Source organism: Mus caroli, unplaced genomic scaffold, assembly GCF_978045245.1.
Source record: "Mus caroli unplaced genomic scaffold, Mus_caroli_1 scaffold_3, whole genome shotgun sequence".
Taxonomy (NCBI): domain Eukaryota; kingdom Metazoa; phylum Chordata; class Mammalia; order Rodentia; family Muridae; genus Mus; species Mus caroli.
In genome coordinates this window covers 79,777,776-79,849,864 of record NW_028227258.1, presented here as the reverse complement: position 1 = coordinate 79,849,864, position 72,089 = coordinate 79,777,776, and the positions used below count along the sequence as shown (strand labels likewise).

At 41.6% G+C, this 72,089-nt stretch overlaps 1 protein-coding gene across 5 annotated transcripts; it reads left to right on the top strand.

Moving 5' to 3' along the window:
• Window positions 1-16,965: 16,965 nt before the first annotated feature.
• Map9 (microtubule associated protein 9) lies at window positions 16,966-51,588 on the top strand. Of its 5 annotated transcripts, none has more exons than XM_021158535.2 (14): window positions 16,966-17,128; window positions 17,863-18,012; window positions 18,777-18,861; window positions 22,701-23,024; window positions 30,441-30,664; window positions 33,253-33,346; window positions 36,113-36,357; window positions 38,150-38,220; window positions 39,486-39,654; window positions 41,529-41,618; window positions 42,850-43,011; window positions 43,144-43,289; window positions 43,474-43,606; window positions 50,073-51,588. In XM_021158535.2, the coding sequence occupies exons 2-14, from the start codon at window positions 17,938-17,940 to the stop codon at window positions 50,193-50,195; spliced, it is 1,941 nt and encodes a 646-aa protein (XP_021014194.1). In that variant the 5' UTR covers window positions 16,966-17,128; window positions 17,863-17,937; the 3' UTR covers window positions 50,196-51,588. The 5 variants fall into 5 exon arrangements, with proteins under 5 accessions (XP_021014194.1, XP_085691938.1, XP_085691934.1 ...); XM_085835812.1 differs by lacking the exon at window positions 50,073-51,588 and adding an exon at window positions 46,143-47,311; XM_085835808.1 differs by lacking the exon at window positions 50,073-51,588 and adding an exon at window positions 45,666-46,095.
• The last annotated feature ends 20,501 nt before the right edge of the window (window positions 51,589-72,089 follow it).

Below are 72,089 nucleotides of genomic sequence, written 5' to 3'. Positions count from 1 at the left end.
TCAATACCAAGCATTTTCTAGAGTATCATATGAACAAAGGAACTACCAGTCACCTTTACACTGTGCCTGTTACTGGATGGCAGCCACCTTAGACAGTATTGAGTTTCATGATCCTAGTATATGCACACTTTCATTTGTGCATGTTTCTGTTTTCTGTCAGCGTCACCACATAGTAGTTTTGCTGAATGCCATTTTCACCAACATAGTGTTTTTCACACTTCTGTATTTAATTAAGTAATTACTTTCACAAATCATCCATTTGACAACATGAGATTCACTGATTGCATCTGTGCTCCCTTACCCGGAAGCAACTACCTGAATAACTAGTTGAATAACTAATTAAAGTCTCTTCCTGTATTCATGAAGGATGATGAGTGGCTCTCTCACAAGATGCAGAGCACACATTAAATAGTAGCAATATTGTGGTTGCTTTTCTAGAAAGATGTCAGTCTCACAAATGATCAAAAGAGAAAAGGCTTCTTTCACACTTATTCTTAATGAGATACTTAACACGTGTGTTTCTTAACCCTAAAATGTTAGATTCCCCTTCTGTGGAAGTCTTGTTTGTTAGGATTAAGGCTTTTACATGCAGACAAAACAAGGTTTGCATTAGGATAGAAGTTGAGACAACTCCTCTTGTCACTGGGCAAGCAATGGAGCAGTTGATCATAATTTCATGACAATAGTGAGTTAGCTGTATCCACTAAGCTGCTCTAAGTACTCACCAAGAAGACTGCTTGAAGATGCCTTTAAACCAATAGAAAGTCTATTAGCTAGTCTGGGACTACAGTGGGTACCATTGAGCCTTACTCAGGGTGAGCTTTTAAGCACAAAAACCAGTGGTGGCTCACAATTTAAACCCAGCACTTGGGAGGCAGAGGCAGGCGGATTTCTGAGTTCGAGGCCAGCCTGGTCTACAGAGTGAATTCCAGGACAGCCAGGGCTACACAGAGAAACCCTGTCTCAAAAAAAAAAAACAAAACATGCCCTGGGTTGACACACTTCAGTTAATAAGAACAGGTAGCCAGGAGCAGAACTGCAAAAGCTAAAAATCAAGGATAGTTCATTTTAAGACTTTCACAGAACTATATGGACTTTGAGGGATTAGGCCTTTGTTTGGGGTTTTAGCAAGCAGTGCTGTCTGCATGCTGAGTTTTACAACTTCATGGTATTTCCATCATGGACTCAATTGTGCTTGGAGCCTACCAAGTCTGTGGATAGCCTTGGGGCTAATTATATTTGTAGTTAATTCAGTTCTCCTCTGAGAGGTTGCAAACCAGGAATGAGTCAGCACTCAGGAGATTTCCTGTAAACCTTCTTCCCACCTTAATTTGTAAAATAAAGGGAGAACTGATGATTGGGCAGATAAAGGGAAGGTGGAGCAGAAGGTTGGGAGAGACCAGGAGAAAATGGAAGTGGGAGATGATGCAGAGGAGGAGGAGGAAGAAAAACTGAGCAGAAGCACATGGCCTGGAGAAACCGCAAGTTCTAAGGGGTCTTATAGATGTGGAAGATGGTAGTGTAGTGGTAGGTCTGCCCAATCTAGGCGTATAGCATGTATTCATATTAATTGCGTCGTGTTTTCATTGCCAGGGCATATTTGGGTTGGAGAGATTTATCGCAACAGCCCTGTTACACAAGGACAGGTAGGATCTATCTGGAACATTGGGCATGTGTAAAGTTGGTTCAGGGGAAGTGGAGTCTTCTCTTGGTGTACTTAGTCTCATTAATAAGAGAACTTAAGAATGAACTCAAACAGAAACTCCAGGGCAATTTTATTCCAATTTAAAAGAAAACATCCCCAGGGCAGGCAAGCTGTAACCTCAGCAGCTGCCTGGAGGCAGACAATACAGGAAAGAAGGGAGACGCCCATTCCCTTTAAGTAGAGATGGAGGTCAGACACGTGGTAGGCAAGCAGCTATGTGACAGTGTAGGGGGCTTAAGAGGAAGAGGAAGGATATCCAAGATGTTGGGGAATCCAATGTGTTAGGGAGAAGCTGCTTTTCTGCAGAACTCAAAAATGGACAAACTGATAGCATTGCCTTGCTGTGGGCTGTAATAAGCTGCTGCACTGGGAGCAGACATTCTGGGAAAGAAGCCACAGTATCTCATTAAAGAAATAATTTTCCACCTAACTCTTTAGAGTGGCCTAAGATGAACCTGCCTTCCTAAGGGTGTTCTCCTGGCCAGTTAATTAAACCAGCCCACCTGGAAGGTGAGGTCTCCACCCAGGCCAGAAATCACATTTGATTGACCAGAAGCAAAGTTTCATCTACTCTAACAATATAGCATACAATAATTAATAATATTCAAAACATTAAATATGTAATATAAATCACATACAACATAAGCTTCAGACCCCCTAATTGCTAGTGACTTCTGCAGGATATGTTTTAAATATTTACATTCATTAATATCCTCAACATTTACCAGATATTTGTCTTATCATTTTCTTCTTTCCTTTATATATATAAAGGAAAAAATATATATATATATATATTTACAGAGGAAGATTTGAAGACTCAGAGAGGTTATGTAAGTTATTCAAAGTCAATTATAAAGTAAATCTGCAAGACTTTGTATATGGAGTTCGAATCCAAAAGTTGATAATAAAACCAAAAAAAAAAATCCCTTATGGTATAATTAGATGCCAAAACAATGGAACCAACTTCAACTTTTACTTTCAAATTGAAGATATAATGCCAGGAATTGGCTCAGCAAGTAGAGGAGGTTGCAACTGAGTCTATTCCATGGTTGTCTTCTGAATTCTGTGTATGGCCCATACTCACAAGTAATAAAGAGTAAACACGCAGATGCAACAATACACTTTAAAATTGAAGATCTAAAGCAGAAATATGAAACAGGCAGCACAGTACAGAAATTTGTGAAAGAAAATAACAAATAGAAGAGACAGATTTATTATTAAAGTAGTACCATCAATCAAAGAGTTGCAGCACAAACATGGCCTCAAAATCCCGCAACCTACTCTTTTAGTGAGTAGATAGCATTTGTCAGACTTTGGGTCATGTTGAGAAGAATTCCTGACACCTGCCTGTTAATTTAAAAATAAAACACTGGGTAGGCTGAATCTCCTCAGCTGTCATTGTCATCTTGATGATTTCTAACCCTATTGTTTCTAGTATTTTCATTTTAGAATATATTTTAATTCATTTTTCTTGCAGTAATGTAGTTTCTCTATTCCCTGTGGTTTCCAACAGTCCATGCTTTGTGTCCACGTTCCCATCTTACATTCTTCAATGACCATGCTCCTCACTAATCATTCAACCTTATGGTATGCAATTTTAAAGGCATGCATAGTTATTTAATTGTTGATTTGTTTCTTTAATATTTGTGATGATTGTCAATCTTTTGTGTATTCTCCACTTATATAATTTTGTGTATTCTCCACTTATATAATTTTTTAGAAGGTAGCAGTAAATAAATTTTGGCTTTTGTTGTATGCACTATAGATACTGAAAGTATCTGAAAACGCTAAAGCACCCATGTATCTTGCTCTTTTAAGATTTAGTCTTATATTGATGTAGATATAGAAGATATCGCTGAGATGTTACATGTAACCTCCCCTCCCCAGCCAGAAACCTGTTTGCTCAGGTTTCAGTGTTAGAGAGCATGGGGCAGAGCTTGCCGCCCTATGTCCTGCCACTCCCACTGCCGCTGCCTGCCAACTAGTTCAGGAGCGATCACATGTTCACCTGCAACCTTACTCCAAGATGATTTGGCGGGAATCGGGCCCCTTCCCCTCCTTCATAACTCGGTGCACGAATTAGTAAAATGTAGCTTTGATCAGAATTTTTGTCTTAGCTTCATCTTTCTCTCGTCCACCTAGCTCCCTCTTCTCTTCCAGGTTCCAGGATGCCTTCCCAGAACAGAACCCAGACATGTGAGCCGCTGGCTGGGCACAACAACAGTTACAGAAACAAATACAGTGATCATTGGATGATAGATATATAGGAAATGTAATTGCAAGGGGATAATGCCAGAGTGACAAAAGTCATTATTTAATATAATTTGAAACCTATTTAAAAATAATTTTTAGTCTAGATAAATAGCTTTAAACTGTTTAACAACAGTGTAACAATGCAATTAAAATATTCTTATTATCAGTTGAATATCTTACATTAAGACATAAGTAGGTATGAACATACCTGTTGGGGTCTCCTTTAGTAGAAACATGGTTTTTCTTAGGATTCTAGATTAAATCAATATTTAATACTTAAAAAGGAGTCATTAAATTCACAAAACATAGCCTACACACATCATGTATCCCAATCGAAATCAGGACTTTTGGGTATTCTCCTTTTCCACCTTGGCTCTGTGCTCAAGTTCTTCCCGTCCTGGGAGGAACCCCCCACTCTTCTCACTAGTACTAGAGCATCGTTAGTAGTGTGACCACTTCTCAAAAAAACACCTAAACAAGTTCTTTGTTTGTTTGATTGGTTGGTTGGTTTTTCGAGACAGGGTTTCTACGTATAGCTCTGGCTGACCTGGAACTCACTTTGTAGACCAGGCTGGCCTTGAACTCAGAAATCTGCCTGCCTCTGCCTCCCAAGTGCTGGGATTAAAGGCGTGCACCACCACACCCGACAACAAGTTCTTAAGATTGTAAATGTAATAAAAGAATGCTTTAGAAAGGTACTTAGTTTTTGGTAAATCTGAGAGAGTAGAAATACTTAATTGCAAATTAAAGTAAAACACATGTGTTGATTTCTGTTTAGACTTCAGGAAATTTGCATGTCTTGTGCATTTATTGTTTTCTGTACATTGTATTAAGGTCCTATTATAATAAAAGATTATTGTTTCTGTTAAAACAAATAAACAAACAAGTAAACAAACCTCTTAGTGGTTAGAGATCATATTACTCTTGCCTAGCCCCCCAGATAAGTTCCCGTAAGCAGTGATTCTCAACTACCTGTAACTCCAGTTCTGAGGGACCCAACGCCTTCTGACCTCTGTTAATACCCTCACACCCGTGATTGTAGACATAAAGTTACTGTACACTATGTAAAGATTATCCATATATTATTCAAACGCTGATTTCTCTACCCCATATCTGATTGTCATTCTGATTCTGAGAATCTTCTGTCTCAATGTTGTGTAAACATTGCTCTCCAATTATTCCCTGGTTGGTCAATAAAGAAGCTATCAACCAATGACTGAGCAAAGAATTGGGCTGACTTCCAAGCCTGGGGGAGGGCAGGAAGGAAGTGGGGATTAGCCATGGGGAGAGAATCCAGGAGACACCATGAGAAAACACCTGGAACACAGAGAGCAAGATCAGTACTAAAATCCAAATATCACAATTTTTGCTAGGAGGTGGCCAGAATAGCTTAGAGGATTAAAATACTCTTCAGTTGTTGTGCCCTTAAAGCTTGTTAAATAAATCTAATAGTCCAGTCTCAATTATTTGAGAGCTAGCTGGGTTAAGAAAAAAACCTTCAACACATTCATAGAAATGATACTAACAGTGTATGCACACATGCACGCACACACACAAACACAATATATGCATCCAGACAGAGATATATAAACAAGTCATTAAAGGATAAACTTCTCATCTTGTAAGTACTGTAATTGTGATTGATCATAACTGAAGCTGAAAGACAAGAGAATCAATCTAATGTCCCCTGCTGCTGCTGCTGCTGCTGCTGCTGCTGCCGCCACCTTGAAAAGTAGCTAGAAGACAGCAGCTCAGAAAGTAGGTTCTGTTTTCTAAAATTAACACACTGCACCAGGAGAACTTTTAAGATGACCTGGCATTAACACTAGCTAGAGCAAAACCATAAATGGCAGTAAATTAAATACCTTAATTTGTTTTGAGTAATGACTTAATAAAGACACTTTACAACATACATCTGTTAAATTGTATCTTAAGATGTAAATTGTTACATCTTAAGTTGATAAGAAACTGAAAAAAAATGTATATTTATAGAGCCTAAGAAATCATCTGAAGATTGAGAGATTTGAAGTAGATGCCTCAAATCAAATTAAAACACAAAACCTTACATTTAATTCCAAAGAATCTATTGAGTCATATGATAATTCAATAATCTACAAATTCGCAGCTCAAACACAAGCAAAACCTATCAGACAGAAAAAGAAATGTTACTTTGAGCTCGGCCTGTGTTATGGGCAGAGTATAGATTTCACAGAGATTATTCTCTGCATAGGTTGGTCTGCCTCTGCTATACTCTTCACCTTTAGAAACCACTCTGGGGAGACAAAAGCAACATAATTATCCACAAAAATCATAACAATAATTGTCAGATTTTAAAACCACATGAAATAGCAGTAAGAGGCTGGGCGTGGTGGCACACGCCTTTAATCCCAGCACTTGGGAGGCAGTGGCAGGCAGATTTCTGAGTTCGAGGCCAGCCTGGTCTACAAAGTGAGTTCCAGGACAGCCAGGGCTATACAGAGAAACCCTGTCTCGAAAAACCAAAAAAAAAAAAAGAAAAGAAAAAGAAATAGCAGTAAGGAAGCATAATAACTTGGAATGAGTATGCTACGTCTTTTCTAAAGAGGAGGTTTTGTTAAGCAAGAGGAAGATCAGACTTATTTCCTGGGACTGTAGAAGAGAGATAGGGTCAGTATACAAAAGATGGAAAAGCATTTTAGCTAAATGTGGAGAGTAAAATTATGTTGTGCTGCCCAACACTGAGGGTCTTGCCCTGTGTGGTGGAAACATGCTTTGTTGTCCAATGCATCCAATCATGCAGGTGCCGAAGGATTCCTGGATCAAATCACGTTACAGCTACAGTATGCTAATTTCACTTCATAGTAAAAGTCTATTAAGTATAGCTGTTTCAACTTATTAACATAACCCTACAAATGGATTGGAATGCTCTTGATTTTACCTACATATTGTTTAAAGCACACAGACTAAACCTTCAGACTGATGCTGGAAGGTGGTTGTAAAACATCATTTCATTAACTTCTTACGTAGCTATAGGTAAAATAGTGATATTTCACTTTTTAAAACTAAGCCCCAACCTCCCACAGACTTAGATGTTTAACAAGCCCTGTAAAATTGGTTTGAATTTTCTACACCTTTTCAAATATATCCATTTTAGGTTCAACCCTCACAAATTCAAGATGCATTATTTCAAGATACAAAACAAAACAATAATTCACCATAGTCATAAGAAATATAAATTTTTTTCTTCATTTTCTGAAGTGTGACTAAAAACTAACACAGGAAAATGATCTCAATTAACATAAAATGCTGATATTTAACGAGAAAACTCATTATTGAGGAAGGCAGACACTGCATTATGCAGTGGCGTGGAAAGTCTGCACACAGCTTTACAGGAAACATTCTTTTCATTCTTTCTTTAACCAAAACCCTTAGCTGGCTCTGAATTGCTTACATGCCACACAATGAAAAGTGTGGCTGAAATCTGGAAGAAATCCAAAGATTAAAAGCATCACCTTAAAATATTTACTCAAGGGCCAGAAAAGTTCACTCTGAGGCTAAGTAGAAAACTTTTATCAAAGTTTACTCTAGGGCTGGCTACGCGGCCCATGTGTATAAAATATCTAAAAGTGAATGCCTGATCAGGCAGCTAAGGTCTTTGAAGCTGCATAAACTATTCGGTGGCTCTTTGGCATTCATCATGGCTCGCTCTAAACATGAAGTACTTTATGCTATTTTTAGTTCCCATGACCTGGTACATTTCTTCAACAGAATGAAATTAAATGATTCCTGTGAGTAATTATTACAAGAGAAAATAAGATCAAAATATTTTTTCTTTTACCTACAGACAAGACTTTTCCAGTCACATTTGAATGGTTTTTCTTGCCTTCATCTTTTAATGTTTAATGTTAGAAACTGAAGGATATAAGGATATAGGTTAGTATGTATATTTTTATTTGATATCTAACTTTTTAATTCGTGGATATCTGTGAGATTATTTCTGGAGGAAAAAATAAACTGAGTTGCACAAAAAAACAAGAAGAAAATGTTAGGAAAGAAATTGTATCTTCTAGGGTATGATAAAGGTGCCTAATTAACTGATAAATTTAGGTAAACACTATTCTCATGGTATTCACAAACAGTTTATACGATTACAAATACTTGAAATTTTTTTGGCATTTGTGGCAATGTGTATAATGACAGCTGGTGGTATATACTTTACCCCACTGATTCTGTGTAAAGGATTTATTCTAAACTCATATATAAATACTTTATATTTATTTAAAAATTCTCCAGGAAGCTCAAGAGGTTCCAAAGGATAATCGACAATGAACCAGAAGTGCATGTAATTGTATAACTACTGAAGGAGGCACAATTCAGTTTTTAATTAGCATATGTGATGGTTTGCACGTGCTTGGCTCAGGGAGTGGCACTATTAGAAGGTGTGGCCTTGTTGGAGTAGGTGTGGCCTCATTGAAGGAAGTGCATCTGTGTTGCCCCGGGGCTTTAGGAACTTCATCCCAGTCCCTGGAAGTCAGTCTTCTCCTGTTTGCCTTCTAAACAGGATGTTGAACTCTCAGCTCCTTCTATGCTGTGCCTGCCTGGACGATGCATGCTCTCACCTTGATAATAATGGACTGAATCTCTGAACCTGTATGCCAGCCTCAAATAAATGTCCTTATAAGAGTTGCCTTGGTCATGATTTCTGTTCACAGCAGTAAAACCCTAAGTAAGGCAGCATGAAGGATATTTGAGTGGCATGACCATATTAGAGAAGAGTATGTCTTAGGTAAATATTTTTATGTCTTAAAATTTTGCAGAGTATAGTTATAACTATTGTGTTAGTTAAGGTTTCATTGCTGTGAAGAGATATCATGACAAAGCCAACTCTTATAAATGGAAATATATAACTGGGACCGAGTTACAGTTCCAGGGGTTTAGTCCATTATTGTCAGGGTGAGAAGCATAGTGGCAGACATGGCAGTGTGCCAGAAGACATGGTGCTAGAGAAGGAGCCAACGCTCTGCATTTTGATCCACAGGCATCAGTAGAAAATTGTGTGGCACACTGGGCATAAATTGAGGCTAGGAGACCTCAAAGTCTGCCTGTGCAGGGACATGCTTCCTCCAACAAGGCCATGACTCCTAAGTGACACTCCCTATGGCAAAGCATTCCTACTACACATGAGTCTATGGGAGCCACACCTATTCAAGTCACCATAACTATTAATACTGATTATAGTTTTATTTGGGGTAGTAGGGAGTTGACTTGGGTCAGTTGCGAAAGTAAAACCTTTAAAAATTTTTATGTTTTCCTTTTACATTAAGTAATAATCATTTAACTTTATAATACAAAGACAAATCTGATCATGTAAAAAGCATCATGAAATTATTTCAAATACATAGCGTTTTAATGTTTGCATTATTGGAAGATTAAATCATTTTAAGACCCACTATTCATAATTACTTCTATCTGCATAGGTGCATAGGCTAGAATCCTTTGCTGCCATCTTCTGGAACTTAGTAACTTGTACATGCCGACAATTTTTTTCCCCCTTCTAGAGAAAGCTCCCAGAGGAGAAAAGGAGGAGATAATTGCATTCTCAAATCATAGCAAGGCTAACTGAAAATTGGCTTCTGTGAGTCACTTTATCCCAAGAACCTTCATTTGGCCCTATGGACATTCCTTGAACATCCTGAAAATACTAGGTACCCATTTTGCCATTTTCTTGGGCTTTCTTCAAAACTGAGTTGTATTTATTTCTACAAAACTTATACACTTTAAAATGTAGGAAAAATATTTAAATTATTTATTTATTTATTTATTTTGAACTCCAGCTTTTATTCCCCTCCCGGTCCACCCTCCAACTGTTCCATATCCCACTCCCATACCCTAACCCCACCAGACCTTTAAACTCCCTGGAGCCTCCAGTCTCATGAGGGCTAGGTGCATCTTCTCTGACTAAACCCAGATTCTGAAGTCCTCTGCTGTATATGTGTTGGGGGCCGCATAACAGCTGGTGTATGCTTCCTGGTTGGTGGTTCAGTGTCTGAGAGATCTCGGGGATCCAGGTTAATTGAGACTGCTGGTCTTCCTGCAGGGTTGCCCTCCTCCTCAGCTTCTTCCAGCTTTCCCCTAATTCAACCAAAGGGGTCAGCAGCTTCTGTCCATTGGTTGGGTGCAAATATCTGCATCTGACTCTTTCAGCTGCTTGTTGGGCCTTTCAGTCATGATAGATCCCTTTTTGTGAGCACTCCATAGCCTCAGTAATAGTGTCAGGCCTCGGGGCCTCCTCTTGGGCTGGATCCCACTTTGGACGTGTTGCTGGACCTCCTTTTCCTCAGGCTCCTCTCCATTTCCATCTCAGACAGGAACAATTATGGGTCAGAGTTTTGACTGTGAGATAGCAACCCCATCCCTCACTTGATGCCCTGTCTTTCTGCTGGAGGTGGGCTCTACAAGTTCCCTCTCCCCACTTTAGGACATTTCATCTAAGGTCCCTCCCTTTGAGTCCTGAGAGTCTCTCACCTCCTGGGTCTCTGGTATGTTCTGGAGGGTGTCCCACCTCCTGCCTCCTGAGGTTGCCTGTTTCCATTCTTTCTGCTGGCCTTCAGGGCTTCAGACCTTTTCCCCTGCCCAATACCAGATCATGTTTCCCCTTTTCCCCCACTGTCCCCTTACCCAGGTCCTTCCCTCCCTACCCACTTGTGATTGCTTTCCTCTTCCTCCCAGGTGGGATTGAGGCATCCTCACTTGGGTCCTTCAGCTTGTCAACCTTTTTGAGTTCTGTGAACTGTATCTTGGGTATTCTGTACTTTTTTTTTTTTTTTTTTGCTAATATCCACTTGTTAGCGAGTACATAGCATGCATGTCCCTTTGGGTCTGAGTTACCTCACTCAGGATGATATTTTCTAGTTCCATCCATTTGCCTGCAAAAGTCAGGATGTCCTTGCTCTTAATAGTTGGGTAGTATTTCATTGTGTAAAAGAACCACATTTTCTGTATCTATTCTTCTGTCATGGGACATCTAGGTTGTTTCCAGCTTCTGGCTATCACAAACAAGGCCGCTATGAACATAGTGGAACACGTGCTCCTAGAATAAGCAGAGAGACACAGATAAGCAGTCACAGCTCTCTGTCTTATAACCAATCTTACTTAGAGAGAAAGTGCACGAAGAAGAAAGTGCACTAAGCGATTGGAGAGAGGCTCCTGCCTCTGGGGGCTACACACAGAATGGATGCAGATAGATGCTCTGTGCGCTAGCAGATCAGCAAAGGAGAAAAATCACTGGGTCAGCATCTTGCATAACAATAAGCCAGGTTTGCAAAGATGAGAATTTATTAAAAGTGAAGATTCTGTAAGATTCTGTTGCCTGGAAGATTCCAGAGACAGAGTTTTTTGACCCTACATGGGTCACTAGATACTGTGACATTTTACTTTTTCCTTTCCAAGTTGAAACTGGATGGGTATTCGGGACTCTCATGGACTGGTGCAACTCCACTCTACCTCCCTCTGAAGCATGTGTTGCCCACCTGGATATGACCTGGCCCTGTGACCTCCCAATACATTTCCTTTCTCTTCAGCTGGCCAGTGGACAGTACTGGCCACTCACTCACTGGAAACCGTTCTTCTCTTCGGGTTCTCTCTCTTCCTGTAGCAGATGCCTGTCTTGCTGTGCCACATGCCACCTGTCTGCATCCCATCGATGTTTCCCAAGGGTTCCGTTTCTTGCCCCCATTCTGTGTTCCCTGTCCTTATTTTCTTGGGCTCACTCCCCTCTTGACATATGCCTTGAACCAGTACACTGCTGCTCCTCTTTGGCCTAGCACACACACCTTTAGGGGAATTTCAGGGTAACTATTTAGACTCTTTTTACCCTTTCTCATTCCACTCCCTCTGTCCGGATAGTTTGTTTGTGTCACATCTGCCCTAAGCTGAAGCCATAGCATCCTGTGAGATGTTATTCTCCTGACTTCTTTCTTGGTTCTTCTTCTGTACTCTAGCTAGTCTCTCCTCTGATAGTGAAAATTACCGTTATTTAGTATGATGCAGTCATAACTGCTTCCATTTCCCCAGAGACTAAAATTTTAAGTGCGTGGTTCATAACTACACTTGCTTTCTCACTATGTATAACATGCACGAACAGAAACTAGACCTGTTAATTTAAGAACAGCCTATCTTCTACTTAGTTTTTCCATTATAAACACAGAATCTTGATTTAAGAATCATGTATATGAAAGTAACTTTGGCTTGGAAGTGACATAATTTCTTTTTTTTTTCCCAGTAACTTATTTTTTTTATTCACTTTATATCCCAGGCACAGCCCTTACAAATACTCTCCTCTATTATCCCCTCCTTATCTCCTCAGAGAAGGGAAAGCCCCCCTGAGTACCACCTCATCCTGAGACATCGAGTCCCAGCAGGACTAAGCACATCCTCTCCCACTGAGGCCCAACCAGGCAGTCCAGCTAGGGAAATGGAATCCAGTGGCAGGCCACAGAGCCAGAGACAGCCCCCACTCCAATTGTTAGGGAACCTACACGAAGACCAGGCTGCATATTTGCTACAGGTGTGTAAGGGTCCTAGATCAAGCCTCTGTATGCTCTTTGGTTGGTGGTTCAGTCTCTGTGAGCCCCCATGGGCCCAGATTAGTTGACTCTGCAGGTCTTCTTTCATGTCCTTGATCCCTCCAGCTCACTCAACCCTATCCCCTGCTCTTCCACAAGACTCCCTAAGCTCCACCTGATGTTTGGCTGTGGGTCTGTGCATCTGTTTCCATCCTATGCTGGATGAAACCTCTCAGGAGACAGTTATGCTAGGCTTCAGCCTGCAAGCATAGCAGAATGTCATTAATAGTGTCAGGGGCTGCTTCTCTCACATGGGATGGGTCTCAAGCTGAGGCAGTCATTGTTGGCTGTTCCCTCAATCTCTGCTCCATCTTTAATCCCTGTGTATCTCGCAGGCAGGACAAATTTTAGGTCAAAGGTTTTGTGTGTGGGTTGGTGTTCCCCTCTCACCACTGGAAGTCCTGTGTGGCTATAGGAGATGACCACTTCAGTCTCTGTATCCCCACCTGGTAGGAATCCAAGCTAGGGTCAACTCCATAGATGTCTTATGCTTCATAGACTCCTTGTGCCCCCATAGCATGTTAAAACATAGTTATTTACAAGCAATGCATACTTGCTCTCTACAGTTCACAGATTGAGAAGCTGTGTAACTTCACTCTAGATCGAAACATTCCCTCGTAGACAATAGGGAAAGGGTGCAGACTCACAGGAAAAATTACAACTCGTGAGGACTGCTCCTCCCCAATATTCATACAAGTAGCAAACAATGGTTGGGAGAGATGGAACCATTTGATGTAACTTTGCCCAAGTTATATAGGGAACTGTAATGATGCAGCTCTGGTATTGCCACTGGTCATGCTGGAGTGGACTTGATAGTGATGGATTTGCTGCAGTCATACATGCTTCTGTAAGTAAATCTAATAAGCTCTCGTTGGTTCAACAAGCTAGATACGGGGCAAGTAAATGCCCTTGGTCTGTCATTGGTTTCATCTGCAATGGGTAGATGGGGCTGCAAGTCTGAAGGATATAAAGGAAAATTCATAAAAGCTGATCGAATCGCCTGGCTATGGTTCTGCGTCTCTCCAACCTCCGTTTTCACTATGGCCACGTCTGGTACCCCGCACTTCTCCTGTGAAGATTCCTGTGGTTATGTTGGTTTTTCCAAAACCATAGGGGACATTTCTTACATACTGTAAAAATAAATCTAATTAAAAATAAATAAGGCAATATATCTTACAGGTGTCAGGAATTAGGCTATAGACCTCTGGTGGCAGGGCTATCCACTTAGACTGTTAGCTAAGAGCACCAGGTCTACATTAGCCTAACTGGGTCCAGTTTTTCTCTATTCATTAATAACTGAAATAAATATACTGAGAAAAACTAAGTTTGCTTTATTTTCTCACCTATAAAATGTGAATATACAAAAAGGAGGTATTTCACAAGGGTAGATAAAGTTTAAAATAAATAATTACTAAAGCAGAAAGAATAATACTGGGCCCAGTAGAGTTAGCAGATGTTCTAGTATCTGCTCAGACCACGTTTCTAACAAGAACAGCATCTGTAGTGACTACTGACTTAGCACATAAACCTAATGACAAAGAAAGTTTGCTCAAAGTGAGTTCCATTTTACAATAAAGAATCATGTTTCTCTTGCTGTATAAAACATATCTTTATGTAACATGCAAAAGTACATAGTTATATTTATCAACTTGCTTTTCTCAAAACAGAGAGATTCTCCAAAATTAAAAAAGGACTTGTTAAGTAACAGCAGAACATTGTGATCTGAACATGTACATTATAGTGAATTATGGACGCATGAAAGGACCTTGGAGAACAGGACCCAAATGGGGTATTTTGAAACAATAATCTTCAGTCTCTGGTTAATAAAAAGTGGGATGTCATTTCCAGTCTGAACAGATAGGTGCTGGCCGCAGATGTCCTGCAGAAGTACTTCTAGTCTGGGTGACATCCGAAGCAGAGGGTTATGGCCATCTTTAGTGTTATCAGTCAACCATGCAGACGCCTTCTTTCACAGCATCAAAGCATTGTTTGCTTTTTGTTTTGTCTTTTTGACACAGGGTTTCTTTGTGTAGCCCTGGCTGTCCTGGAACTCACTCTGTAGACCAGGCTGGCCTCGAACTCAGAAATCTGCCTGCCTCTGCCTCCCAAGTGCTGGGATTAAAGACGTGCATCACCACTGCCTGGTGCATTATTTGCTTTTAAGTTTAAGGTTGACCAAAGTGACTCCATTTTGATTTTGATAATGTTGACATTTCTTTCAAAATAGTGATGTTAAGTTTTTCCCACATACATGAAAAAAATACACTTAAGTCACCACAGATCACTACAATGAGGTGGCTTTCCTTGTGACTCTGATGTTCCCCTTTGTGAGTCTAACCCTGGCCACAGTGCCCTCACCCCACAATTCTGCAACTTGTATCTGAACTCAGCCTTCAACCTGCAAGAGCTATGGGGACTCATGTCTTACAGCATACCATCCAGTGCCCATAGACTGCTTCATTTATCATCCATGATGATTGTGAGCACAGACCCTTGTTCCTTTAAACAATTTTTTCTGATCTCTAACCTGTACCACAAGCCACAGAACAACTAGCTTCCTGCTAAGTGAGGATTAGGAACTGCTGAATAAAAGTCACATCTCAATTTCTTTGTGAAATGAAAAGGGGTCTTCTTCTACCCTACATCCTGCCCAAACACATGCAGGCATGCACATGTGCGCATGCAGGTGCACACCTGCACACACATACAAAGACACACAGACCCATAAAGACACACAAAGACACACACACACCCAAACCAAAAGGCAATAAAACCTGAAGAAACACTGACAGTAAATTATCTTGAGCACTAACTAAAGGCAGTTCCTGTGCTGAGCCACTGAAAACCATGGTTAGGTGGGTCCATATACTGGACTTCTGGTCCAGCCTTCTCTCCCATACTTAGTACTCAACTCAAACTGGCATCTGTAACAACTGAAATGCTGCTAGGAAGAATTCTCTCTAGAGCCTCTCACTTTGTGCTTGTGGCAAACAACCATCCAAACCCATTCCCATTGTGTGCATCTGGACCCTATTGGTAGCTGGGTACTCAGTGTTCTCTATCATTGATGTTGTTGTAAGTTTATTTCTGTAAGCCATGCCTACATCAAACTTATATCAGTTAAATGAATACCAAATGAATAGAGCCCTTACACATTATCTAAAATTTAGTTCTTCCCATTTGGGTACCCGCCGTGGGTACAGGGGCTTTATCAGAATCATATATGTTAATAAAATGTAGGATAGAAAAGCTAACAGTAACTGGTGAAAATAGAAAATCTTTTCCTTATGCAGATATTCACTTAAAAATAGTTAAAAAAAAAAACAACATAGTTAACCAAAACAAATTTACCAAACAAGAACAAGTTGAAAAACATAAACTAGGCTTTTTAAAGGAGTTATCGCAAATATTGCTTAGAAACCTTTTTCTCACTGAACTTCATATTTATTTTTGTGTATTTAAAGTTTCTACGTGCTGATTTACTAAATCTATTTGTCAGTGTTAATTTTTAAAAGAAATATTGTGGAGATAGAGAAACAAGTTTAGTTACTTGTTAATGAATTGATTTTGGCATACATTTTTCAAGTTAAAAATAGATGAAATCTGTGTAACTTTAAAAGTTTAAGTGTTTTGTGTATTAATAAATTATTAAATGGCAAAGATTGATTCTGTCAGCAGTACTTTTTCCAGCCTTCTCCCCTGTGTTTTATTTGCTGACTTCTTTTTAACCAGATTATCTACTAAATATAGAAAGGGTAAACTTTTCATCAAAGATGTAAAACAGGCTCTGGGCTGCATGTGCTTATGGGATACTTTAGCGCGCGCGCGCACACACACACACACACCCCTCCCCCTACTCTCTGCCTCCTCCTCCCCCGCCCCCCAACTGCATTACTTACAAGAAACGCTCCTATGTAATATTAACTGAATGCGATTCTAAACATTTCCCAATATTTCGCTATATATTGCATTCGGTATTCACTGCAATCGTTTAAGAAGACAGTCTTATTAGTTTCTTATCAAATCATAGAGACCTTATTTTGCATATGCCAAGAATCCAACGTGCAGTTTAACTCCGAGGATTGCAAACGTCACTACTACGTCATTCTGTTGGGTCCGCTGACACTGCACTGACTCACGCATTCCACGTTCTAACTAGCAAAAGGAAGCTTTGCATCGTGGTCACGCAATACCTGCCTATAAACAAGGACTGAGCAGGGGCAATCAAGGTTCCTTGTGGCGTGATGGCAGAGGGCCGGTCTTGTTTCCTAGGTAACAGCCATTGCACAAAGGCTGATAGGACACCGCGCTCCCAACACCTCCACCAGTGATGTCACTTCCTTGGTCTGTGCGGTTGTCCCAGCGACGCAGGCGGAAAGGCGGTGTTGGGTACCCAAGAGACCAGGCGGTTGGAAGTCACTTCCTCCCGGGACGCTGTTGCTTAGCAACCGCCTTCCGCCTCCATCTTTTGCCCCGCCTCCAGGTTATTCCAATACCTGGTTTCCCAGACCGCGAGGCCCCGGCCGGGGGCGACACCTGTGCTAGAGCATAGCCGCTGGGTTCTCAGGTGGTCACAGGGGCCCGGGTGCACGGGGAGCGGGGTGGATGCAGGAGGCGCGGGCCGTGGTACGTGGAGGAACAGAGGGGACCGTGCTGGGTGTGCGGGGGCCTGGCGCGTGCTGGGCCGGGAGCCGCGCGGAGCTGGGACGCGGACGCCACCTGGCCAGCCCGGGGCGCTCTGGGCGGTGGCCGGCGATCCAAATGGGCCTCCGACGTCGCGCGCTGGAAACAGAGGCTTTAATGCAGCCTGATGTGCTGCAGCTTAGTGTGGAAATGTGTGTGTAACAGCAAACAAATGGCTTGGGAAAATGTCGCTGCTGCTAGTGGTTAAGCATCGTTTTGAATACTGTTATGTGCAAGCCATTTCCGGGGCTGGGAACCTTGACAGTTCTCTTGGTTGTGGCTTGAACTAAGTCGTGGTGGCGTCTGCAATGTTGTGTGTTTTTAATAATGGAAAGGTGAAATTGTTTGGCAACATTTTGTTATTATGTAGTTCATTCATCCTTCTAATGGATGTAGAACAGTAACTTCCTCATGGATTTTCTTTTCGTGAAAACAAATTTGTTGTGAAATTTTTATGTACTTAACATAAAACGCTATTAACGTTTTTAGGTGAATATATTGTACAGTGATTAGAGCGATTTCTCTTTGGAGCAGGGTTGTGGGGCACTAATCCCAGTAATAGTATCTCGATCATGTTAAAACGTCTAATTCTTTAAAATATTTATATGTATATTTCAGCCACCATCAGAGGTTGAATGAATTATTTCAATAATTTATTAACTGTTGTATAAAAGCAGAGAAAAAGGACACACCATGTCGGATGAAATCTTCAGCACAACTTTGGCATACACCAAGAGTCCAAAAGCTACCAAGAGAACTTCCTTCCAGGTAAAATGCAGCAAAGCATTTGGTTTTGATTATGCTGCTGCTGAGCCCTTGCTGGTTCTCACAGGATCTGGCGTGACGTGGGAGGAGTTCTTGCTTCACTTTTAGTGTGTTGTAGGTCATCTGTCAACTTTGGGCTCCAGTATTGAAACACCCCTCTCTGTAGGATCCTGTCTTCAATATTGGCTTCTAACTTGCAAGCCAAAGAGTGACTTCAGAGTTTAGCTCTCTCTAGATTTTGGTTTTCTGCCATAAGCGTCACAAGGTCTTCCTGTGCCAATGCTGCATCCAACTCTTGTTCCCGTGTTTAGCACATTATGCCCATCTCTGTAATACACATAAAGGACCAGTTTGAGGCTGAGGGTCTGCCTCAGTGGTAGGCTCTCAAAGTAGCCTGTCATGCTTGTCAAACCTAAACACTTCCCTCCCTCAAAATGTATGCATCTGTAACAGAATGCCAGTTTCTAGTAAATCCAATTAAATTGATGCCCCTATCATTCATTAGCATTTAGCGAAGATTGTAACCTGCAATTAATCTATCTAATCCTAGTAGTCACTTCCTATTTATTTACCAATCCCAGAGGAAATGGCTCAATTCTGCGCTGAGTCTGATGACATGGGTACATTGTACAGCGTAGGCTTAGAGTAAAGTTAGGTGAATGAACTTAAATGTGAATCTAGAATAACCGAGTATATTTGTTTTAAGATCTAAGTACGAGCATCCCTGCTTGAATGGAAATTGACGTTAGTTATTGATCTCGTTGCAGGATGAGCTGATCAGAGCCATTACAGCCCGGTCAGCCAGGCAGAGAAGTTCCGAATACTCAGATGACTTTGACAGTGACGAGATTGGTATGTAATCGAATAGACAAATGAGCCAGGGTCCTGTGCTTTGCTGTCTTAGTTGCATTTCACCTATCCCATAACCTCTCATGATGAATCACTGCCTGTGAATTCACTAGCTTCAGAATTCTATGTGTGCAGTGAGTTAGGAAGCCACTCTTAATTTTCAAGGAGATCACAAATTATCTCTGCTTATTTCTGAATGTAAATTTAAAACTATTACTAAGTCTATAGTAAAATGCTACCTTAGGACTAAGCTGCCTTTGGAAGTTGTTTCATTCTTAAAGTTCAACTTTAAGAATTCTATATCTGCAATTGCAACCGGGGTTCACAGGGTTAAACAGTGGTGCTTGTGTAATGCTTTTGTGACACAGACCAGATCTGGGGCTGTAATAGTGGGTATAGTAACTGATTTTCTGTTGCTGGTGTAAAACATCATGGGCAAAAGTGACTTAGAAAAAGAGTTCATTTCGGTCTACAGTTCAAAATGATGTGAGTGAGGTGCCTTCAACAGCAGACACACAGAGCAGAAAGAGACCTGGAATAATGTCAAGGCTGTGAATGCCCAAAGCCCACTCCCAGAGAAGTACTTCATCCACAAGCCAGTCCCTCCTCACCAAACAGTGCCACCACCTGGGGACTAGGTAGTCAAGTTCCTGAGCCTGTGGGAAACATTCTCACCCAAGTGACCATAACTCACTTCCTATAACCCATAGACTCATGGCCAACGCAAAATGCATTTAATCTAACTTTAAAGTCCCCCATAATCTTTAACATCATCTGCACTGTTTAAAATTCTTCTGAAGTCAATCAGAAGAATTATTAATTAAAGGTTATTAATTGTAGCCTCCTGAAAAAAATCAAAATGCAGAGTACATGCTTCTAACATGTAATGGGATAGGATATATGTACATACAGGCAGGCAGACAGACAGACATTACTATTCCAGAAAGGAAGAATGGGGGCATAGTAAGGAAATAACTGGACTAAAGCAAGACTAAAACATAGCAGGGCAAACTCAAAATCCCAATGGCTCTGTGTGTAGTGTCTGGGACTGTGGTTGGCCCTGCTCCTTGAGCTTTTCTGCCTGCTGCATGCATCTGCCTTTGGGGCTGGCTCTAATGCCATAGGTAACAACTCTTTGGCAGAGATCTCCTCATGCTGCATCTCTAACATCTTGAGGTCCCTACCACAGCCCAAGTTTCCCTTTCACAGTCTCACACAATGGCCTGTCCCCCTCTCAGGGAGAGTATGCACAGACTGCCCTGCCTTAACTTGCTTGGCCTAGGGGCCTCTCTAATAGGAGGAGCATCTATGATCCTCTCACTATTCCATATTCTGTGCCTCCAAAGTCAGTACCAGGCGGATGATACTGCCAAGCTAGGCTGCCAGCTTGGGACAGACTCTTACTCCCATGAGTCACACCCTTTTTACCAAGTTGTTGTCTAGAAGCAGAAAATTCCTTATGATCTTTCACAACTGGAAGCTTAGCTCCTTAGCTGGAGGGGACTCACCCTGAGGGCACCCTTCCCATTGCTCCAGTGCAGAGCTGGGGGCCGCTATTTGCATTCAGCACACGCTAGGCTACAATATTAAGTTTCCTAGTGATCTTCTGCTGTCCTGCCTGGATTTCTTTCTGTCTCACTCCTCCATTTTCTTGCAGACCTACATAAGCAAAACCAGTAATAACCATGCCACCGATTCAACCAAAGAATTTGTCTCTTACCAAAGAAATTATCCATTACTTTTTAATTTAGTATAATATTTGATTTTTATGGCTGTGATAAAACACCAACCAGCACCAGCTTGGGGAGGTGAGGGTGTATTTGGCTTAAATTCCCCTAACAATCCATCACTGAGATATGTGAGGGCAGGAACTCAGGAACCTGCAGCTAGGAACTGAAGCAGACATGGTGAAGGGACACTGCTAAGTATCTTACTCCTTCTTAGCCTGTTCACCTTGCTTTCTTGTAGTACCCAGGCAGAACACCACTCACAGTGCGCTGGGTCCTCCCACATCAATCATTAATGGAGAAAATGCCTTACAGATTTGCCCACAGGACAGTCTGTTAGACGCAGTTCTTCATTGTTTTCCTCTTCACACGCACAAACTCTAGTCTGTGTCGAGTAAACAAAAACTAACCGGCACATTTATCCTCAGGCAAGGGCTCATGACAAGAGCCAGATTTTTCACCAAGATATCACAGGAATGGCTGTTAAAGTCCTTGCTTCCTCCAGAAACTTCCTGACCCAGACCTCTACAGTTCCAATTACTCTCAGAACATCAGTCTTTAAGGGTCTCCTTAAAGCATTTAACTCTATTCTAATCCAAAGTTCTAAAATAATCCACATTCCTCCAAAGAACAGCTAGCATGTTAGGTTTCCAACAGCAACAGCCCACTCTCTGGTACCAACTTCTGCTTTAGTTACTTTTCTGTTCCTGTGATAAAACACCATGGCAAAAATGACCTAAAGAAGGAAGTTTATTTAAGCTTATGGTTAGAGAGAGAGCCAGTCCAGCACGGTGGGGACAGCATGGCAGAAAGTTGCAGGCCTGGGGACGGGAGCTGGAAATGAAAGATAGCATCAACAGCAGACAGGAAGCAGAGAACAGACTGGAAATGGGACGGGACTGTGCACTTCCAAAGCCTGTCCTTAGCCATGTACTTCCTCAAGACAGTGGAGGAGCTCCACTCCAAACAGTGCCACCAACTGGGGACTGAGTGTTACTGAGCCTTTAGGAACCATGTTCACTCAGACCGCCAACATGGGTCATTTTGACCATCTAGAGACTGCCGTATCCAGGGATCCATCCCATAATCAGCTTCTAAACGCGGACACCATTGCATACACTAACAAGATTTTGCTGAAAGGACCCAAATATAGCTGTCTCTTGTGAGACGATGCCGGGGCCTAGCAAACACAGGAGTGGATGCTCACAGTCAGCTATTGGATGTATCACAGGGCCCCCAATGGAGAAGCTAGAGAAAGTACCCAAGGAGCTAAAGGGATCTGCAACCCCATAGTTGGAACAACATGATGAACTAACCAGAACCCCAGAGCTCTTGTCTCTAGCTGCATATGTATCGAAAGATGGCCTAGTCGGCCATCACTGGAAAGAGAGGCCCATTGGACTTGCAAACTTTATATGCCCCAATATAGGGGAATGCCAGGGCCAAAAGAATGGGAATGGGTGGGTAGGGAAGTGGGGGGCGCTATGGGGGACTTTTGGGATAGCATTGGAAATGTAATTGAGGAAAATATGTAATAAAAAATATTAAAAATTAAAAAAAAAAGAAAAATAGATCCTTCAATCAGCACATTAACTTGGTTTCTGTTAAGTGAGCAAAACATTAAACTTTAGATTTCAGGTATAATCATGTAAAATTCTGAATTTGAAATTGTGTTATTTTGTAATATTCACTGGATAAATGCTCTCTGTAAAAGTATTCTGAATAGCCATTAAATCAATCATGTTTGTCTTGCCAAATTGGTATTCTCTCTTAGAATATTCTGTACGAGACAGTATCATCTTTGTATTTTGGGATGCTACATTGAACAACCTTTGATGGACATACCCTCCCCCAATAAATACAGTGCTGTAGGCACTTGATACATATTTTGAATACATTAATGAAACTCAGACTTTATTTGATAATTGCCAACCAAGCCTACCTAGATTCCTGGTTTGAAGAGTAACAAAATAAATATGGACTTATTTAGGGTTACTGATTTATTTCTAGCCATTTCTGTTTATGAAGGTAGTGTTACTTTTCAAAGAAATAGAATATAGCTTTTGAACGTTTAAAATACACTGCTGAACACATCTTTTCCTGTTCCTCTTTCAGTTTCTTTAGGTGAATTTTCAGATACCTCGACAGATGAAAGTTTAGTTAGAAAAAAGATGAATGATTTTCATATATCCGACGATGAGGAAAAAAATTCTCCAAGACTGTCTTTTTTGAAAACCAAGAAAGTAAACAGGGAGATATCCAAAGATGATCTGGACTCTGGCACTCTGGGCAGCGAAGGCTCGTCACCGGATGCTCAAGAAGATGTGACTGGAGATTCCTTTCCCAAATCTCAAAATGATGATCAAGAAGTCGGCAGAGAGATCATTACAGTGAAGCCTACCCCCAGGATGCACCCCGTCAAAAGAAGCACGTCCTCGGGTAAGCTGGGAAATTACTGTCCTTGTGTTTCCAGAATAGTCCTTTCAGGATAACATGTCATGAAATTCGTTTTTATGGTGGCTAATGTATTTATGTTTCCAGTTTCCCACCTGTCCCTTAGTAACCATAGCTACAAAGGCCCAGAAGTGTATGTTCATTCTGGAGTCTGTGCTGGGGCCGAAGAGAAAGGCAGGGCAGCTGTGGTCACCCACAGCTGTGGCTACCACATACCTGGCTCATCAGCTTCTATTCTATTTGTGGAGCTGGAGCTGCCGTGAAGCCATTCTAATCTCCAAGAGCTGCCAAGATTGAAACAGTCATCTGTAAAGACTGAGGGTGTAGTGAGGTGGTGCATGGGTGGCTAGCATGCCCAAGGCTGTGAGTTCAAGTTCAGGACCGTGAAGCACGGAAGCATTTCTCCATTCTGAGATTTTGCTTTTGTTGTCTGATGAAGCTTCTAGCCTCTCCCTTAAGAGACCGGGATCTTTCTTTGGTTTATTGCATTGCATTTGCTGCCAGCCAAAACCCAGCTTCCTGAAGGTGGCTTCCTAGTGTGACTGAGAAGTACTGGAGAACTCCCCACTAGTCTACTGAACTCTAGACCTTCTGGAGGAAGGACGGAGTGAGGAAGGCCAAGAAGTGGTGCCCTGGGAGCCCTTGGGAGAGGCAGCAGGACAGGAGCATGGCAAGGCGAGGGTTTGGTGTCTCCTGGTCATCTTTCCTTCTGTTTGACAAAGGAAAAACTAGTTGATGCTGAGAAGCCTAAAATCCCCACCCCACCCCCTCCTGTCATGCTCTCAAGTGTGGTGCTGTCAGATGGCTCATACTTACCATGGTAGATAGTACCAGTAACATCAGGTAAAACTTTATTTCAGACGTATGTTAAAGGACGACCCTCCCTCCCTGTGCAACCTGGGAAGCTTAGAAGGATAAAAATAGAGCAGAGACCCCTAGGAAAGTGTCCAAGACATGGATACAAAAGCGTTGCCACATGTTAGCTGTGTGTGATTCAGGCAGAGTAGTTTCAGGCTCTTGAGCTTGGTGAGTGGGAGGACAAACCTGCTTTTCTCGTCCTGCAATACTGCTTTAGGAATCTTTTGAAGTAACCAGAAAAAGCCATCAAATGTAAGCAGATGGCATAAGGACGCTGGGCCAACTTCTAACCTGAGCTTTCCAAGTGTGTGTGGGGGAATCACAGGTAGAAGGGAACATAGTTGAACTAACTATGTTAAGAATATATAAGGACCGGGGGTATTGTACTGTGACCAAGTGCTTGTCCAGAACTGACCAGAGAGATAAGTTAAAAAGGAAGACAGAGGAGAAATGTAAATATAGCAACAAACTTTAGTCTGGATGTGTATAATTATCAGTTTACTGTAGGTGTTAAGCAATACTCCACCTAGTTAATACATTTTTAAAGCTATGCTAGAGCCTGGTGTGTTAGTGCAGACTTGAAGTCCTAGCACTCTAGATCGTGAGGCAGATGGATTGCTGTGAGTTTGAGGCTAGCCTGCACTACATAGATGCAGACTAAAAAACAAGACCTTGCCTAAACTACTGGGAAAAGTGGGTTGGGGAAACTGCAGTAAAGGTGAATTAAAATAAGTAAGGCAATACTCCGTTCTAGCCACAAGGTGGCAGCAGCATCTGCGTGCACCCATAGGTGTGGGTGCATTCAGTTTTTCCAAGCTGAAAATCATTAAGTAGAGAATTTCCGTAGGGTTGAGACAAAGAATTTCAAATGAAAAGAACTTACTCCCTCCCCCCCCCCGAGAACTTGAAAGCATTTCTGGAAGAGGAATTGGGGCATAAAATATACTAAGGTCATCAGGTGTTTCCAGTGCAAAGAATAAAAATTGAGGCTGGTGGCCCTAAAACATGCCTGGCACAGAGAATTCCTGAAGGATCTAAATGAATGGATGAATAGAATACACAGCTAATTCATTCATGAAAAGAGGGATGCGCTTCCTGGGTTTAGCTGTACTCTCTAATTCTTAGAAGTCTTTCACGGAGTGTTTGGAACTTGATATTTGTAACGTGAGGCGCAGGTCAGTGGTAGAGCATGGCCAGACCTGCATGCAGCCTCTGGTTCCACCCAAGGCCACAGCAGTCCTCTGCTCCTGTTGACCTTTGTACCGATTATGGTAACCAGACTCTGGCCTGGCAGAGCAGCTGTTACTATGGCATTTTTTTGCTAGGGTCTTGCAGGGTGCGACAGTTAAGGTGTTTCTGCATTCATCTCAGGTCTACAGTTTAGTGGAGCTTTTAGCCTTGGGCATAATTCAACCCTGACCTCATTTAATTTATTTGTAAAATGGAGATGTTAGTTTAGACACATCTAAGTGGTTCAGTACTCAAGAGTTAAAATCAACAATTATTTTCTACATTTGCAGTGCTCAGAAAAGTACTAGAAAAGTGAAATATTATTAATATTTAGCATCTTTTCATGAGCAAGTTATCAATTTGTCTCTGTGTGTGTATTCAGAACTCATTGGGTTTCCTCATGCTACAAACTGATGATAAGCAAGAATACTCCATTAAAACGGCTTACCAGTTGAACGAGACTTTAGAGTTTAGTAAGAAACTGTATGAAAGCTATATAAGAATGGCAGAAAGTGGATATCTGAGTTACCTAAAATGTCAAGGAAGGTGTCTGGAGGAGGGGCATGGGGAGGGAGAGAAAGAGGAGGAGTAATAAAGTGTGGTGTGTGGGCTGGGCTCTGTGATACAGTAGTTGAGGGGATGGAGGACGGAAAGGTGGATCATGAAATATGTATTAACTTGCAAAAATTGTACAGATGTTGGCAAGGAGAAGCTTCACGCCAAAGAGTTGCAATCGTAATTGACAAGCCAGTGAATAAAACTGGAAGACATCATTCCACCGCTGTGAGTGCTCCCTGAGCCCTGAGTGTTTATCAGGCCCTGCCCTGTGGACGTTTGGTGTCTTCTCACTCTCGCTCCCCAGGCAGTTAAGGGGAAACCCTGTTTGAGTTTGCTTTCTGTCGCTGTGATAAACACCATAACCAGAAGCAACCTGGGGAGTGTCTTAATTATGGTTTCGATTGTCGTGAAGATATATATTACCATGATCACAGAAACTCTCATAAAAGAAAAGATTTGACTGGGGCTGGCTTACAGTTTCCAGAGGATTAATCCATTATCGTCATGGCAGGAAATATGGAGGCATGCAGGCAGACATGGTACTGGAAAAGAAGCTGAGAATTCTACATCTTGATCAGCAGCAGGCAGGAGGAAGAAAGAGAGAGAGAGAGAGAGAGAGAGAGAGAGAGAGAGACTGACTCTCATTGGGCTTGGCTTGAGCACTTCTTTTTTTTATTTTTAGAAGTATTTATTAAAAGTAGTTTCTATGGATCAATTTTTTGGTCTATTTCACACATGTATATTGTGTTCTCAGGTTACTCCCCTCTTTCTGTTATTTGCTTCCCATCTCTACCAACACCCCTGCCCCAACCCTGGCAGGCCCTTTCCCAGGTTCACAAATTTTGGTTCAGTTTTATTTATCCAGCACCATATGCATGTCTATTGGATTGGAGGTATCCTTTGGAGCCCATTAATGTCTCTGGTGGTCGTGCAGTGGTGCCACCACTCCCTGAATCTAAATAGCAGTAAATAGTTTATCAGTAAGGGGCAGGGCTCCGTGAGTTCCTTTTCTTTTCTTTTTTTTTTCCTTTATTTTATTTTATTATTAGGTATTTTCTTCATTTACATTTCCAATGCTATCCCAAAAGTCCCCCCATACCCTCCCGCCCACTCCCCCCCCCCCCACACACACTTCTTGGCCCTGGTATTCCCCTGTACTGAGGCATATAAAGTTTGCAATACCAAGGGGTCTCTCTTTCCACTGATGGCCGACTAGGCCATCTTCTGCTACATATGCAGCTAGAGACACGAGCTCCGGGGGGTTCTGGTTAGGTCATATTGTTGTTCTACCTATAGGGTTGCAGTTCCCTTTAGCTCCTTGGATACTTTCTCTAGCTCCTTCATTGGGGTCCCTGTGATCCATCCATTAGCTGACTGTGAGCATCCACTTCTGTGTTTGTTAGGCCCCAGCATAGTCTCACAAGAGACAGCTATATCAGGGTCCTATCAGCAAAATCTTGCTAGTGTATGCAATGGTGTCAGAGTTTGGACGCTGATTATGGGGTGGATCCCTAGGTATGGCAGTCTCTAGATGGTCCATCCTTTTGTCTCAGCACCAAACTTTGTCTCTGTAACTCCTTCCATAGGGGTTTTGTTCCCAATTCTAAGAAGGGGCAAAGTGTCCACATTTTGGTCTTCGTTCTTCTTGACTTTCATGTGTTTTATAGATTGTATCTTATATCTTGGGTATTCTAAGTTTCTGGGCTAATATCCACTTATCAGTGAGTACATATTGTGTGAGTTCTTTTGTGATTGGGTTACCTCACTCAGGATGATGCCCTCCAGGTCCATCCATTTGCCTAGGAATTTCATAAATTCATTCTTTTTAATAGCTGAGTAGTACTCCATTGTGTAAATGTACCACATTTTCTGTATCTATTCCTCTGTTGAGGGGCATCTGGGTTCTTTCCAGCTTCTGGCTATTATAAAAAGGCTGCTATGAACATAGTGGAGCATGTGTCCTTCTTACCGGTTGGAACATCTTCTGGATATATGCCCAGGAGAGGTATTGCGGGATCCTCCGGTAGTACTATGTCCAATTTTCTAAGGAACCGCCAGACTGATTTCCAGAGTGGTTGTACAAGCTTGCAATCCCACCAACAATGGAGCAGTGTTCCTCTTTCTCTACATCCTTGCCAGCATCTACTCTCACCTGAGTTTTTGATCTTAGCCATTCTGACTGGTGTAAGGTAGAATCTCAGGGTTGTTTTGATTTGCATTTCCCTGATGATTAAGGATGCTGAACATTTTTTCAGGTGCTTCTCAGCCATTCAGTATTCCTCAGGTGAGAATTTTTTTGTTTAGCTCTGAGCCCCATTTTTAATGGGGTTATTTGATTTTCTGGGGTCCAGCTTCTTGAGCTCTTTGTATATATTGGATATTAGTCCCCTATCTGATTTAGGATAGGTAAAGATCCTTTCCCAATCTGTTGGTGGCCTTTTTGTCTTATTGACGGTGTCTTTTGCCTTGCAGAAGCTTTGCAATTTTATGAGGTCCCATTTGTCTATTCTTGATCTTACAGCATAAGCCATTGCTGTTCTATTCAGGGATTTTTCCCCTGTGCTCATATCTTCGAGGCTTTCCCCCACTTTCTCAAAACATCCATAAATTTGAGCATTTCAAACCTCAAAGCCCACCTCCTGTGACACATTTTCTTCAGCAAGGCCACACCCACTCCAACAAGGCCACACCTCCTACTGCCACTCCCTCAGCATTCAAACTTGAGTCTTTGGAAGCTGATCCAATTCAAAGTAGCACAAGGAAGAATGCATTTATTATGTTAGCATCTGTAATCCAGGACAGCCAGGACAGGAGCCTCACTCAGGAACCCAGGGCGGAGCTGAAACTGAATGAAGCAGAGGAATGCTGGGTACTGACTTGCTCAGCCTGCTTTCTTACACAACCCTGGAACGCTTGCCGAGAGTAGCACCATGCTCATGGGCTGGCTGTTTGCACATTCCTCATTAATCAGAAAATGCCCACACACTTGCCTAAATGTCAGTTTCTTAGTTGAGATTCTTTTCCTCCAAGACATGTCTAGGTGTAGGTCAAGTTGACAAAAAATCGATCCCTGCAGCCCTTCCAAGGTTAGGCTCTCCTGGGAAGCTTACGGAGACAAGTGTCAGAGCTAAAAGGGAAGCATGGGTCCTCCAAAGGGGTCAGGTTCACAGAAACTGAGAATAGAACAGTAATTTCTGGGGACCGGAGAGAGCAGATCATTGGGTGTTTCTATTCAACAGTATACAGTATTCGTTGTGCAAGGCGAACATGTTCTAGAGATCAGTTCAACATTGTGCCACAGGCAGTACTGTACTGAGCATGAGAAAGTATTTTAAGAGGTAGCTCATGACACAATGCAAACAAAAATAATGCGACAGCTTCTTGGCGCGATGATTGGAGCTGAGGCTCGAACCCCACGCACATTTGTCAGAAAAGAAGCCAGGAGCAGATGTTTTAGACGTGCACATGTTCCTTGAGAAAGACGTGTTGTAGAGAGTCTGTGCCTGCCTGCAAAACAGATAAGGTCCCTGAGTCCCCAGAACACAAGTTCCAAAGTGGAAGAGCCAGGAAGCAGGCAGCACGAGTGGTCAGCAACTGGACAGGGACACCTCACAGGCCACTGAGCATGGCTGCTTAGGGTTGGATGAGGAGGAGCCCCAAGGACTCTATAGAGAGGAATGATGGGGCTTATGGTCATTATCAGGGAAGCAGTATTTAGAAACAGGAAGAGCCAGGAATGGGGCGGACACAGAATAAGGGTGACCAGTTTGTATTGGTGGAACCTTTGATGTTCTGATATACAGAAAAGTGAAAGTAACTTGGGCAGGCAATTACCTGTTGGGTTGAACATTGGCCAGAGTTTATGAAGAGCTAAAGCAAACAGCGAGGCAGAGGCATAGTGGCACCATTTTGACATGGCTTTGGAATCCTCTAGCAACATTTCACGAGGCGTTCATAGTCACAAAGGAGGTGTGTGTTGGGTTAGCTCAGTTTTAAAGTTCTAGAAGAATAAATTGGTTAGAACATAAATGCATATGACTGGTAAATTTAGGTTAAAAGTATGTACATGGAAAAATCTCCCCATCAGTATTTGCTAGCTAAAAGTATGCCAGCAGCAGGTTGTTTACATTTTAGAAAGAACAGAACTCAATGCCTGTAAAAGTTTCCTTTGAAGTTCCTATCCTGCATCTGTGACGCTGGGGATTGCACTCAGTTTTCCTGAGTGCTAAGCACTGTGTGTGCTACCGTAAGCGCTGAGTGCTAAGCACCTGCTGTACCAATGTAATTGCTAAGGAAGCTTCCTGGATGGAAGAGCTCTCTAGTCAGCCCTGCCTTGCCTCCCTTCCTCCAGTGAGAGGCCTCCCATCCTCTGAAGGGCAGATCATTCTCTGCATGATTGTAACAACACTTACCTTCGCCTTGTCCAGTTAAGTATTTAGAATCTGGCTTCAGTAGAGCTTTCGTTTTATAGAAGGAAGAGTGTGTGATGGTTTATGTTTTTGAAAAAAAAATTTTTTAATGCTATATGAACTCATAAGGGCAAAATGGACTTTTTATAAAACTAAATTAGACTAATTAGCTAATTACAGGATGGCAACAATTCTTGGCTTTTGATCATGAAGTCTCAGCTATTTGTGCTGTATTGGAGCTGTGGAGACATGTGTGCTCCCTGGAGGCTCTGAGCACTGTGGGGGGGGGGGCAGCTGAAGCTGCGGTCAGGTTCATACACTCACCCGAAAGCATTTTCTTTTTCAGGGGAAACCAGCAGTGGTTTTGATGCAGATGGCCACTTTAAGCCTTCACCCCGGCCAAGGAGCATGTTAAAAAAGAGCAGCCACACTGAGGAGGGAGTCAGACCAGGAGTTGATAAAGAACATTCCATAAGCGAAGACTCTGCTCCCATACCTTCCCTTCCAAGGCAGAATGGCACAGAGTTGCAAACTGAGGAAAAAATATACTCGGAAAACCTTGATCTTGAGGTTGGCATAATGTGGAACTATTGAATTGTACTTCACTTTCAGACCTGTCCTGTGTGATGTGTGTGTGTGTGTGTGTGTGTGTGTCTGTGTCTGTGTCTGTGTCTGTGTTTTTCAGTTTCTTTTGCGATTGATAAAGAGATCTCACTTCTTTAGTATACTAGATCCTATTGAGCCTAAAATTCCCTTAACTGAAGATGTAGGTAGCATGGTTTTATATGCCACTAGAAAGCTGTAATATATCAGTTATAGTGAGCTGCATCTGATTTCAGAGAAAGTGAAATACTAAAATAATTTTCCCTTTCTGGGTATTTATAGTGTAGCCTATCTTAAATGATAATAATGATTATGTATTTGTCTTTGCTTATATAACTTTGGCTAAGGACATTTTAGTTCATTTCCTTCATTTGGCCGGACTGAGTCTCAGGGCACTGCTCTGTCTTCTCTGGGACCTGATCCATCCCCAGGTTCCTGTCACCAGGGAGATCACCTGTCAAAGCTAACTCAAGCTCATGTCTCAGCAAAGTCCATTTTCCTCCTGTATCTGCTCGGGCAGACCCAGGAAGGTGAGCTGCAAGCAGCCTGGCCAGGGTCCCATCTCTTTCCAGTCATCTGCAGTGTAGGTGTGAAAGGACACACTCAGAGAGGTAGTGTGGCTAGACCTCAGGACCTGAGCTCATGCATTGCCACCTCAAGTCAGACCCCGTCTCGTCTCCTTTAGAGCTGACAGTGACCTCTGGCTAGTTCTTAATTTTGTTCTGAAAAATCAAGAGAGGAGCCCAAACAGTGATTTTTATGTATTTAATACAGTTACCTGCTCTAGTGAATTTGGGATTGGATTCCTATAGATGCTGGAACAAAGTGCTGTAAGCCAGGAGACTGACAAGAGGAGGAATTTTGTTTTTGTAGTTCTGAAATCTAAGCGTCAGGCCATCCTCTCTAAGACCCTAGACAGGACCTCTCTTCTTGCATTGTGCACCTTCTGGTGGGGGCCAGCATCTGTTGGCCCTCCCTGGTCTAAAGAGGCATCATAACACACTGCTTCCATCACCAGGCCCCGTGCCTCTGTGTCCCTCTTTTTTTTCTAAAACAAGTACTATCAGAGTTAGGGCAGTATGCCTTCATCGTAACTACAATTACATTTGCAAACATGGTACTTACAGCAGAGGTCACCGCGCTCGTGCGCGCGCGTGCTCCTTTTTGTTTTGAACTAGCAGCACAGTAAGACAAGTCTCATAGGATTGTACCCAGCACCTCACCACTGCCTCAGCCCTGTGCTTCCCTCCAGGCTTTCCTCAGCTTTGTCATCACACTGTTAGTGTTTGAGGTTGGACTTCTTGGCTGTAAGTCACGGAATGTTTCCAGGCCCTGAGGCAGTCTTGAGGCCTCGTTCATGTAGTCTAACCCATAATGGTGAACTATTGTCCTGCTGGACACTATTTTTTAACAATTCATGTTCCCTACTGCTCACTGTACCTCTCCCTAGCTCTTCTCTGATACCTGAAGGTTACTCTCAGGGCATATCCCATGTGCCTAGACCAGGGCTTCTCTTTCCTGGGTGTGGAGCCTTTGTCTCCTCACGGCTTGGTTCCGTGTGTCCAGCAGTTCTCATGCCCCGTCATCTCTGTGTGGCTCTCACATAACGCCTCGCCTCCTCCTCTGCCCGATATCACAGCAGATACTGAAGAGGTGAAAGGGAGGGACACTGGCTTCCTCTCTGCATCCTCCTCTTGCCTTTCTTCAGAGTGTGTACCTGTGAGCGGGGTGGACGTTCCTGGCTTACACCATGATTGATCAAGGAGTTATCTGTCATTTTTGTGATTTGATTTGTTACTCTTTCGTTAAGCCTCTCATATTCGTGTGTGGATGGATAAGTATATTAAGGATAGTGCTATATGAGTTTTTTCTAAGATGTAATCAGGCTTGAATGTTAGTCAGATGGGATTATCTGCTACTGTGTTTGTGTGCCTGTGTCTTCTCTCTCTGTTAGGAGTTTGTTATAAAATGCACAGTTATGAAAGTTAAATTAGAAGGTTCATGGGTAAAATATTTGGGGCTGGAGTCTTCTTTGCAGAGACATCTGTAAAGACAAAGTTGATGAACTTTGGGTTTTGTTTGTTTGTTTGTTTTTTCTCTCCCTTATTTCTGTCCTGTTTGACATTGCATCTATTACTACTTTTGTTCATTGCCTCTGTGCGCCTGTGCATGCTTTGACTTGCCTGTGGTGGACAGAGGTCACATTTGTGACACTTACAATCTTCCGACCTTACGTGGGTGGGCATTGAACATAGGTGGTCAGGCTTGTGAAGGAAGCCCTTCATTTCCTGAGCCATCTTACTGGCCCCTGGTGTTTCCTTCCTGAGAGTTTGGCACGTGCAGGGCCTAAGAGAATGTCAGGTCCCCCGGAGCTGAGGTTACAGACAGTTGTGAGCTGCCTGCATGGGTTCTAGGAGCTGAGCTGGGGTCCTGGGGAAGAGTAGGAAGCACTCTTAACCCTTGAGCGAACTTTCTAGGACTAACAGCAGGATTAATGATTCTCTTGCCTCTGGGAGTCCTCAGGGCTAACCGTATATGGTAATACTTTTTCATAGGACTCGCTCTTACAAAGTCTGACCTCATCTTCCCTCAAAGAAAGCCCCGGAGGTTGCACATCACCGGGATCTCAGGCAAAGGTGCCCATGAAAGGTAGTCACACCTCTTACTATATCTTCTTTGTGACCTCTGTATTAATTACTTAGTGTCCTGTATTGTGAATATTTATGGGAAAAGTATGTTTGCTTTTCTGTGAGTTTTAATCCTGACTGTGCAATTGACTGGGAGACTTCAGAACACAGAAGTTAATTTCCCAGTGCCTTTGATTCCCCAATGTATTGTAGGTCCTGTCTCAAAAGACTCTTGTGAAAATTAAGTGTTAAAGTGTTTTTATGCCTCCAGCATACTCTCAAGGAGAACTGGGGAGATGACTTAAGGAGAACCTGAATTGTGTGTGTGTGTGTTGCTTTAACCATGCAGATAACACAACATAATACCTGGACATTTTATCCAGATGGAGACACATGGCAGAGTAGCAAGCCTCTCTGGGCCTGTGAACTATTCTTAGATGGCCGTGGTTGTGAGAATTTTACAAATTAGGGGTGCATAAGGAGCCCCGAGGACACTATGAGAATAGACACATATTAAATGTGACCTGTGCATTGTTAATGCCATTTCTTTCTTTAGTGTTGTTACATGTATAGCTCAGTGCAACTGAAAGCAAGGGTTGTGTAGAAAATGTAGTGTGTGGCTAGCATTCATTAAGTGGTTAGTTTCAGTCACCCTGGCACATACTTAGACACAGCTCAGAAGGGAGAATCTCAGTGGAGGAGATGCTTCCATCAGAGTGGCCTGTAGGCAAGCCTGTGGCTCATTTTCTTGATTAATTAATATGGTAGGAACCACCCCATTGTGGGTGATGTCACCCCTGGACTGGTGGTCCTGCGTTGTATAAAAAATAAGGTATGGGGTGCAAGCAAGGAATAGCATTCTCTTACATGGGCTCTGCTCTAGTGCCAGGCTTGAGCTTCTGTCCTGGCTTCTCCCAAGGGTGGACTGTGATCAGGCCATGTAAACCGAAGAAACTGTGTCCTTCCCAAGTTGTTTTGCCAAGTATTTTGTCACAACATCGGAGAGGCAAAAATAGATAGTTACTTACTATATAGTGTAATTTTTGTCATTTTACAGATTAAAAAAAAAAAAAAAAACTCAAGTGCAGAGATATTGAGACACATGCCTAAGGTCAGTGGTGGACTCATAGTTTGACTCTGACTCCTAAGTCCTTGTTCTTTTCACAGCTCCAAAGATTGTAGCAGTGAATCCAGTCATGGATGCTCTTCAGATTGGAACATAACAACTGTAAAGAGGAAATGATTGTTAAACTTAGTCATCCTCCCCACCCCCATCTCCAGTAGCCATAATGAAAGCAGCAGAATTAAGACTTTTCAGTGACTGCAAGTTAGGTCTTGGTGGAAATCAAAACTGCTATCATACAGGGACTGCTGGCTCCTTCTGTTGGATGTCTCAGAGTGTTATTGAGTCCCTATAAATAGGAACCATTCTGTGGAAGCCGGACTTTAGTCTTCCGATGTGGAGCTTGAGCCTGTACTGAGGAGGCCTGAGTGTGCAACAAGCCAGCCAGCCCTTGGTGCCTTCTTCATCTGAGGTGCATCTTGAAGGGGTAAAGATGACCTGCCCTTGACTAGATCTCTGAGATGAATTACATCAACCTGTGTGTCTTAGTTAGGATTTTATTGCACGTTAATACACTATGATCACAGCAGCTCTAACGAGGGAAAACATTTAATAATGGGCTAGTTTACAGTTTCAGAGGTTTAGTCATGTCATGGCGGAGAAGCAGGGGAGTGTGCAGGCAGATGTGGTGCTGGAGAAGGAGCTGAGAGTGCTGCATTTTCATTCGCAAGCAGCAGGAGGAGACTGTGTGCTACACATACGTTAGTTTGGGAGACCTCAGTGCCCACCTCCACAGTGCCACACACCCTCAAACAAGGCCACACCTCCTAATGGTGCCACTGGCTATGGGCCAAGCATCGAAACACATGAGTCTGTGGGAGTCACACCTATCCAAACCACCACTGTGCAGTTCCCCCAAACTCCCCAATCTGTGCAGTTCACCAGAGCCGCTACCACCAACAGTGTGTGGAGTTGTTTGCCTCCTGCCTTCCCAGCATGCTCTTTTAGCTTCAAATATATGAACTTTATGAGTGGATAGTGCAGTCTCAGGCACTTGACTTTCACATACGTGTTCTCCTTTACTTGGGAATAGTTATTCCATCTTAATCATGCGCATGATGTATTTTCTAAGTGTGAGACTTGTGAGATGTCTCACAAATAAGCATTTTTTTTTTGCATTCATAAATCGAGTGTGCTCAAATTTAATTAGATAGCTTTGTTTTGTAAGAAAAGAGAAATTATAGCCAGGCATCATGGCACATACCTACAATTCCAGCACTGGAGAGGTAAAAGAAGATGGGTCAGGGGTTCAAGGTCACTTTTAGCTTTATAACTCTTCTTTCCAAAAGAAGGGGTCAGTGGTTAAGAGCATATTGTATTGCTGCTATTCCAGAGCACCCAAGTCCATTCCCAGCACCCATGTCAGGCCCCTCACAGCTGCTGGAGATTGTGACTCATATGACCTCTGAGAAGGGCATCTGCATTCATAGTCACACACACACACACACAAGCACACATACATACATACGCCCATGAAGGGCATCTGCATTCATAGTCACACACACACACACACACAAGCACACATACATACGCCCATGCATGCATTCGCTTAAAAGTGAAACATTTTAGAAAGTATGACGACACTTCTTTGAAGGAGAGTAAATGAATCTGCCATGCACTGAGTGGAACGAGGAGGATCTAGCGCTGTGCTCTGCCTCCAAACAGATCATGACGGAGAACCTACCGAAATCTGGGATTCCTTGCTATCAAATGAAAATGAAGGAAGTTCAGTTTTGGTGAACTGTGTTACTCCTGAACTGGAGCAGCCCAAGGACGGTCAGGTGGCAGCTGACGACCTTGAGGAAGAAAGAGAGAAGGGTGGATTTACAGAAGATGACCTCACCACTGACCCACTGCTCTCCACATCCCCGAGTGTCATAACACCCACTGAGCCAGCAGAGCCGGCCAAGGTACGGTGGTAATGTGTACCATGGCAGGCAGCGTCACGCATGAAATAGAACCATCCAGTATCGTGTTTCCGTCTCTGCACCTCTGTGTCTTTTGATAGTGCTATTATATTTTCAAGTAGACATTACTCAAGTCAATGAACTTTCAAATTCAAGGAAAGTTTGCCCTTGGCCTGAGTGAAGTGGAGTGTTCACTGGAAACTGTCAGGCCTAGTAATATAATTTAAAAGATTGTAGAACCATATAGTATATGTGTCCTTAAGTATGTTTCCTTAGATCAGATCATATGCAATGCAGCTGTCTAGAATAGCTACCCAGTTGTTACACTGGTGAAATTTTAATTTCACTTCAAAACATAAGCAGTTTTAATGAGCAGTGTGATGACACTCTGGCTGCATAGTGAGTTCCAGGACAGGCCAGTGTCTCTCAGTGTCTGTCCCTTTGACAGTGGATGAACAGGGCCATCATCAGGACAGAAACATTATTATAGTGTTAGGAACAGATTTGTGGTTTTTATAATAACTATGATTCTCTATGATAGGATATGTCAGACTACTGTGCCTTTAAATTTTACAGTGTAGCCCTGTTAGTCTTTATTTCCTCTGAACTTTTAGTCTTAACCTATTACAGCGTCAGATTGCTAATGTCCATGCCTAGCCAGTACGAGTGGCTAAGAACTGGCTTATATCAAACCCACTGCTGCCTTACGTAATACAAATATAAACATAATGCAAAATCCAAAGTTTGATCAAACCATATCAGGGAGGCTCACGCAGGCACAGTGCAGAAGCACCCATGCACCACTGGTCTAGGGCTGCACTACATCGGCACTCTCACTGTTCTGCTAGGCCACCCCCACCTGTGTGGAACTGGGAACTGTATGTAACAAGCAAGAGTCTGTTGTGAAATATAGATGGCCAATTAGAACAGGGACAAGTCTAAGCTAAACTACGAAGTTTACACACCACAGTAAGGTCATAGTCTTATGAGGCACTGTTTTATTCTTACGTTTTGCTGAGTGATCCTTCCCACTCTGAACCCAGCAGTCCCCCTGGTACAGTTTATTTGCTGTTTCTGGGCACGAGAATGATGTCCATGCTCCTTAGCGCCATCTGATGAGCTCACAAATCCTTCTTTGAATGCATGTTCCCCTCTCCGTCTCCCTAAGCTTCAGCATCCTCTTTCTGTGTGATTGCTCACTACAGCAAAGCACGCATGCCTTTCTTCTTCTCTGTAGACCTTCCCATTGTCCTCCACTTTCCCCTCAGCCCCCGTCATGCTTCCAGGACCCTCCTCTGGTCAGCTTCACCAGAGAAGCCCTTCATCCCCACTCTGGTCACTCACTGTCGCCAGTGCTGTCTGTGTCGTGAGCCACAATACTTCTGTGATGGTGCCATCCATGCCTCTGATGCATAGGAGCCTTGAGACCATCCTGCATACAGACCCACCCCAGTGCCTAACATGCCTGACAGACTCAGTAGCAGAGGTTCTCAACCTGTTGGTCTCAATCCCTTTGGGGTCAACCAACCTTTTCACAGGGGTCTCCTCAGACCATCTGCATGTTAGATATTTACACTACAATTCACGACAGTAGCAAAACTACAGTTTGCAAATAGCAATGAGAATAATTTTATGGTGGGGGTCACAACAGCCTGAGGAACTGTGTTAAGGAATCGCAGCTGAGGAAGGTTGAGGGCCACTGCTCTAGATGCAGCTCGTTGCTGCTATTCTCAGTTTTGCTTCCCAGCCTGGCATCCTCATGGTGAGTGATAATGTTTCTGTGTTTTCCATCCAGAAAGCAAATGAAGACAGAAACACGAAGAATAAAAAGACAACGAATAACAGAGTGTCCAGTGCCTCTGGCAGGTAAAAGTCTGCATGGGATCTAATCGAGCAAAACTCACCGTAATCTAGAATCCAGGCACAACTTCCACTTGCTGCTGTGGATTTTCCTGGTCGTTTCCACTGTCTGCCGGGATGGATACTTGATGGCAAAACTCTGTGTTGCTTTTATTCTTTCGTAGAAAAACCATCATTGTAGGCAGTCTTCTTATGGCTTTTCTTCTCCAGCTGTGTTTTTTCCCTAATCTCACGCACCGCTCCTTGTCTAAAGCTCCTGTATTTTGATAAGCAGGCTATATAAATGGCCATAAGCTGAAGGTCGGCACCTATTTTTTTTTCCTATTAAGTGTTTTTGTTTGTTTGTTTTTCAAACATGGGAAAAAATTGAACAGTTTTCACAGGCTAAATGAGTTTATTAAAATGATAAGCATTTGAAGTTAAGCATGCTGGCACGTGATCCAGCACTTGGTAGGCTGAAGCAGGAGGGTTGTTGTGGGTTAGGGGCAGATGAGGGGTGTGCAGATGAGTGACTAGTCCTGCCATGCAGTAAACCTTATTCACCAAGAGAGAAGGTAGGCTAGATTTTCCCATAAATATCCTAAATACAGGGTCTCATGCTTCCAGAGTTATAGCTAGAGCATAACTCTGTAACAACTCAAGTAACAGAATAATACAATAACATATTCAAAGAGTGATTAAAACCTACTTGGTTGCCGGGCGTGGTGGCGCACGCCTTTAATCCCAGCACTCGGGAGGCAGAGGCAGGCGGATTTCTGAGTTCGAGGCCAGCCTGGTCTACAAAGTGAGTGCCAGGACAGCCAGGGCTACACAGAGAAACCTTGTCTCGAAAAACCAAAAAAAAAAAAAAAACCTACTTGGTTGATATTTTTCATATAATTTGAGATGTGATCATGTTTCTTTAAGAGGCTGTATAAGTATCCAAGAAGAGAACTATAGTTCAAAGTTATAAAGCTTAAATTATATTGAATGGAATTAATCAAACATGACTTCTTTTGACCTGATTATTTTCAAAGCAATTATATAATTTATTACATCCAGTCATAATTTTGTTTCATTTTGTTTGAGACGGGTTCCCACACTTAGCCCAGGGTAGCCTGGAACCCACTGTGTATATCTGGCTGATTTTGAACTCTTGTTAATCCTCCTGTCTCAGCCTCCTGAGTAGGGCAGATAGGTGTGAGGTGTCACACCTGGCTTTAGAATATAGTTTTAAATAACTGGCGAGTACAATTCTAACACATGCTCTTGGTGTGTTTGGAACTTCCCAGGCTGATGACCTCTGAGTTTTTAAAGAGATCCGGTCCCACAAAAAGAAGTCCATCTGCAGCTACCTCCTCACACTATTTAGGGAGTTTGAAAGTCTTGGACCAGAAGCAACCACGGAAGCAGAGCCTAGAGCCAGACAAGGCTGATCACATAAGGGCAGCTGTTTATCAGGTAAAAGGGGAAATATTTCCTAAATGAGAACCAACGATTTCCACAGCGCCTGCGCAACAAAAAAGGCGACTGTCCAAAATGGTGGCTGGACACTCACTGTCATTGGACACTCACTGTCAGTCATTGGACACTCACTGTCAGTTACTGGGCACTCACTGTCACTAGACACTCACTGTCAGTCACTGGACAGTCGCTGTCACTGGGCACTCACTGTCAGTCATTGGACACTCACTGTCAGTCACTGGGCACTCACTGCCACTGAGCATTCACTGTCACTGGGCACTCACTGTCACTGGGCACTCACTGTCACTGGACACTAACTGTCACTGGTCACTCACTGTCACTGGGCACTCACTGTCACTGGGCACTCACTGTCACTGGACACTCACTGTCACTGGTCACTCACTGTCACTGGGCACTCACTGTCACTAGACACTCACTGTCAGTCACTGGACAGTCACTGTCACTGGGCACTCACTGTCAGTCATTGGACACTCACTGTCAGTCACTGGGCACTCACTGTCACTGGGCACTCACTGTCACTGGGCACTCACTGTCACTGGACAGTCACTGTCACTGGACACTCACTGTCACTGGACACTCACTGTCACTGGGCACTCACAGTCACTGGACACTCACTGTCACTGGACACTCACTGTCACTGGACACTCATTGTCACTGAACACGCACTCACTGGACACTCACTGTCACTGGGCACTCACTGTCACTAGACACTCACTGTCACTGGACACTCACTCACTGGACACTCACTGTCACTGGGCACTCACTGTCACTGGGCACTCACTATCACTGGACACTCACTATCATTGGGCACTCACTGTCACTGGACACTCACTGTCACTGGACACTCACTGTCATTGGGCTCACTGTCACTAGACACTCACTGTCACTGGACACTCACTGTCACTGGACACTCACTGTCATTGGGCTCACTGTCACTAGACACTCACTGTCACTAGACACTCACTGTCACTAGACAGTCACTGTCACTGGACACTCACTATCACTGGGAGAGAGGTTTTTTCCTTACAAGTATGTGGGAAATCCTGAGAGTTTTTCTCAAGTATTTGTTGCCATATTTTGCTTAAAATATAAAAATAGTGTTTTTAAGGAAAGAGAAGATATTGTTGTATATAGAGATACGGCTGAATCCAGTCTGTTGTAAAATCTACATGCCTTTTATTTTGTTCTTATGAATGTTTATGTGGGTCATGATCAACAATTTTTTTAAAGTTTTTCTTTCCTGAGACTTTGTTAAGTTTCACAGACCAATTTTCCTAATTTTTTCACAACTTCAAGAAAAATTATTTTTGTTTTGTTACACAGAATATAATCTATTACAGAAAATTTTACTCTTGGATTTCAGTGTAAAATATTGATATACTTAACCATTATAGGAAATCATTTCAGTCTTGCAATAAAGAAAGATGATAAACATATGGTTTTCCTTTCTTTTCTTTTTTTGTTTTGTTTTATTTATTTATTTTATTATTATTATTAATTTTTTTTGCTTTGTTTTGTTTTTGAGACAGGGTTTCTCTGTGTAGCCCTGGCTGTCCTGGAACTCACTTTGTAGACCAGGCTGGCCTCGAACTCAGAAATCCACCTGCCTCTGCCTCCCAAGTGCTGGGATTAAAGGTGTGCGCCACCACTGCCCAGCTAACATATGATTTTTCTTAAACAGCAATATTCATCTTCATGTTTTACAGTATTATTGGAAAGAGAATACTACTTTAGATAAAACATATTAATTTCGTGGTGGTTTCTTTCAACAAATATTTTAGAAGATAAAAATTCTAGGTCATTTGGACACCTTATAGTGTCATATAACCTTTTTTTCTTTAATTTCATAGGAGTGGTTAGAAAAGAAAAATGTGTATTTACATGAAATGCACAGAATAAAAAGAATTGAAAGCGAAAACTTGAGGATCCAAAATGAACAGGTATCACAAAGACAGAATCATAAAAGATAGAATTTTACATCGGCAAAATGTCTCTGAATATTTAATGTTAGCGAATGAACTATTTCTAAGTGGTAAAATGGACATATTGAAGAACTGATTTCATCTTTTTAGTTTGGGTTCAATTTCACTTTTACATTAAAACACATACATTGTAAGCTTTATGCGCATAAGCTAGAAGCAGCAGGGCTGACTGTGAACTTAGGATTTGTGTGACCAACAGATTCAGTTACAGAAATTGACTTTGATCAGAGTTTAGCCAAGAACTTAGATGCTACACACTGGCTTTCAGTTTTCCTGTTCTGTTTTTCCAATTCCTGTTATGACCTCTGATCTGCATTCCCCTCTTTTGGGAGACTTTTGTCCTGTCCCCACTGTGATTCCGCTCTGTTCCTCTCACCTGAGAGCCCCCATCTTCTTCTCTCCCACTTCACTGTACTGATCCACACTAAAGTAGGTGCACAGGGACATGTTCCTCCACTGAGCAGCATGGGGCCAGGCAGTTCTTTGTGCAGCAGCCTCCAGGGGCTGCGCCTCTGAGTGCTGAGTGTGCCCTTGGGTTCTTTTGCTGCTGAATTATGTCACCTTTGTGATGCGATCTAGGTCTTCTAAGGTTAAACCGTATTTGAGGCCTTAATGAGGCTTAGAGAGTAGTAAATTCATTATGTTTGTTTCACAGCAGCTCTGGTACAGCCCCTACATGTTTTACAGTGCTATTCCCTTATTTAACATTTGGTATATGTTCACGTTATAGGACAGTTCTGCCTAGTACCAAAACAGGGATCAAGTCAAGCATCACACCCAGTATGCCTTGGGCAACTTACCGTAATTTATAATCTCTTAACTTTCATGATATTGTTACTAAACATTTTATAGGACCAGTTAGCCTGGCGTAGTTTATTTTGAAAACATTTATTAGCATCTTCCCAAGGTCAATAGACGCTTCGTTCTCATGAATTCTAAGTAGGTCAACATGATAAGTGCTTTGACATTGTAAAAAGCAGGGAATAATTGGAGGAACAATTTTTGTAGATCAGCTTGTCCAAATTATTCTGACTAAGTTAACTGCATTGTCGCTTCCTTGTATGATAACTGTTGGGACATTTAAAGGCAAATACATACTTCTACATTTATGTCTAGGCTTCGACTCCTGTGTAGACACATCACTGTATGCTTTTTTTGTTTTTTGGTTTTTTGTTTTTAATCAACATAGAAAAAAGCTGCTAAGAGAGAGGAAGCATTGGCGTCCTTTGAGGCCTGGAAGGCCATGAAAGAAAAGGAAGCAAAGAGAATAGCTGCAAAAAAGAGGCTGGAGGAAAAGAACAAGAAGAAAACAGAAGAAGAAAATGCTGTGAGGAAAGGCGAGGCCCTGCAAGTGAGTGCCCCGGGGGGGCCGACTGTGCTCTCGGTGCCCTTCAGTGCTGGGCTTGAATGCAGGATTTCTTGTACTTAGGCTGACCTCAGAAAAAGCCATGGCAAGTAAGAGAGTCACTCTGAACTTTTTTAGGCATTTGAAAAATGGAAAGAGAAAAAGCTAGAATACCTCAAAGAGAAGACCAGGAGGGAGAAAGAATATGAAAGAGCAAAGAAACAGAAAGAAGAGGAAGCGGTTGCTGAGAAAAAGAAAGACAGTGTAACTGCTTTTGAAAAATGGTAATTCCCCCCACGATGCGCAGTTCGGTAGGTTCATGTTAATGCTTGAGGCTTCCCTAAGGAGTTAATTACTGCTTACAGGTCTCCTCAGGCCTCTCAACCTCATGGCTTTCAAAGCTACAGGAGGCCATCGCAGGCATATACTCTTCTTTAACCTCCCTGTGTTTCATGTTCTCCTCCACAGGAGTGAGAGAAAGGAAGCTCTCCTCAAGCAAAAGGAGAAGGAGAAAATAAATGAGAGAAGAAAGGAAGAGCTGAAGAGAGCGGAGAAGAAAGACAAAGACAAGCAAGCCATCAGTGAATACGAAAAGTGGCTGGTAGGTGTCCCGTGCAGATGAACTTGACCCTTTAACTTTAACTTTAACTGATTTTTATTCCTTCTCTGCTTCTCATTCCCAGTCCTCTTCCACCTGGAGTGCACCTTGTTGTGCTCAGCCTTTCCTCCCCTGAGATTAGATTCCCCCGTGGCCTCTCATGTCTGTCCTTGGTTCTGAGCTTGATGGCAAACATCTGAGCTTGTACCCGTTGTGATGCTCTAGGCCTGCATCCCTGCCTCAGTCCCTTCCCATCATGCCTATTCTTGCTTCTGTGCCTCATGCCTCTGACCTCATAGAAAGCAGACAAACGCATGGAAGGGAGAGTCTTGTAGATGTGGTCAGCCATTGCGTGCAATAGCACTGAAGTTAATGGTGGTGAGGAACCTTGTCTATGTTTCATACTCTTTTGATCTCACTGATGATCTAGGGAAGGGGGTTTCATGTAGGCATTGTTTAAAGAAAGGGATCAACTGTGAGGTTGGAAGGTACAATATCCAGCTGCCCTACATGTGTGAGTAATAAATATTTGGTTTTAATTTACATATATTAACAAGTTACATTTAGTTTCTTTATTTTAAAACAAAGACTCATTTTCTTAATTTTAAGTAAATAATACCCATGAATATTATCCTTTGGGCAAGTAGATGGCATTCCTATGACTAGATCACATAAATTTTTTCCATAATCCATCTAACAGGGCTTTGGTTTTTTTCTCTTCATAGCTGACTTTACTGAATTCAGCCCCATCTGCTCTCTAACAGCATCAGGTTAGGGTTTGTTTTGTTTTGTTTTGACTTGCATATCCCAGACTGAGCTTGAGCATGCTTGTTTTCAGTTATAAATATGTATTAGGAATGTATATTCTATAAATTGTCGCATTATAGACACACACAATTTTTCTATTGGAATTGCCTTTTTCTTACTGATTCTAGCAGCCTCTGTAGTAGGGAAATATACTCAGAGTCTCTGACAGAAGCTGCAGGTTTTCCACCCACTCTCCTCTTGCTTTCTCAGCTTGGCTCATCAGTGTCTGAGGCCATGCCCATTCCAGTGTTATTTTGGATTTGTCAGTCTTCTCTTTTGACCTTTGATTCTCAAACCTAGGTGAAAAGAGCTTCCCGTAGTTTGCAGTTCCCCAGTCTCTCTCATTCTTTTGTAGCTCTGATCTATCTTCCTGGTTCCCCTGCCTGCCCTCAAGTTTTTTTCATGCATGACAGGAAATTTGATTCCAACTTCATTTTCCCAGGACATGTGTTTTACTGATCGACGCATCTTCTCCTGGTGGTGCAAGAGCTCAGCGTCTCTCCCTGCCTTGGGGGCTCTGTTTCTTGACCTTGTGCTCCATTGGCCGGTCTCAGTAGATGTGTAACTTTTCTAGTGCTAGCCGTTCCGTTGCTGGGCTTCATGTATCGTGCATCTGGGTGATACAACCCCACGTCACAGTGTTTCTTCCGGGGAGTGTTTCTTTTTCATACTCGTTTTAGGATTAGCACCCCGTACAGCTCACAAGACCAACTTTATTCCTTAAAAGCAGAAGACATGATAAAGCATTTAGGAGTAAAATGGATAATCATGCATGACCAACCCAGGCCAAGTCTTCAGGAGACGCAGCCCAAAGCTCTCAGATAGAAACCTTAAGACTAGTGATGGGAAGGTGTCCATTCTCTCTAAGTCAGCAGTCTTGACTGGAAAGCAGGCATCATCTGCCAGTGTGTGGGGACTCTTGTACTGCTTCATGACAATTCCACGCAGGGAAATAATAAATTAGATGGTCAGTATTAGCTAGTAGGCCCCATCTTTAAAAATAAAACATGAAAAAATATGATGTTTGAATGAAGTGGTTGGTATTTTGTGATCTTTTAAAGCTAATGCTTGACTCGTTTGTTTTTTGTTTTTTAAATATTAGACTACTTCCCATGTCAGATAATCTGTGTTACTGATGATATCACTTGGGTAATTAAATTTCAAAGTTTGAAGTTTCCATTTTATTTCCAAATATCCTTGAAACTGGAGTAATATTTCGATTCCTGAGCACACTTGACTTTTGAACCATTATTAGATTGCAGGATTGACACGTTCCTGTTCTCATCATTACTTGGGAAAACAAAACATCCTCAAAGCCTTAAGAGCTACTCACATATCGCACCACGCAGTGAAACTTCACCCAGGAATGCACTCCAGAGCATGAACGCACAGCACACTGCTGACCCACTCTCCAGCTTATCCATTTGTTTTAAAACTTTATGCTGGCAGAGGAAACTGTAAAGAGAAGGAAAGAACCCAGACTCGCACAACTAATAGGAAACCTCTCCAAATTCTTTTACCTACTCTAACATTGTTGTATCCCATTACCCGATAGTGAGGGTAAGAATTACCTATTTCTACTCCTGGATTGTCAGCATCCTACTTGTTAGGTCAAACTTGTTTGAGGTTTCCTCTTGGAAGATAGATTGGAGAAAAAGAAGCACAGCTGCATCAGGTGATATAATGACAGCCTTTTCTTTGGAAGGTTCTGAACGGTTCCTCTTTGCTTCAGTAGGAATATCAAGCATGCAGACATCCTCAGGAGCAAGGCTGTGAATGTTGAGACCTCGCCTCACTTTTCTTGACTGACAGATCTTGACTTCCGATGGAGCTCTTACCCTGCCACATTGTTCTCATGATACATCTCCATCTTCGTCTGTACTGATGGGAGATGCAGACAGCCAGCATCCACTCTAGTGTCTTCCCCAAGCCGTCAGCCTGCAGAGGCAGGGCTGCCTAAGGGCCTCATGGGAACCACTGCTTTTCTGAGTCATAGAAGGAAGCCAGAAAGAAAGAATTGAATGTTTGGTCTTAGCTGAGAATCAGAAACAGAGAGGAGATCTAACTTTTAGGATGGAAGAGCAAGAGTTGTTCAAACACCAAGTAAAATGCGTCTAGATGAATGTGTAGATTTTGCATTAACGCCTAGATAGAGTTTTCTTCAAAATAAGTATAAATGAGAAGGGACTCAAATTTACCTGCTATCATAATGTGGAAACATGAAAGATAGCACTTCAGTGATAAGAGGAAATGCCACTACTAAAAGTGCCTTCTAGTCTCCTGTTGTCATTGCTCCGTGCCTGCATCTGCTAACCTAGGCCTAGTCCTGAAAGCTTCTAGCCTCCATACTGTCTTACCTAGGCCTATAATGGTTTCAGCCTCTGACACTTACAACTGATAAGCTCACCCTTTCTCATTCTTTCTGAGCTCTGGCTGGCTGGTTCAACTTAGCTGTTCTGTCTCAAACTCCTCTCCAAGCTGCCTGGTTGTACTTACCTTCTCCTGAATTGCCCTGCTTGGCCTTAAACCAACTCTGGCAATCTGTTCTAATCTTCTGGCTCCTTCTTATCCTCTGGCTCATTCTGTCTTCACCTGGGTCTAGGTTATTCTCTCCTGCAACCTGTCTATGAACAACTGTTCCAGTAAAACTGTCTCCTTTCCTCTCTCCTCTCTCTACACTGCTTTCTTAAATAGCCTCTCTTTTTCCTCTCTCTTCTCATGTGAATTAGGCATATCCTATACTGTCGTATCTTTCTCTGATTTATTAATTTGAGTGGCACTCAATTAGATATCAGTTTCAAACATGGGTGCATTTTTCTATAAACTAACTTCACCTTCATTGTTTGGAATTAAAGGTGTGTACTCTCAGGGCTTTTTCTATTCCAGCCGAGGGACAAAACATGTGTGCTAAGGGCTGAGCCACACCTCCACTAGAAACAGTTTGTTTTTTTTTTTTTCAGTAAATAATACAATCTCGGGTTTCACAATGCGATCAAATATTCTACAACAGCCACTAACCTTCTTTTTCAACCAATAAAATAGAAATATTCTACCTCTCCCTCTGCGAAGCTGCAGTCTCTCTCTCTCTCTAAATAACCTTCCTCATGTGTCCTGGAACTTAATCAGAAATAAAGAAGAAATAATGAAGTCTCTACTCAGCAGCTCCTGCCAGCTCTGGTTCCTCGTATTCTGCTTGTCTTTACTTTTCTAACGCTCTAGAAAGCTGGTGGACACTTCTGGGATTCCTCACACTGCCCAGCCCCTTCCTCCCTTGTTTTGTCTCTGTCACCAGCAAAACCAAAACCAAAGTAGAAAAGTTCTTGGATCAGCCAAGCCACCAAGTGCTGTAACACTTGGTTCACTTCCCCTGTGATGGTAGCATGCTCACATAAACATACACACACACACACACACACATGTGCTCCTCCCTCAGTGTCCTCCCAATACTCTCTGGCATATGTCCTTACAGTCCTTTGCCACCTGAACTCTGGATAGTACCATGACTCACTGTTACTTATGTCCCATTATTCCCATGTGGCATGACTCTCCTGTCCCCCATGCCTTGGTCCCAGTGGCGTCCTTTTTGTTTCCTCTGACATCACCAGCTTTTTCCCAGATTTTCTGACCTATGACCCTTGACACCTCTCTGCTTGCAACCTCTTCCCCCAGTGAGTCCCCACATGCTGTGGCCTTCCAACGTATGTCAGCTCAGACGGGTGCGCCTGTACTTTAATCCACGTTTCTGAGGACACACATTGCTCCTCTGTCCTCTGTTTCATAAAAACTGACACAATTTTGGATTATATGTTATCAATTTACTTGGTTCTCACCAGTCCGTTTTGAAACGTTTCTGAGCAACAGAAAGCCTGTGTGTCTCTGTGTTTGCATTGCTAAGCACCCTGAGCATGGCCCCAAGTGTAAGGTGACCGCTTGACATTTGAATGAAGGAACAAACATCCAGGTGTCACAGTGCCAGAAGAGTAGAAGCTCCACCGAGACCTCGGAGCCTATCACACACGAGGACATGATATGTGAGGAGTGGCGCACATTAGTGGTGGCAGGAGACTTGCTGTTGGTTAATGCCTTTGAGATTTAGACTTCCAGGCTTTGTTTTACAGCAGGAAAAAAAAATGTCGAAAGGATTAGTGCAGTTCATAGAAAATTCCAAGCTATTGCCAAAACCAAAATAAAATGAAACTCAGTGTCTCCCGGGTCTGACACACTTTCTAAACCTTTAATTGCTCAGGGTCATCAAGGAATAAAGCCATGCTATCAAATTGAAAAGCATCAAGGTATCCTAATCTAAGATTCAGTGTGGATGCTGTCAGGCAGGTCAGTGCCCACAGCTGCTTAAGAGAATAAAAGGTTGATCAGTGAAACTAAACATAGGTAAACAGCGGAAAGGTTGGGGAAGGGAAATGTTCTGTGGGACCTGAGGGAGCTGACACAGGGCCTCAGAGCTGGTCCTGCTCAGTGGCTGCTCACGTGTTCTTAATATGCTCCACCGCTTTCTGAGGCTGACTTCTTTCTTAATAACATTCTGTAAAACCTAACACTCAAAATAACAAACAGAACTCACAAGGACAGTATTAATAACATCTGAAAGTACCCAAACTACTAAAAATTAAAAGCACTGGTGTCTATGCAGTTAGATAAATCAAATAGTTGAACAAAGACTCACAGCAAGGGCAAGAAATTGTAATGTGCACAGGCTCAATAAAATTCGAGACTAGATCTTTCGGCATCTGAGATGTCCTGCGCTGCCGTCAGGCAGGCACAGTCAGACATGGCTCTTTCCGGTCTCCTTCCGGAAGTGTGTTACCCAAAGGTCACCACTAACTTCAAAGTCACGATGTTTGTTATAAACCTGCACACTCACAGGTTTTCTGTTTTGGTTTGTGAGGCATAGTCTTGCTGTGTAAACAGAGCTGGCCTCCAACTTAACGAGACTCCTCTCTCAGATTCCCAAGAGCTGGGATTGTGTATGTATCCCCATGCTGAAAACTTTACTTCTTGTCACTGCTAAAATCCTTCTTCTCCTATCCTCCCCTTCTCTATTTCCTATGACTACCACCACCACCACCACCACCACCACCATCATCATCTACTTGAGGCAAGGTCTCTCTCTATAGCTCAGGCTGTCTAAAACTCAATATGTAGCCCATGCTAGCCTCAAATTCATTAGCAATCTTGCCTGAGGCTCCTGAATATTAGGTTTGTAGTTGTAAGCTTCCATGACTAGTTGGACAGAATTTTTATTGTGCCATCAACATTTTGAATGTAGGGTAAAGCCAGGCATGTGATGCTGGTTCACTCCTTTAACCCCAGCAGTTGGGAAGCGGGAAGCTGGAGGGTTAGAAGTCCAGGGTCCTCCTTGACTGTGTAGTGATTTGGTGCTAGACCATGCTTGATGAGAGTCTCTCTCAAAAAACAAACAAGATGATGTGACATTCATATGGATTCATAGTAAATCTGTACATAATCATGCAAATCAGCAATATTCCCTAGCTGCTTGTTTATCACTAACTAAACAACTAATTGTATATGGAGATCTTAAAATGAATTATTTTCTTCTAATAATCCGATTTAATAGCAAGTTCACATAGTATATATAACCTTAGAGTTTTCTGTCATTCCCCCCCACCCCGCTCCCCCCTTTTAGGAAAAGAAAGAAAGGCAAGAAAGAATTGAACGGAAACAGAAGAAGCGCCACTCCTTCCTTGAGAGCGAGACACACCCACCATGGAGTCCTCCGAGCAGAACTGCGCCCTCAAAAGTATTTTGACGTTTCTGGTTCTTGATATTTTTTTTTTTCAGTTCATCAACTGTACTCATGGATTTAAAACCAGTCATCTCATTATTTGTGGTTAGAAGACTCTATGTCACTTCCCTGCAGGAGCTTCTGTGGAGCATGAAAGAGATGCTTTGCAGTTGAATCAGTGGAAACATTTTCTGAAGTGTCCTCATCAGTTTGCTGGGACAATCCAGACGCATGAAGCTTTATCATGTCCTGAACGGTCTGGTGTGGGGTGATTCGTGGTCACTGTCACTGAGTTCAGAGTCTTTTTAAAGCATGTTTGATCCCACTAATGAAAGAATGCCGGCTAGATACCACAATCGTAGAGATGACTCAGTCTGTGGAAGTCTGTGCTTCTAGAGTGTAGTTTGGGCATTGAAGGTCCCTGGAGACTATGGGCATGTTATCTCTTTTAACTCCAGTTCTTCAGGTCAGAGAAGTATCTTTGCTGTGCAAGTTATCGACTCAGTCAGTTGAGGCCACAGAACTCTAGTCAGTCACTTTAGTGAAGAACTTTGCCATAGGGTTTAATCTTGGTGTGGTTTGCCTACTTGAGGCTTGCCTGACAATCATAGCCACCTCTATAATGGGCTCACTTCTGGAATATTCTTTCTAAAGCCCATCTCAATATCTTTATTATTTGATTGACACCAAAAAAAAGTATCAGTTTGATGGTAGTGGTTTCTTGTAGAGTAGTTGTGAAAACTTCAAGGTGACTATCAAAGTTTTTCTAGACTAAAGTTATAAAGGTAATGAAAATAACTCCCATTTTCTGAACTAATTAAGAGGGTTTCAACCTGCATATGGAAGTGGTTGAATGAGAAAGTAAATTTGTAAAAATATTCGATTGTTTATTTATTTTTTATTTATTTATTTATTTGACCTTTACTTCTCCCTGTATCAACTGGTCCTATACTTGACTGGTCATCTCTTAAAACAGACAAATTGTTGGGATGCTGCCGTAGGCAATCATGCAATGCAGAGACAATCGATGGAAAACATAGTTGCTATGGTTCTCTTAGCTCTTATGTCGTCTCTGCTGGACCTTTATAGATGTGATTTGTCAACTTTGTTGGAACTGTTCAGGGTGGGTATTATTAGCTTTATTGTGCAGATAAAAAGACTGAGACTTAGGAAGTCCAAACTAACTTGCCATACAGCTAACATGTGAGTCGTGGGGAACAGAACTCCACATCTCCCTTGAAGCCCATGTGACCTCAGAGACTGTGACCTTACAAATGCTTGTCACTCCCAAGGGTGTAAAGTCAGGCAATGTTGGTGAGGCATGCCCATTTTCTTACATCTGTAAAATGAAATGAGGATTCATGGGATTTAAGATATTCATCACATATCTAATAAATACCAACAAAGCCAGCAGCTTGTGTTAAGACCCACTAAGCAGTATTGAATCATGGGATGTGCACAAAACAGGATGTCATGAACTGCTTCACAGCATCACGGAGCAGATGGACTCACATACAGGACATCTACAGATGAGCATACTGCCAGAAGTGGTCACTGAAAGCGTATCAGCAGTATGCTGTCTGTCTGTCTGGGATTCAAGACTCACATTTGTGAGGTTTCCTACAACTGCAAACAATCAAGCCTGCAAGAATAGAGTGATAAGGGCATCGTGAAGTAAATTGGAAGTGATAAAAAAATGTTTGCACATTGTAAGGAACTCAAAGGAAGATCAGACAAAGGTCTAGCTGCTTCTAGGGATCAGAAACCACCAGGTGTGCACTTCCACTCCCGGACAACTTTCTACAGTGTTGTGTTTGTTACCGCTGTTAGCTCCTAACTAAATCATGTCGAATGGCCGATTTAAGTCATCTAAAGTATTTGGGACATAAGGACTTAGTGAACATTCATTGTTATCATTTATGTACTACATCTCCCCACCACAGACGTGTGGGACAAGCAGAACAGTAGTCATTTGGCCTACATTTGTAGCATACAGAAAAGCTCAGTCTGCTGGTCCATCTCTGATGTACCCGGCACCGGCAAGCACTGCCTGGGACAGGACCCTCTGAGAAGACAGCTCAATACTACTTTCTTGAGATCGCTTCTGAAGAGAATGAAGTGACAAATGAAGATGAGCCCAATGGACCCAAATGTTATTTCCTCAAATGTGATTTAGGATGGGTCGATTTATAGAGCAAGTAATAGTTTTTTTCCCCTAACTTAACCTGTACTCAACCTGTGCGGGATTTATGGTTAAATCAGATTTGACCCTTTCTACTGCAGTGAATGTAGAGCAGAGCTTTGGACAGTGGGTGCGCATCCAGTTCTGGAATGTGGCAGTCTGAATTACAGAGGAAAGAAGCCTGATGAGATGGTCCTAATATGTTTGCCTATTTAAGAAATAAGACTTCTTCTGCATTTCCTTCAAAAGTACCAATATCAATATAGATTTATAAATAATAATAATAAACAAAACTCTGATGTGAAAGTTAGTTCCATAATAGCAAAAAGATACCACACACATCACAAGGAATAACAGGGTTCTTTAGAAGAGTTGAAGTTTCCTTAAGGAAATCTGCCAAGAACAGCTCGGATAACAGTACTCCAGCAGCCTGCACGCCACGCTTGGAGGTGCCGGCTCACTAGTTGGTTTAGACGGTAAAGACGGCTGCTGGGTTTACTGACAAAGCACTACCTTATAGGAGCTTGACAGCTACAGCTGGATGTTCCTTGGAGTGATGTAGCTCGTACTCAACCTGGACTAGATAGACTCTATCTCTATGTTGAGTCACCTGATGCCCAACACTTTTGAATTTGCCAACCTCAAATGCCTAGAGTTATCCTTGAGGCTGGCAGTGGGCCCTTTGCCCGTCTTCCCACAGGTGTGGTCCACTCATGTTCACACCAACTTCGTTCAGCTGTGGTTATTGTTCCTGGGGCTGCTTGTTACTGTCTCCCATCCCCCCTTCCTCCCCAGCCTTCCAGGGTCAGCTTCTCACTCTGCTCTGAGAAAATAGTGGCACTTAAATCCTAAGGCATGGCCTAAAAAAGCCCAACAGAGACAGGAAGTTTCTCAGATCAGGGGAAAGGAAAAATGCATACTAGTCAAAATTAGTCTCAAAAATAAGATAGTACAGGAACCAAAATTACCTAATTTCACTTGACTCCTAGTTCAATTGTACTGTACGAAAAGGCATTTAAAAACCTATGTGTGTCCATTCTACACAAAGCAAATCTGTTATTGATTTTCCTGTTATTGATTTTCCTCATTCCTAGTTACACTGACTGATAGAATTGTGAAGTGCTCTGTGGGTGCAGAACGGGAGGCTTTTCCAAGCCCTTTGACTTAGACATGTCATGTGGTACTGCTCTTTTGGAATGCTGTGCTACACGTAGTGGTAATTGTATAAGGTTAATCAGAGTATGTGAAATTCTTGGTGCTGAATTTAGGATGTCTTTGGGATTGTTGGGGAAATACATTTTATGCCTGCTCCTTAGTACTACATTTTTGTTTTATACTTAATTTATTCAAGGTAGCCATTTTTAGTTTAGTTTATTGAGTGTTATAATTTATTACCTATATACCAGGTGTTAATAAGTAGGATGTGTGTTTATTTCCAAGCTAAAGATAAAATATGTCATGTTGATATATCTTTCACTGGAAATGAATGGTGGACAGGAAGGAATTTTCAACTAAAGGTTTGGATATGAAACTGATTTTACTGTATGGATTGCAAATATGACATAATAACTAAATTATTAGTAATATTGCTACATGATTGTAAAATGCAGATGAGTGAGGTCACATGTTTCCATCTCTTCGCGATGACTGCGGTTAATGCGGTATTTCCACTCACCTGTCTGTTTTCTAGTGAGTTCTCTAGTGTTGCTGGGAATAAGGGGGTGAAGGAAGGAGCTCCTATTCTAGTCTGCTAGTTCTCTGTCTCTCGCCTCTCCCTGTCTTCTATGTTCCCCACATGTATATACATATATGTACGTGTTTATAATAGGTATCTGATCATTGGAATAAAATGAACTCAAGCCACAATTTGGTAACTGAAATTTTTATTGAACAATTTATCAAAGACATATTTCCACACTAATATACCTTTAATCATTTTTATGATGTACTTATAATTTAATTCTGATTAATTTATTCCCTTAAAGTGTCATAAGCATGTAGCCCATATCTTTGTAGTAAATATCAGTAATAATGATGGCGAACCTCTCGGAATCCATAGAATTAAGTAAAATATGACAAAACTTAAGGTAAGTACTAGAATGTCAGAAGCCCCCTTAGGCTGTAGAATACAAGTCTCGCACAGACAACCTTGCTGCTTCAGTTCTTCTGTGAAGCCCAAAGTCAACACAAGTCAATTGGATCATTTAAAGTAAATGGAAAGACTCGGCCTTCTGCTTACACTGGATGTCACCTCTCCCTGTATATTAGGTCACCAAGCTTTTTCCACTATGAAGTCACACATGTTACATCTTCAATACGTGTGGGGCTGTGTGTGTGTGTGTGTGTGTGTAGACTAGAACCCATGGTCTCTTCAACCTTGGCAAATGCTCTATAACCACTAGTTTTCTGGCAATGTGATTTCATATTAGTTCTGACTGTCTTTCTAGCCTATCACACAGTGTGACTAATGTGCAGTAGTAGAGACCATGGGCCTGAAGAGGCAGACGGCACAGGGAAGATGGATGAGAAGGGAGCTTGGCAACAACCAATAGTAGCCAGGGTATAACTTCTCTTTTTAAATATCACTAGCCATATCTACTAAACAATTGCAACTCTCAGCGCTGACCCTGGAAGGTTCAAATGAAACAGATAGATAACTTCCGGGTTTCATTCTCCTATACCCGCTACAGAAATGCCCAACTGATGTGCCACCGGTGCACACATGAGCCTGAGCTCTCTGATCCGCCAGGGCAGCGAGAGGAACATGGCCAGAGTCACTATGGAGTCAGTCACCTCTGGCCATGAACTGCCTCATGAGCTGGGCTGCTGATATGTCACTCTGGTACCTACAAATTGAAACAAAGTGAGGAACTCTCAACAGTAGGTGCTCTGCCTGAGACTTAAAGAGTCATCTATGACATTGACTACGTAGGTCAGCTGCATTGGATGTCATTTAACCTGTCTGTGAACTTAAGAGAGCTAAATTCTAAATCAAGAGTTAGAGCTGTATGGCACTCATTGGCCAGCTAGAACTAAAGGAGGTAGGTGTCACCTAGAGACTAGATTAAGCTGTGTCTCCCAACAGGCACAGCTTCCTGCCTTCAGGCCTATAGTGACTGCCAAGACAGTGTTTTGAGGGATGTACCTCAGCTGCTGGAAGAGTGACGGGGTTCTTTCAAACCACAAGGTGTGAGCCTGCAGATAGAGCTTCCTGATAATTTGGCAAACTTTAACACAATACCCAATATGACTTAAGATCTATTTACCTTTGCACAAGAAATGTTAGCATTTCAATAGCCAATAAAAGGAAAGGTTGCTGTGTGTGTGCGTGCGTGTGTGTGTGTGCGCGCGCGCGTGTGTTTAATGTAATTCCTACACTGAGGATTTGATGGTGCAAAATATGTCTTCAAAAACCTCCTTGAACAAATCTAAATAAAATACTTCTGATTAGCAAAGGAGACAGTCACCAGAGGAAAGATCCCACCTACACAATGCCAGGAAATTCAGACTATTCATCAGATTGCTCATGGGATTGCTCAGAAGCAAACATGAGTGGTGACTTTATTTCAGCAGGTGACTGCAGCTATGATGCTTTGTGCCTCTGAGAAGTTAGAGGAGAGGGTTTTGAATGTTTTACCGTAAAGGAATGATAAGGTCTTGAGGAGATATCTGTTATTACCCTGGTGAAAGTATATAGGGTATTTCATATGATAACCCATTCATGCATATCATTTTTATGTTCTTACAAGTTTATATTAGAAATATCTTAGCATGTGAAACATAGAAGACAAAGATGGGTATAGTTAAAAATGGCATCCTAAAATAGTGAAAAATAAGATTTTAGGTAAAATTTCTTCTATAATTCTTTCTATTACTTCCTATATTCCACATTCATGTTTTCCATCAAAGACAGAAAGTAGACTACATGACATTAAAATACTTTTATTATTTATTCAGACACAAGCTAGAAGTCTTGTCTACAGAGGTAAATAATTAGGAGGTGTTGTAATATTACATATGCTGGTTAGGATTCTATGCAGATACCTCACGTAATTAAATCAGAAAAATACTAAATCCAAATAGCTGATACAGGACTCTTTATTATACATTTTAAGCCACTGTATATTTTAGTTTTTGTGTGAGCTCAATATTTAATTTAACCCATAATAATCAAATGTTTACTTTTATGCAAGGAAAATGCAGTTCTCCTAACCCAGCCTGCTACAGGACCCTTTACAGACAGGGACACACCAACAGTAACACTGGTTTCCTGGTCTCACACGACAAATGTTTGATGGCGTGACTTTACCTGAGCTCATGTCTCAGAAGTTCACAAGCAGAGCCACACAGCTCTTTCTGGGCAAAGATTTATCCAGCTGTATTTATTATGCTATTCTTATGGCAAAGCAACAAATATGTTCTTGTCAAATGAAACAAGTGAAAACTGAATTTTACTCTGAAATGAAGCAAGAAAGATTAACTTTCTAAAATATTCAAAGTGGAAAAATTGGCATTGCCATGCTTCATAGGAATGCTTATGGGTCAGTCATGATTCTGTGTGCTATAGACACATAGGCTGTGCCACTGGCTAGCCTAGATACTGAGAATTATGGAGGGATGAAGCCAAGTTCATGGCCTTATATAGTTTATACTCCAGGAGCTAAGCACTGAACAGGTATGACTATATGAAACCCATAGGGTGGTGGTTATAAGTCTAGTGACCTGCAGGCTGGGTAAGGAGACAGAAGGATAGTCACTCTCATGAACGATTAGCACACGTCTGTAAAGAAAAGGATTGTGAGCAAAATCCCAAGAGAAGTGACTGAGCAAACCACGCAGACTAAGTACAGAGCCTTAAGGGCTCATTGGCCAGAGACTTGATGAATTATGAAGACAGTCACAAAAATGGGCAAAATCAAGATTAAATGAGAAAGCAATTCTTTTTGTAAATGTTAATTACACAAAGAGTTAACTGGTCTCTAGTTTGAATATTCAAATAGAAAAGAGAAGACCCATAAATACAGATGTTTTTATGACATCATGGACTTGCTGGAATTAGCTAGCCAGTGAGTATATATGAAGAAGAAAAGAAGGTCCCAGAAAACACCCTACATTAACATCTATAGGCTCGAAAGAAAAGGGAGCCAGCACACGGCATAAGGGGAAGCTGCTACAATTAGAGGAAACCCCAGTGTTACAGAAGTCCTGAAGGTAGTTGCAAAAGAAGGGTTTAAAAGACAGTGACAAATATTCATAGTAGATCAGGGGCCAGGATACCAATGGTTTGTGTATTTGGTAATCCAGATGTCAATGGTGGTCTAAGAGAACAAGATTTCATCTGAGCCCAGAGATGAGTGTTTGAGTACATCTTAGAAATGGGGAAGAGAGGAAACGAAAATGCAGGGTGGGGACCACAGGGGGAGGGGGTCTTGGGGAATCTAGGGTGGGCTTTGCTTGTTTTTAAGATGGGAGGGTCTGTAAATTGTCTGTAACATTTAGCAAAAATAAAATAGAATTGTTTCCTTTATGCTTTTTCAGTAAGTGCATATTCTATAATTGAAGAATTCAACCAACAGGTAAAAAATTTCTCTGCTATTTGGACAATAACATTCACAATCTCCCCTCATTACATAGTATATAATAAACGGTCTTAAAGAATGAAATGAAAATATAATGTTTATCACATAGAATTGACAGCTGTCAAGTTCTGCCTGGTTAATCTTACATCTTTCTGCCCTGGTTAAAAATCATCCTGACCAGCCATAAGAGTTGGAATTGATGAGCATACTGGGGAAATAATGATAGATGAAAATAGGTACACTAGTGAGATGCATAGACTTAGAGATGTAGAAAACATTTGATGTAGAAATTCATATAAATAATTATAAGTATTCACATTAACATATAATAATGAAAATGTATTCCTTATGTAAGCTTAGACAAGAGTTTTCTTATGGTGAAAGAGATACAGAGAACATAAATAGAGCCATGCACACTGTGGTTACATATGTAGCTCACTGAAGCTGTTGGCATTTCCTGGGTATGTTAGCTTAAGTGCCCCTCACATCAAGAAAAAAAAAAAGAACAGAGAAAGAAAATGTCATCCTTCAAGTAAATGATAATCTTTATCATCCTCGAGCTATGACAGCAAGTATAATCTGTCACAAATATCACATATGAAAGCAGCTTCCAGATGTTTCTGACTAGGCCAAAGTATATGTTTTGTTTATGAATCATTCTTCAGAGTTGATTCATTGGGAATTTCCAGCATAACAAAGAGACTCAATGGAATAATTTTCATTGTGTTTATACACTCAAACTGGATGAGACTACTACTGAATTTATCAACATTAAACTTAAATTAAAATCTGAAAATTGGATAGAGTAAGCTAGTACATGGACGTCTTTGAGATTTTTTTTCCTGACCTTAGAATTTGACGTTTTCCCACTATTTTATCCCACCATTTTGAGAATATCCCTGCAGATGTCTTATTTTTAGATTTTTTTTTTTATTGCTTCGAATCTGGAGAGTACAAGTAAGTTAAATAGAAAGCTGGGCTTGAAGGGTCCAGGGGTGTCTTCATGAATGTGGTCGTCATAACCTTATTAAAATACATCCCCTTTGGGCAGATATTTCTGTTGACTTTCAGAACTGTATAAAATCGCCTTCATTGTTTTTATGGGTCTTTATATCTCCTGCATTGACAAATACTCTAAGCTACAAATCAGATCTGCGGAGATCTTTGTTATACTTATATGTTGCAGACATGGCCAGTTACCTAGCCAGTATCATGCTTCAGTTCTTGCTTGGTAATAGAGCTGTGGTTGAATGGGTAGGGTGCAAGGTACCCAGTTTAAACATTGATATTTCATCTTTGCCATGCTAGTTCCCATGGTGACAGATGATATATTTATACCAGTATAAATAGCATACTGTGCTCAGCAGCTTGGGTGAGCATTGAAATTCCTGATAAAAAGACACAGGCTGAATTCCCTTTGTTACTTTTTCTTTGAACATAGAATAATGGTTGGAGCTATAGCAGCTATATTATCATCATGGGAGATTAACAAGAGACTTATCCCTACATATCTAACCTAATAAAGTAAGGCAGTACTTGTTACTTCTGAACCTGTTCTCATAAAACAATAATTAGTTCTTCAGTCTATTGACAACAGGTCCTCAATGATTTATAACCAAACAAATGAACACACTCTCATTCTCTTAATGTACACAGCAACAGAATGAATCTGATCTTCCCCAATAACACAGTATTGGGGTGCCATAAGCATACTAGTTGCCACAACCAGCAAATCCCAAACCTCAGTGGCCTATGGAAGTTTGTTTTCTCTACAGTGATGTCTCTAGGAAATAAGGTCAGGAGTGTAAGGGGGAGACAGAAATGGCACTCAGCCTCGGCAATCCTGGCCCTTCCCCCTCCCACAGTGACTTCCATCATCCAGCTGGAAGATTGGTAGAGGAGTACAAACTCTAGGGAGAATTTCTCAGCCAGGCCTACAAGAGGTGCCCATTTCCCTGACTGGTGCTCCGAGCCTTGCGCTCTGTGTTAGAGGGAAGCATATACACAGAAGCCACCTGTGAACCACGATGGGCAGAGAGCGATTTGGTGCTCACCTGGTGGCTGCCTTCAGTAGACAGATTTTGATGAATGTCCACCAAATTTGCCTCCTGTTTTACCACCTATGATTAGATCAACTGTAAATAATGTTATCTGCATACATCCCATGCTTTCTTAATGGTTTAAAATGAATATATTTTAGTTGATATGTGTGTATCTGTCTTGAATATATGTATGTACCCACATTCACCCATGTGCATGCAAGAGATCCCTTAAAACTAGAAACACAGGCAGTTGCTGTGTGTGCTGGCAACCAAACCCAGGGCTTCTAAAAAATCAGCAAGTACTCTTATCTGCTGGGCCATCTCTCCAGATATTACCCCACTGCTTAAACATAGATTTTATGGAAGAATAATTCACAGACAGCAAAATAGTCATAAGAAGATCTCCAAGGTTTTGATGTCTTGATGCCTTGTATGTATGTACATGTATATATGCATATATACGGTATACATTTATGTATGCACTCTCCTCCTGATACACCAACACAACACCCTACCACCCCAGAGAACCTCACACTCCTTCCTCATCTAAGCCCTCACAAATCTCTCTCTGTGACACCCACATCAGAAATATACATAAGTAAAACTACAGATTTGCCATCAAAGGTTTTCTTCTCCCATGGAACATACATCTCTAAGATTCCTCTGCCGATTCTGCCGGAGGTGTTGTCAGTCTCCTTCGTCTGATTTCTAATAGAATACTACTGTGCATTGTATATATAACAAGTGCCTGGCTTTGGTGTTGGGGATTCTGAATGCAGCCACTCTAAGGACCTTCATCCAGGCTCCTGGGGAACATGGGCTTCATTTCTGGTGAGCAAATGCCTTTGAAATGAGCTGCTGGGTCATATTCAAGTGTATGCCTAAGCACTTAAAGGAATGATTATCCAATATTCCAGAGTGATTATATCTCCTTTACCGCCATGTTCCCTGTTATAAGCCTCTAAGTGATGTCATTTAGTAATCTTATTCTAGAAAGGGAGACTACCTACATATTAGAAGTGTTTGCCTCAGGGTAAGTATGTATGAGTTTAGATTCTGTCATAAGTAATTGCATTTGAACCAATTAACTAACTCAGTGACTATTAACCTGTCAGATTGTGAGTCCCATTGCCTGAGTCTGTCATCAGTAGAACATGACAAGCCATCACTAGTGTTGTTTACTCATTCAGGAAGCAGTCAAGAATAATATAAAAGACAAGGCAACATTATTCTATGCTGTGATTTTTGGCTCTTTTCCTGGAGGCAGATAACTTCAAGTGGACTTTGGGGCATGGCTAGGGACAACTGCTATTTCCATGTGTTGGATCATTTGATCATCTGTCCAATGTCACAGTAAATTGTCCAAAAGAGTAGTATTTGGTTTCACTGTAAAATATGGAGTGTTATGGTCATGGGTGAAACAACTGTTACATGTGTTCTCTGCAGTAACATTGTTCAATCTAAGTAGCAGATTCAAGGCTGGTTAGGGATTTGCTTTAGATCTAGAGTTTCCTACTTATCACAACTTTCCTGGTCAATGAATCAATATCGAGTATTAGTGAAGAAGACTTAGCTGAGGACTTCTTTCACAGTTCTTTTTAAAGTGTAACCTTACTGTCTCAAACTGGCATACATCCATTTATAATTCTGTTAATTTATGACTATTAAATGTGCCACAAGTTACAAATACCACCAACATAAGCAACTTATTTTAAAGAAAGTTAGCTTGGAAATAATTTAAAAATATACCCAATTTTGAAACAGAGTCAATGTTAGCCGAGAATGTAAGTGCTAACAAGATTAAAAATAGAAAATCATGAGTTAGATATAAATAATGAAACTTAATTTTTATCTATTTAATTGCTCAGAAAAAGTTTCAGTGAGGTAAAAGCCAAAGATTCAAAAAGCCCTTAGAATAAAGAATTCTTTTTAAATTAGTTTGGAGTACAGTCCTTTTTTTGTCAAATGCTTAAACATTCCAATTGTTTCTTCATTCTCAAGTGAGCTGCTTCTATACGAGTAAGCTACACACTCAGTATTTTGATTATTATTTTTTCAGGGTTTTTTTTTTAATTATAAGAAGGTGTCAGATTTTGATCAAAGGGTTTTTTTTTTAATTGTACATCAACTGAAATTTTCGTGTGATTTTTTTATCTTTGAGTCCATTTACATGATAAATCCTGTTCCTTGTTTTAGGTATGTGGAACCATCCTTGCATCCCTGGAAGCTTGAGTATGGCGAGTGAGCTTTTGAGTATTCTTTTTTTTTTTTTAAGATATTTCCTTTATTTACATTTCAAATGTTATCCCTTTTTCTAGTTTCCCCTCCAAAAACCGCCTCCCCCTCCCCCTCCCCCTGCTCCCCAACCCACCTACTCCCATTCCTGGTCCTGGCATGCCCCTATACTGGGGCATAGAGCCTTCACAGGACCAAGGGCCTCTCCTCCCATTGATGACCGACTAGGCCATCCTCTGCTACATATATAGCTAAAGCCACAAGTTCCACCATGTGTACTCTTTGATTGGTGGTATAGTTCCAAAGAGCTCTGGGGGTACTGGTTAGTTCATATTGATGTCCCTTCTATGAAGCTTCAGCCCCCTTCAGCTCCCTGGGTACTTTCTCTAGCTCCTTCATTGGGGACCCTGTGCTCCATCCAATGGATGACTGTGAGCATACACTTCTGTATTTTCCTGGCACTGGTAAAGCCTCACAGGAGACAGCTATATCAGGCTCCTGTCAGCAGGCTCTTGTTGGCATCTGCCAAGTGTCTGGGTTTGGTGGTTGTTTATGGGATGGATCCCCAATGAGGTAACCCAGTCACAAAAGAACACACATGATATGTACTCACTGATAAGTGGATATTAGCCCAGAAACTTAGAATACCCAAGATACAATTTGTAAAACACATGAAACTCAAGAAGAAGGAAGACCAATGTATGGATACTTCGTTCCTTCTTAGAATGGGGAACAAACTACCCATGGAAGGAGTTACAGAGACAAAGTTCGGAGCAGAGCCTGAAGGAATGACCATCTTGAGTATTCTTGAATATGGTTTGTAAGCATTATCTTGATCATTTTCATGTCTGTATTTACTAGGGAGATTGGCCTGTAGTTCTGATTTTTGTTGAATCTTTACCTGGTTTTAGGTATCAAATTAATACTGACTTCATACAGAATCGAGAGAAGTACCTTCCTTTTCTATTTTACAGAATATTGTGACTAGTATTGGTTTTAGTTCTTCCAAGGTCTGATGGAGTTTTGTGATGAATCCGTCAGGCCCTGGCCTTTTTAACAGTGAGAGATTTTTAAATTATTGTGATTATTATAGGCCCCAGTGATTATTATAGATTTTCACAGTACTTTTTATCAATGATTAAAATTTCCATCCATTATCTGAAGACCTTCCTTGTATATTTTTTTTCTCTCTCTCCTATGCAGTTCCTATTAGAACTACCTGATCACTAAAAACACTTTTACTCCTAACACACTTAGTTTTAGTGTCAGTCAGTTCTACAGTTAAACAAATTCTGCATGACTGCTGATCTTTTTACTTTGATTTCTCCAGTCATTCTTGGGTCTACTCAGGTTTAGCTGTTTTATCTTATAGTGTTTAATACAAAATAGTTGATAATTGCAATACTGAAATCTGATCTAAGAAGTTGTAATATTATAGCATTTGTACTTGAATGAAATTATGCTAGATAAATAATTTGGAAGGTTTTCCATACTTTTTTGGTGCATTCAAGACTTAGTATTTTCCTTCTCTGAGTGTGCTCAGAAGCAGGTGTGAGTCTGATGGAATTTTCATCCCAGAGTGTTAACTGTTATGGACTGACTGCTGCAGGTTTAACCCACCAGTGGTGTTACTTAATGCTGAGCCATTTGAGATGTTACAAACTTAGAAGATGTCACAAGAGTGGGGCCACAGAATGGGATTGGTGTCTGCAGACACTAAAGGTGACTCCCTTTTTCCCTTATGAAGGAGGATACAGTAAGAGGGTGGCTTTCTGCAACCAAGGAAGAAATCCCTCACAGAAGACAACCATGCCTGCATCATGATCATACTTAGTCCTTGGACTCATGAACTATCACAAAGTAAGCTTAAATTGTGTTGGATTATTCTAAGAAAACCTGTTCAGTGGTGGTTTGTTCATTTTAGATTTTGTTTTTCCTTCCTTCCTTCCAAACAAACAAACAAATGTCTCCTAGTGCACAAGCCCAATAATACACGTGGCTTTATGTTCATTCCATTGTTCTATTTGTCTGAGCCAGACAACATTGTTAAAAAGCATAGATGTTAAGGCACATAAATAAGGAATGTTTTCTTAATTCATATATTAGATTTTTTGTCTTCCATTTGCTAAATTAGAGAACTCAGAGGTACACAGATGTTCTTGTCCGTCATCCATATATACCATATTTTCCTGAGATGCACACAGATGTTCTTGTCCATCATCCATATATACCATATTTACCTGAGATGCTTTATATTCTTTCCTATTACATATTATTCTCTGCCTTTCTCATTCATGCTCTATGGGCCATCCATTGATCTGTTGAAGGCAGTGTGCCTGTTCTATTCTCAGGTTGACTCCTCCTGTCGTGTTCTGCTTTGGTATTGGCTCACTGGGATCTCTGACTCTATGGTTCCATGTCCTTTTGCATTGCTTCCATATCTCACCTCACATGTTTAGAACTCTGCTTCATGGTTTGTTGTTGTTAATTTTATTATGGCTTATATTCACTATGTAATAAGCTGACAATCCAATGGAAAAAAACATTTCTTATTTCTACCTTTTTTTTCGCTCCATTTTAGAACTGGTAGTGGTTGTCTATACTTATTATTTCCATTTTGAATGATCTAAGTCAATCCTGACTAATTTAATTTTGGAAACTTATATTTAGAAAAAAAATATCCAATATAGCAAAGTTGGCAGAATTTTAGCCTGATTCCCTGAGCAGCCTTTTCTGCTGTAAAGTAGTACATATGTGTATGAGTTTTTCTGGCACGTTATCTTACCACCCACGGAGATTGGCATCTGTGAACTGCTTGCCGAGCCCAGCATCTCCACACTTCTCTGCCATCTCCACAGCACTTCTGCCATCTGACAGTTTACATTTTCTCTCTGAAAGGAAAATTGCCTATTACTATAGAGAGCCACACAGTCTTGGGTAACGATCTCACTGTTGACAGATGCACCTTGTTATAGCAAGCTGCTTTATTGCTAAAGGTTCTAACCTCAAAGTATACTGCTCCTAGGGAAATGAAAGCATCGCAGCAGATTATGTAGACTCTGCAGTGGCAAGAAATCAGATGGCACAGAGAGTGCTCTGTTTGCTTATGTCAATGTGACTGTGGGAGACTTTTCTTGTGAATTATTGCTTGGGCCCAGATTTCTCCCCTTGTCATCAGAATACAATTTTATATTTTAAAATAAATTTGTTTTTGTACTGCAGAGCTTCACCTTGCCTTCAAATCCAGCTCCTGACCATCACCCCCAGCTTTGGGGTAGCCCCCTGCTGTGGCCTCTCCTCACTCTCTGTTCCCATTTCTAGGAAACTGAGCAGATCCTGGTGGAAATCCTGCTTTTTATCTCACCTGTGGACCTCCCCCAACCCAGAACTGCTCCTCCCTGCCCATTCTTATTTCTAAATGTTAACTTGAATATTTAGAAACATGATTTTATTTTTCTATCTCATTACATTTTTATTTCCTTTGATTTTTTTTTTCTGTAAGAAAAGAAAAGGGGGTGAGGCAGTACATTAAAATACACTTTCAAATGGAGAGAAGAAAAAGGAGACTTAGCTGGGTCTGACATGCTCATAACATATGAGTCCAGACCCAATTAAAAAGGACATCAACATTACTTACAAGAAGGATTAGATGAGAAAAGGCAAAGTGAGATGCTTAAAAGTATTTTAGAAACATGTTTTCACCAGAAGCCCCAGCAGACACACTTGTTAGGATCCCAGAGGAATTACCTGCCAGGCAACACATAGCCACCACAGTCTTTTAAGAACCAGAGAGGGCAACAAAAATCAAGAAAAAACCCATCTACCCAAGAAAATCAAGGCTACATATTAGCACCTAGAATTACCATCTTCCCAAGCCCAGACACTGAGACACCAGCATTCAACTCTTAACAGTCAGGATGTTAAGTCTCCACTAGAGGCCACAATCTTCCCGCAGCAGGCCCCGAGAGCTGCAACCTAACTGAATAACAAGACAAATATGTTAAAACAGCCTTTATGAATGTGGCTGAGGTCCTTAAAGAGGAAATGAGTAAGTCCTTCAAAGCAAACACAGTCGAAGGAAATGAACAGAACAGTTCAAGACCTGAAAGTAGAAGTAGAGTCAATAACGAAAACCCAAACTTTTGGAAATATGGACATGAAAATTTTAGGAACTTGAATAAGAGTTGGCTATCCTCAACAACAGAAAACAAGAGATGCAAGTGAGAATCTCAGACATTGGAGGTACAGTAGGAGAAATGGATAACCTAGTCAGGGAAGTTGTTAAATCTAAAAATCCTGTCAAAAACCATTTTGAATACATAGGACTCTGGTGGGGTGGGGGATGAATCTAAGAATAATAGGTATATAACAAAGGAGAAAAACAGATCGAAGGCACAAAAAGTATTTTCAACAAAATTATAGAATAAAATAGCCCTAATCTAAAAAGGAAATACCTATCAAGACACAGGAAGCATACAGAATACCAAATGAACTGGACCAGAAAATATCTCCTCAGTACCTAATAATCAAGGCACTAAATGTACAGGAAAAAAGAAAGAATATTAAAAGATATAGGTTATAAAGAACAAATATCATATGAAGGTGGACCTATTAAATTAACACCTAACTTCTCTAAAAGAATTCTAAAAGCCAAAAGGATCTAGATATATGTTCTACAAACTCTAGTAGACCATAATGCCAGATCAGATTACTATGCCCAATAAAACTGTTAATCACAATCGATGGAGGAAGAAACACATTCGTCAGTAAAACCAAACTTAAGCAATAGCAACATACAAATCCAGCTTTAAAGATGAGGATAGGAAGAAAACTCCAACCTGAAGAGGCTGGCCCCACCCAAGAAAACTCAAGGAATCACTTATTCCAGCGAATCAAAGAAGCGGAAACACACACACACACACACACACACACACACACACACACTATAACAACAACAACTGCTGCTGCTGCTGCTGCTGCTACTACTACTACAAAAAAACAGGAATCACCAAAGACTACTGTCTTAGTTAGGGTTTTACTGCTGTGAACAGACACCATGACCAAGGTAAGTCTTATAAAAAAGCAACATTTAATTGGGGTTGGCTTACAGGTTCAGAGGTTCAGTCCATTATCATCAAGGTGGGAGCATGGCAGTATCCAGGCAGGCACGGCGCAGGAGGAGCCGAGAGTTCTATGTCTTCATCCAAAGGCTGCTAGTGGAAGACTGACTTCCAGGCAACTAGGGTGAGGATCTTATACCCACACCCACAGTGACACACCCATTCCAACCAGATCGCACCTATTCCAACAAGGCCACACCTTCAGATGGTGCCACTCCCTGGTCCAAGGATATACAAACCATCACATTCCACTCCCTGGTCCCCATAGACTTGTTCAAAAACATGAGTCTATGGGGACCACACTTAAACATAGCATAATGCAAAATGTATTTAGTCCAACTTTCAAAGTCCTCATAGTCTATAGCAGTCACAACAATGTTAAAAGTCCAAAGTTCAAGGTCTCTTCTGAGATTCATCCAACTTAATTAACTGTAATCTCCAAAGCAAGGCAGGAAACCAGCTGGGAAAACTCCAAACTCTGCATCTCCATGGCTGATGTCAAAGCGGTGTTCAGATCTCCACTCCTTTTTCATCTTTGTTGACTGCAACAAACTGCTTTCTCCTGGGCTGGTTCCACTCCCTGTTATCAGCTTTCCTCAGCATGTGTCCCATAGCTCTGGCATCTTTAAGATCTTTGAGTCTCCAAGGCAATTTCAATGTTACAGCTTCTTGTTTCAGTGTCTGGGATTCCACTTGATCTTTTGAACTCCTCCTAAGGGCTGGCATCACTTTTCCAGCTCTGCCCTCTGTAGCACTCTAAGCTCAGGTTGATCCACTCCACTACGGCTGCAGTTCTTGGTGATCACTCCATGGTACTGACATCTCCAATACACTGGGGTCTTCCACTCCAACTAGGCTTCATCAATAGCCTCTCATAGGCTCTCTTCAGGGTGGCAAGCCTCAAATCCTTTGCATGACCCCTTCAATCCTGGGCCATCAACTACAGCTGTGGCTTCACCTTCTCCAATGGCCTTCCCTGGCCTCTCACAGTGCTAAGCCTCAGCTTCTCTCCATTATCCCTTCATTCCTTCACAAGCAGTACCACTTGAGTGACTCTTACACATTACCAAGTCCAGCTACAGCATGAGGTGCAACCTTGGTTATCTCTGGAACACAGCTTCTTTGTGCTCCCAGAAAACAATTTCCAGAAGATTTCACCTCAGTGATGCTGGTCTCTTCTTAATCACTGCTAATTTCTTAGCTCCAGCTAACCAGCATCAATTTTCCCAGTAGTTCCTTCCATTCTTAACTCTAGAGCCAGAGCCACATGGCTGAAGCTGCCGAGTTCTGCTGATTACAGGAACTAGAACATGATCCCCTTGTCCTATTACATTATCACTAGCTTTATGTTTTCTAAATCCTTCACTGCCTAAGCTTGGCTATCCTGGTTCTTGCTCTGTAGATTGACCTTGAATGCAGAGATCAGCATGCCTGTCTCCTGAGATTAAAGGTGTGTACCACCATGCCTGGATTTAATTTAGGTGGGTAGGATCTTGCCCCAAGGTCCCACTCCCTTAATCTGTTATCTTCTAGAACACAGGAATTTGTTCCATTTCACTTCCTGGTACCCCTTTAATACTCAAACCATATATTTTATATTTTTTCTTTCTAAGCTTGCTATGCTTGTTCAAACTTCTCTTCATAAGACTTAACCAGAGAACAAAGTCTCTGCTGGGCTTTTTGAAACTTCCTTTGTCAATGCAATTAATCCAAGTCTCTTCACCTTAGCCTCAGGCAAACTTTTCAAACAAGGGCAAAAAGTAGCCACATTCTTCACCAAAGTACCACAAAACCAGTCTTTATGCCACATTCTGAAATTCTTCTCCTTTGAAATCTCTTGGGCCAGGTCAACACAGTTCAAATTACTCCCAGCAACTAAGTCTTCCATATTCCTACTAGGATGACCCATTAAGCCCCATTTAAAGCATTCCATTGCTTTTCATATACAAAGTCCCAAAATCCACATTCTGTCAAATAAAAGCATGGTCAGGCCTATCACAGCAATACCCCACTCCCAGTACCAACTTCTGTCTTAGCTAGGGTTTTACTGCTGTGAACAGACACCATGACCAAGGTAAGTCTTATAAAAAAACAACATTTAATTGGGGCTGGCTTACAGGTTCAGAGGTTCAGTCCATTATCATCAAGGTGGGAGCATGGCAGTATCCAGGCAGGCATGGCGCAGGAGGAGCCGAGAGTTCTATGTCTTCATCCAAAGGCTGCTAGTGGAAGACTGACTTCCAGGCAACTAGGGTGAGGATCTTATACCCACACCCACAGTGACACACCCATTCCAACCAGGTCGCACCTATTCCAACAAGGCCACACCTTCAGATGGTGCCACTCCCTGGTCCAAGGATATACAAACCATCACAACTACTAATTTGTATCTCTCAACATTGTTGGTTTTAATTCCTCATAAAATGACACAGACTAACAGAATAGATGAAAAAGTAGGATCCATCCTTCTGCTGCAACCAAGAAACACACCTTATTTAGTACCAAGGATAGACATCACATCAAAGATGAAATGAGATATTCCAAGCAAATATCTGGTGTAGCTATTGAAATATCTGACCAAATAGACTTCAAACGAAAAGTAGTCAGAAGATATAGGGAAGAACACTACATACTCATCAAAGGAAAAAAACCCACAAAGAAAACAACATCAATTCTTATCACCTATACCTCAAATAAAATGGTACTCAAATTCATAGAAGAAATACTACTATAACTTCAATCACATATTGACCTTCATATTCTGATACTAGGAGATGTCAATATATCACTCTCAATGATAGACATGTAATCCAGACAAAAACTAAATAGAAAAATGTTGGAGCTAACAGATGTTATGAATTAAATGGACATAAAGATATTTACAGAACATTTCATTCAAATTCCAAGGAATATACCATTTTCTCACAGTACCTCACAGAACATTTTTCCAAAACTGATCATATACTCAGAAACAAATTAAGTATCAACAGATACAAGAAAATCAAAATAACACCCTGCAACCTGTCAGCAACAGCAAGCTTACAAACTCAGAGACTAACTCACCACCTGAAGAAAACGGGCCAAGACAGAAATAAGAAAGACTTTCTAGAATTGAATGAAAATAAAGACACAGCATACCCAAAATTATGGGGCACAATGATGGCAGTTGAGGCATGTTCACAGCATTAAGTACCTACATTTTGAAAATGGGGATATGGGGTATATCATACTAATAGCAGTACACCCAAAGTCTCTAGAACAAAAAGAAGTAGGCACACTCAAGAGGAGTAGAAGGCAAGAAATAGTCAATCTCAGACCTGAAAGAAAATTCTAACCAATGGAAGAAGATCTAGGAAGGTCCCTGATGTGAGGGATATTTATTCTCCTTGCAAAATCTCTGAGAACTTCGGAAACAATGACTACTACTGTGCCTAGACCATAGATTTTCTCTTCATCCAGTGGAATGGAGAACTTTTATTTATATGCTCATGATCCTTAGTAATAAAATGAACTTATAACATTAAAGTTTTCCTTTCAATCAAGATTTTTTTTTTTTAAATTCTTCTAGGGTTGTAGGACCATGAAACCACACACCAGAAGTTTCATTAAGCATGCACAATATTTATAAAAGCCTTTTCAATAATAAAATTGGCTCTAACAGGCAGGTGATTATTCTAAACAAGGAATGAAAGCTTGGATCTATCATCAGTATTGCGTGGAGCAAAGAGCAATGAGATTATATGAATGGAGGGACCTCTCCCCTGATAGCTGTGCATTTGCATGGCGCCTGTTACTGCAGTACAGGGATGCTAAGACAGACACATCAGGGTAAATGAATTAGCCGCAGTAAGGGGAAGCACTCCCTTTCTTGTTGGATCTGGACTGAGTCATGGAGAAAACAGTCCTTTCTGTTTTCATACACTCTGTGTTGAGAGTTGGAAAGGCTGGGGTCCTGACCAGTCAACTGGAGCATCCCATCATTCCTAAAAAACTGATATCTGTATCCTGTCACTCATAATAGAAGAGGGTCCTCTGCCACACTGCAACTGTCCCCCAGAATGGCAGTCTTGTCCTGTCGTTGTTCCTCTCCCCAGGGGCATAGCCATAGAATGTCTGCATGAGGTAAAATCAAATAAAGTTGCCATCCATCCATTTAGCTGAATACAGAGAGCTTTTTAATCTATGAGCATTAACATCTGGTTAGGTTTTCCCCAGACTATTCTGACTAAAGAAATCATTGAGGAATTACATGTCCTTTGCTAATTCTCAGAGGTAGTTGCATCATTTCACCACCTAATGAAATTCTTGAGTTTCAGGCATAGCTGCCTTAGAAATGTTTAGGAGGCTCTCTGGGGAGGAAATCAGGATGTGATGCAGGATTCTTAATGTCTGACTCTTATCTCTGAGTGATCTTTATATCATTGTGAACTTCCACAATGATTGTACTGTCTTGTCTTTTATGGTCCTTTCTCCCTAGGAGACTGACTGTATGATTCTATTGTAATTCAAACATTGTTTATGAATGAACCCCTTGCGCATCCTTTCAAACGCACAGCTTTGATAGGTGACAGTGATGCTGTAAGAATACCAGAGACCTCACATCTCTCTTTTGACCTTGATCAGGATTAGGTTCAAGGTGACAAAACTGGATCACAATTCTATGTGCTTGCAGCAGCTGCCTGACTGAAGAGTCCCATAAATATATCAGCTGCAGCCCAACTCCTGTGTATCTACAACTACACAAGTTCACCCTGGGTCCA

Excerpts from the sequence above, each read along its gene's own strand:
- Map9 (XM_085835809.1), top strand. The coding sequence starts at position 17,938 with ATGTCGGATGAAATCTTCAGCACAACTTTGGCATACACCAAGAGTCCA. Across the intron at positions 33,347-36,112 it reads GGCAAAGGTGCCCATGAAAG|ATCATGACGGAGAACCTACC; the intron begins GTAGTCACACCT and ends GCCTCCAAACAG. Across the intron at positions 43,607-45,665 it reads GTGAATACGAAAAGTGGCTG|ATTGCAGGATTGACACGTTC; the intron begins GTAGGTGTCCCG and ends AACCATTATTAG.